The 72089-nt window shown below is 36.3% G+C and overlaps 3 protein-coding genes across 12 annotated transcripts; 2 read left to right on the top strand and 1 right to left on the bottom strand.

Annotated features, from left to right (window-relative positions):
• Positions 1-22955: 22955 nt before the first annotated feature.
• LOC113710338 (putative disease resistance protein RGA3) lies at positions 22956-29164 on the top strand. Of its 4 annotated transcripts, none has more exons than XM_072054315.1 (5): positions 22956-26952; positions 27548-27792; positions 28018-28127; positions 28298-28716; positions 28833-29164. In XM_072054315.1, the coding sequence occupies exon 1, from the start codon at positions 23222-23224 to the stop codon at positions 26942-26944; it is 3723 nt and encodes a 1240-aa protein (XP_071910416.1). In that variant the 5' UTR covers positions 22956-23221; the 3' UTR covers positions 26945-26952; positions 27548-27792; positions 28018-28127; positions 28298-28716; positions 28833-29164. The 4 variants fall into 4 exon arrangements, with proteins under 4 accessions (XP_071910416.1, XP_071910502.1, XP_071910451.1 ...); XM_072054401.1 differs by having other exon boundaries at positions 22984-26952; positions 27548-27725; XM_072054350.1 differs by having other exon boundaries at positions 22984-26952; positions 28018-28184.
• Positions 29165-37904: 8740 nt separating this feature from the next.
• LOC113704959 (uncharacterized) lies at positions 37905-43841 on the top strand. Of its 4 annotated transcripts, XM_027227351.2 has the most exons (7): positions 37915-38299; positions 38402-38476; positions 38729-38777; positions 40079-40127; positions 42957-43113; positions 43206-43398; positions 43505-43841. In XM_027227351.2, coding segments are annotated over exons 1-7 (729 nt in total). In that variant the 5' UTR covers positions 37915-38094; the 3' UTR covers positions 43506-43841. The 4 variants fall into 4 exon arrangements, with proteins under 4 accessions (XP_071910339.1, XP_027083231.1, XP_027083152.1 ...); XM_027227430.2 differs by lacking the exon at positions 38402-38476 and having other exon boundaries at positions 37908-38299; XM_072054277.1 differs by lacking the exon at positions 38402-38476 and having other exon boundaries at positions 38169-38299; positions 40560-43113.
• Positions 43842-45060: 1219 nt separating this feature from the next.
• Positions 45061-63585, bottom strand: LOC113705645 (nucleolar complex-associated protein 2-like). 4 transcript variants are annotated; one of them, XM_072054111.1, is made up of 12 exons: positions 63245-63585; positions 61816-61876; positions 57904-58019; positions 55614-55698; positions 54971-55531; positions 53281-53583; positions 47249-47599; positions 46957-47163; positions 46724-46810; positions 45871-45965; positions 45659-45787; positions 45061-45520 (listed from the first exon to the last, which is right to left on the bottom strand). In XM_072054111.1, the coding sequence occupies exons 3-12, from the start codon at positions 57939-57941 to the stop codon at positions 45250-45252; spliced, it is 2127 nt and encodes a 708-aa protein (XP_071910212.1). In that variant the 5' UTR covers positions 57942-58019; positions 61816-61876; positions 63245-63585; the 3' UTR covers positions 45061-45249. The 4 variants fall into 4 exon arrangements, with proteins under 4 accessions (XP_071910212.1, XP_071910170.1, XP_071910193.1 ...); XM_072054069.1 differs by having other exon boundaries at positions 55614-55685; XM_072054092.1 differs by lacking the exon at positions 61816-61876.
• Between the last annotated feature and the right edge of the window lie 8504 nt (positions 63586-72089).

The raw sequence follows: 72089 nt of genomic DNA, 5'->3' as shown, positions 1-72089 counted from the left end.
GCCGAGGTTGGAAACTTGAAATTCAAATGATATGTGGAATATACCGCATGTAAGGCATTGAGTGTAGGCCGACCCATAAGTAGGTTGTAAGGAGAGTCAGTTTTAACTACAACGAAATTGACGGGAATGGTTCGGCAGCGGGGGTGACGTCCTACAGTTACCATCAGGGTGATCATCCCTTCGAGATGCACCACGTGTCCCCCGAACCCTACAAGAGGGGTTCGAACTAGGGTCAATTGCTCCTTGGTCAACTTCAGGTTTTCGAAGGTCCGGAAATACATGACGTCAACCGAACTCCCTGGATCGACGTACACTTTTTTAACAAAGTAATTGTTGGTGAGCACCTCTATCACTAGGATCTCATGACTGCTTGAAGCGGCAGGGACCTGGTCACTAGGTCCATAGGTGATCACTTCAGACAGGCGAGAGTTTGGCTCGACCTGATCAAGATGAGCTTGCCCATAGGTCCTCTTAAGGGAGTTTTGGCTATTTCTTCCCGTCGGGTCTCCAGCTATGATGTTTATGACCCCAGTCATGTTTGGGCCGTAGCCGAATCCACCACCAGGGGACCCGTCTCTGAAGGGTCTCTTCGGCTCCCTAGGATCTTGTGGGGGTCGACAGCTACTTCTCGATCCCCGTTTTTCATCTCGGCGCTGTTCACTTCGGTGGTCGCGACGAGAATCACTTCTGTTTCTTTCTTCGTCTCGATTGACGAACTGCTTCAGATATCCTTGCTTAATTAGACTCTCAATGTCCTTCTTCAGGTCATTGCAATTTTCGGTCTCGTAGCCAATATCTCTGTGGTAGGCACAATAGAGATTAGAGCTTCTTCTCTCTCTACTTCTAGCCATCCGTGGAGGTGCACGGCCGAGATGATTCTACTCCATAACAGCAAGGATATGAGATCGGTTGGTGTTTAGTAGAATAAGATCGGAATCAGGGACAGATGACTTCCCCTTGGCTATCCTGTCAAACACGCTCCGTTGATCCCGATTAACGCTTGGGAATCCGTCGCCGGTGCCAGTGTCACCTCGGCCTGAATCTTTCTTTCGTCGGGAATCAGTTTCCGAATGAGTCACCTGGGCTTCCTTTTTCATGCGGTGTAAGTCTTCGGCCTGTATGCCTTTTTCGACCTTTTTCCAAAACTCCCGAAGTGTTCAAGGATATTTCTTGTATATCGCGGTATTAAACACCTCAACAACAAGCCCATTGGTGAATGCGGTTATAGTTACCTGCTCGTTGGGATCAGGTATCTACACGCTTTCATCTTGAAACCTCTACACATAGGCGAGGAGGGACTCTCCCAGATTCTGCTGCATCTTTAACAGATAAGCCGAAGTCTTCGTCGTCGGTTTGGAAGAGATAAACCGGTGGAGAAATTTGTCCACCAACTCTCCCAAAGTGGAGATGTTTCTAGGTTCCAAACCCCAGAACCATTTTCGAGGTGTTCTCTGCAAGAATACTGGAAAAGTCCTGCAGATAACCGGGTCGAGAATACAATATAGTCGGAAGGCCAAAATGAAGGAGTGAATGTGATCCTCCGAATCATCTCGGCCGTCGTAAGATAGTATAGTGGGCAACTTGAAGTTTGAGGGGAGCCTCTCCTCATTGATATCATCTGTAAAAGGCGGATCTCTCATGTAATCCACTCCTGCCTTTCGAAGTGCTGAGGTTCTTTCTCAGATCGTTTTCCCAGCAGGTCCCTAGAAAATGCCTTTGAAATGGAGGCAATCCTAGAGGTGGCCCTGGAGGAGACGCGTTTCGGGGTACTCCTGATGGAGGGCCTTCCTTCGGATTTCTCATCAGATGGGAGTTTGGGAGACTCATCCAACTTTCTCTTGGAGGACTCAGCTTTCTGCTTGCTTTGTCTCTTAAAGTACCTCCCCAACTTTTCAAAAATATTGGGGTTCTCACTCACGAACTCGCCCATCTGGGCAATGGCTTCTTCATTCGCGGGCTGAGTACCCCGGGATCCTTGCCCTTCAGGGATATCCCCTTGTTGAGCTGCACTACTTGGTTCAACTCCAATGGTCAGAACCTTCCTGCTCCTAAAACGCGTGGCCCTCATTCTTGGATGTCTTCGGTTCCCACAAACGACGCCAATTGAAGAGGTAATTTTTGGGCAGATGAGCTATTTCGGATATCTAGAGTGTTCCCCTGCTTGAGGAGACAGTAACACCAGGATCACCTGCTTAGATGGTTAGAGGTGGGGGCTAGGTCCCCCGATTTTTCTTCGAAAATTAAGTTAGCTCGGGAGAAGATATAAAGTTTATGTGTGAGAGTAGGATTCTGTTACCAGAGATTCATCCCTTTTCTTAGTGGGATCTCCTGCTATTTATAGGGGATAATTTGGAGGGAAGGACAGTGGGGTCCAACTCTCTTGACGTCTGATTGAAACAGCCCATCTCCTTGACATGTCCACTCTGGGCAGGATGTCAGAGCAGTGGTCAGTGTCAGGGGTCATGTCGATTGTCCGGTTGTCAGGTCCTTGATCAGAACCCCAGTCATGACTATAACACGGTACCGAAGTGACCGCGGAATAGCGGGGGCACCTCGGTTTTCAAGACAAAAGGTACTGCCGAGGTAGTCCTGATAGACGGGACTGGTATTCCGAAGTGAGGACGTGACCTCGGTTAAGTTGAGCCGGAATGACCATCTTCACTAATCAAACGGAAATGGTAAAGGAGGAAACAGCAAATCCTTCTTAGGAAGGAAGTAAGAATAGAATCCTACCGGTTCCTTTACTAGTTATATTTCAAATGAGAAAAGTCTTTACTTTACTTCAAGCTTAGTAAGGGAGTCAATAGACTGATTGGCTCATTCTGTAACATAGGAAAAGAAAAGGGATGGTCTCAGAATCTGACCTAAAAAAGATCAAAGATGCTCTGAAAATAATTGTTTTGATACAATATTCCCTTATTTAATACAATATTCCCTTACAATTTAGTAAATATTCCCTTAAAGTAGGTTATATTTACAATATTCCCTTATTTAATACAATATTTCCTTACAATTAAAGTAGTAAATATAACCTACTTTATTTAATACAGTCAACTTTTTTACTAATAATTGTTTTGATATATGTCTTGAATGGTATTATAATTAATGTAAAGGTATAGTGATTAGTGACACCTCAAATATTAATGTAAAGGTATTTTAGAAAAAATATTAAGCTATATTTACTTTTTCATCAAAGTTATCTAATTTTTTAAAATTATTCTAGAAAAAAACCAAGACTGTCAAAGTAGGATAGATGGAGTATTAGTCAGTAAATTTCTTTTATTAGTTTAGGAAAATTCAAAATAAATATTCAAAAATAATTGGTATAACTGTACATAGCTGCGGAAAAAATCAAAACTATCAAAATGGGACGGAGAGAGTATTTCTCAACAAACTTCTATTATTAGTTCAGGAAATTCCAAAATAAATATTTGAAAATAATTGGTATAATTTTACATGGCTTTGTGATAGGTATGGCCAGACTTTTAAAAAAATGAAAGAAAGAAAGAAAAAAAAACCATCTCTATACCACGGCTGGGTTATAACGAAGAGAAAATTTTATTAATTCACAGACCTTGAGAATGTCCTTTATTCATTCAATGACTTTTTTGTTTTTTACTTTTTGCAGGTGGCTGCCGGGCTGACAGTCAAAGAAAAACTTTTGACTGGCTGCCAGGCTGTGCGATCTTTTAAAAAAAAAATTTTTTTGTGTCAAGTGCCGGGATATGTCAGCCCGGCACCAATAGTTTGATACCACAACCCTGTCAGAGCCGTAAGTGTCCGAATTTTTTTTTTTGACAATATTCTAAGTAATTAGCCAACAAACCAGTGCCACTACATGGACTGTGGGCTCATAATCTGTCACATAATTATCATTGTATCCGAACATAAACATATGCTGAAAGCCAGGGTGATGCATGGGTTAACAAAAACAAGTAATGTGTACAAAAATGCATAATTCGTGTTATTGTTAGCCTATGTTCAGTATTCATGATATTGGACTCAACAGCCTTCGCTGTGTAAAGTAAATAGAAGTCTCAAAATTTCATTGATTATTTGATCCTTCAAAAAAAAATGTTTGATATGATTTGAGAATTGAGATCACAAATTTTTATTACAGAGAAAAAATATTTGTCAACCTACGACAAAGCAGTTTTCAAGCTCCATTTCGGTGTGGGCGTGTCAAGGTCCACTTCGCATGTCCGAAAATTTAGGATTTGGCGCGTAATTTTCGATCTTGAATTGGAGTTGGTTTGAAGTTACGGAAGTCAGGCTTTGCCCTACAAGACTAGTCTCCTATTCCTATTAGAACACTAGTATAGTTAGCTATCTTGACTTTTTGAGACAATCTTTTTATCTAATAGGAAGTTTATTTTATTTAGGAATCTACAAAATAGGAGTGATTGGCTAGTTTCTTGGGTGATTAGTACTTCCGAAAAGGCAACAATTGCCGTGACTATTCTGGGGCCGATTGGAACTTGCTTTCATTTGGGTAGTAGTAGTTTAGTAGTAGTAGTAGGAGTCTGGTTAGTAGCATTTTCTATAGTTGTTTCCATATTTCTTGGTTATGAAGGAAGGACAACCACTTGGCTGGCTTTCGTTAGTTTTGAGAGAAAAAAACCATATGCAATCAAATAAAAATGGAGTCTTGCGGATTTTCTTTGAGGATGCATAGCTAAATCTCTTTTTCTAGTCAAAGAACAACGGAGGTTTTAGTTCATCTAAAAATTATGAGATCGAACTAATTTTATTTATTCCTCTTATTTACTGGTATTTGCATATTCTCTTATTGTAGAGCATATGGTTGTTTTGTTAATTGAATACCCTGGGTCCGGACGTTGAATTAATTTGGCAACCTAATATCAATTGGAGCGTTAAATTCGTAATTGTTTAATTGCTCTAAAATAGTGGCAAATGGCATGATTGGGTTTGTGTCAGAGGAATACGCTGACTAATATAAAATAACCTTGGTAGCATGTTATTTGGTTAGAATAGGGCTCCTCTAATACGTAAGACAGTTGGAGAATTAAATCTTACGGGCGTACCTAAGATTGTTTCTCGATTAGAGTAGTGATTAACGGGCGTACCTTAATCACCGACACAGTAAGGAGGAGTTGACTGTCATCGCTTGTTTAGCAGTTATAACTTATTTATTAGTTAATAATTGGAATTACCTCTGTATCGATGATCAATTAAGTGAACCATTGCCGAAGTTATTTCTTGGCTAGAGCTTAGTTATTATTAATTTGGTCTTAATAATTTGTCATTTAATTTTTAATTGGCTATTTATTTTTATTCGAACAATTTAATTATTACCATTGCTAGAAAAAGCCCCCATTGTTAGTTTGAACTTCAAGATAGACAAATATCCCCAGTCCCTGTACATTCAACCCTGCTTATCACTATCTACAGCAATTATATTTTGTTTGAGCAGGTATTTATTATTACATAGGCTCGACAACCTGCCAAACATATATGGATAATACATATATATATATATATATATATATATATATATGGATATTGAATTTAACATTCTTGGTTGCCTAAAGTTTAAGGTCTCAATTCTCAATGATATTACAAATTAAATAAAGTTAATTAATAGAAGTTTCAAGATTTCATTGATTATTATCTCCTTCCAAAAATAAAAGTTCAATTAAGTTGAGATCACTGTGTGTCTCTATTTTGAACCAAGAAGCAAAATAACTATTCTGAAAAAAGGACGTGTGTTTTTGTCTAGTGATGATAAAATAAGCTCAAGTGGGCAAAATGCCACTTATCCCTAATTACATTCGTTTTTAGTGTAATTGACCCTTTATATTGTTTCAATTTGAATGCAATAAGCCGCATACAGTTTCTTGTCACTCTTTGTTGTATAGTGGATGTTACATTGCTGTGCCTACAATCATTCAGAATTTCTCAACAGCATTGGTTGTATAAAGTTTAGAGTCTCAATTTCTCAATGATATTACATATTAAGTAAAGTAAATGGAAGCCTCAAAATTCCAAACAAAGCTATCAATTCCTTCAAAAAAATGTTTGATATGATTTGAGAATTGAGATCACAAAGAAAAAGAAAATTCTCTGTCATAAAATTTTGTCGATCAACGCTTAGTACATATACCGGACATGAGTGTCCTTTTTGCATTAGTTTTGGGAGCACCGTGGGGCCATTTTTGTCTTAAAACTAAAAGCAGTCTGAAGACGAAGTCTTCTCTTAAAACTAATAGCAGTCTTACGATTCGTTTGTTGAACCAATTACGTGAGGAAATCACTGACCCCCATGAATGAGAACCCGCATAGCTGTTGATTCTAAAGCACTAATTCGGAAATGGAGCATAAAGGGAAAAAGGTGAAGACCCAGCAACAAGCCAAGCACCTTATTCATTGCTTTGGAAATTAAAGCATCCAACTTTGCCAACGAAGCCCTGCTCTACACGCATCGAGGGCTTATTATTTGTCACATAATTATCGTTTTTTCTGGTGCCCACAATTATCTCACTGGTTAGTGTGAATGCAAACATTGAATGCAGCAAATTACATATGTACGTACACTATAAGCATGAATTTGTGCTACAATCAATATGCAAATGAGAGTCACATTATGGTTAATTATCTCGAGCAATTATGCCTAGTAATTATTCAGGCTTTCTTTACCCGTTCAATGAGACTGAGACAAATGCACCACAAACGTTACTCTTTATCAAATTTCATAAGTGAAACAGTTTGACGAAAACAAGGAATATGTAATTGTTGATGCCTCTTGGATGTCAAAATTGAAGCAAATGCATCTTTCAAGTTACTAATTCCCAGACTTCATTGACCAATTTTTTTTTTTCAAAGGAAGGAAAATTAGATTGCTCCAATTCCCCATGAAAGTGGACACAAAATCCTTGGTTTGTAAAGTTTAAAAGGATCGAGTCTAAACAATTTTAAATGGTTTTACAACAAAAACAAATTACTGATGATTATTCTCTTCAGAAAATATACATTCAAGTAATTTGAGACCACAAGTTTGGTAACTGAGACACAATGCTATAAACCATCCACTTTGTGTCTCCATTCTCAAACAAAAGCTCCATCAGTAAACTATTGATGAATAGTCTCAACATATTATGTTGTCTTTTCAAAGCATTCATGTGTTGCAATCTTTCAGAAATTATTGAAGGTTAGAACCTATTAGACGGATTAAGAATAGTATCTCAATAAGTAAATGCATTTTCTTGAGCTCAATATTTGCTATCAATAAACCACAATTGTTTCAATGATCAATTATGTTGTCTTTTCAAAGCATTCATGTGTTACAATCTTCCAGTAATTATTGAAGGCTAGAACCTATTAGACGGTTCATGAATAATATCTTAATAAGCAAATATATTTTTTTGTGGTCAATATTTGTGACCAATAAACCACCGCTGCTTCAATGGTTTCACTCTTTATCAATTTTGGCCACTTTATTAAAGCAGTGGGAAACAATAGCAACAGTTGAATAATTAGTCAATTGCATGGCAGTAAGTAGATCAAATTATATCTCGGTCAATAATTCACCTAGGCCAACAACTAACCTTTTTGAAATGGTGTCTCAAGCACTGTAGGTCATTGTGTGCGCTTTTCTAGCACAAGGATCAATTTGATCATAGTTTATGATTCCAATTTTCATTGCAAGCTGTGGCTCTGCCAGGAGTATTTAAACAAATCTCAGTTTACTCCATGTACACATATAAAATTCTGTGCAGTTATGTATGTATGTATGGACGCCTGTGTGTGTATATATATGTATGTTTATATATAAGTATGTAGAAATATATATAAGTCTATATATACATAAGTCCATACATGTATGTATAAGTATGTGTGTGTATATATCTATGATTCCAATTAAAAGAAACGAAAAAGAAGGATGGGGAAATTAGATGAAAGAGGGCAATAAAGGGCAGGTAGCGCTTTTTGCTTTTCATACTCATGAAACGCTTGCTGTTACCACTGCTTTTGTTAGTGGAACAGGTAAAGAATCTGAATAAAGTGGATGGACCCTTAGAAAATGAGTAGTAGGCAGGAATGTAACTCATGATACTAATTACTGATTATGTGTTCGCATCCAAATACCATCCCAAGATAACTTGTTTTGAAGCCAAATATAATAGATAAAATCATGTATCCAAACAAAACCAATGATACTAGCGATCTTTTTTTTTTCACCTGAAATCTAACAAAAGATTTTCAGTAACTCGTCATTTTGAGCATTTCACAATAAATATTAAGTAATAAGTATAATATTTAAAAACTAATAATTGAAAAATAAGTAAAATATTTAAAATAAAAAATTAAATAATTTGTAAGATTTGATTGATGAGTACTTGAGCACTAGTGTGAATACCCGTGCTATGCACGGTGCTGACATTATTGAAAAAAATAAAAATAAAATGGTGAACAAATAAAGGTGAAAAAATTATATCAACAAAATTAAAATGTAATATCTGTTTAACAATAATTTGAAATATAATAGAATGTGTTTATCATTCAAGAACTGTCTTTTTTTCGGAAGATGGATCCTGATAAAAAATAAAAATTTACATTAAAAAAGGAAATGATATATTTCTACAAATGAATGTAATTGAATATTGTTAAAATGAAATACTTGCAAATACTAAGCATTCGATTTGATAATCTTACTTAAAGGTGCGAACACTCTTCACACCAATCCACTTTTAGTACGAAAGCCAAAATTGGTGATTTAATTAACTCTGCTGAATTTTGTGGAGTGCGTACTACAAATAAAAATGCACGATCTTTGCATGAATTAATTTGTTTGCTGAACAAACTATCACCATTTTTCTGATAATTAAGAACGTACGAACTTAGTGCATTTTTTTACATAGTTTATAAATAAATAGTACTATAAAAAATAAATATATATTAAGAAAATGCGGAGGGATATGATACAGTAATTGTAGTAATTGAATGGAAATAGTAATACCTCACTCATTGTGGGACGCCAAATGGAAGAACCGCGAATGCAGAGGGATGCAGCAAAGGCAAGTCTGTTAAGTTGTTTAACATCATAAAACCCTCCAAGTCTTGGATCTACCACCTTTTCAATCTCCGCTCGGCTGAATATAGGTTTGGCCTATTGAATTCACTACCACGATTTAGAAAATTGACTTTTCCATCATATGTTAAACAGGAATCCTAAAATTGGCTGCCTTTGATTACCCAGCTTTGTAAGCTTTGATGAGAACCATCTACTGGTTTTTTGCCAGATAGAAGCTCCAGCAAAAAGACTCCAAATGCAAACACATCTGTCTTCTCATCGACAACGCGGCGCATGAAGTATTCAGGTGCTAAGTCTAACAGCCCCACCTTCCCCTAAGGCGAACCAAAGGGGTTAGCGGACTGCCTGCCCAACTCTCGCCAGGAATACAGATCAGTTGACGTCGATCTAATACGTTCCGGAACATACCAATGCGCGCAAACAAGTCAAAATCACAAAATAAAAAAAATGAAAATCGAAGCCGATGATGAACAGTACCGGCCACGTCAGAATCCGGAGTTCAACCAAACATCAATCCAACATATATATACATTGAAATTCAACAGTTACAACCAAAGTGGCATGCCAAAAACTATTCATCAAGGATATACATGTTCGATTTGCCAATCAAAAGAAAATGAACCCAATACACATTAGGGTTTCATTTAAAGAGCTACACAAAAGACATTTACACTAGCTCAACTTGGCAATCGACTATCCAGTCCAATCCCAAAAGTAATTACATTCCTGTAAGGAAAACAAATGGAACGGAGTGAGCTTACGCCCAGTGAGCGACTATCACATAAGCAACAAAGATCACATAAGCATAATCTTTCATTTCAAGTACACAATTAAGAAGTAAAACAAGTCGGTAAAAGGATACGGACGGCTATCAAGAGCCCATTTCCACGCTTACATTCTTGATCCAACCTCATTGACCCTCCGTCAATGTTTAAGAATACCCGACCGTAGACTTCACTTCACTTCCATTCCTTCCACCCAACATACCCCAACCGGGCCCGTACTCCAATCAGTAGCTTTTGATAATACTCGAGTTTACCGGAATCAAGAGTCTCATTACTACAAGATTCCCCAGTACAGTCCCCCGAGGCATGTCAATTTTCACGACCAAACCCTCGCCGGCTCGATTCAATTGACTACCAACGAGGTTGAGCTCAGTAATACAGTAAAGCCGTTGGATATTCGTCCAAACGACACCAAATCAGGTTTCCATGAAATGGAATTCAATAACTCATATATCAAGTTCAGTATTACAGTGAAACGGTAAACAGTCATTAACAGTATCAAAAGGGGTGAGGGCGGTCAAGTACACCCTCACCTTAACCACTTCCAATGGCCAAGTAAGCCTTCACGGCATCACAATCACATATATTAAAGCCACATTGTAAACATTCATGTGAGTCGTACACTCACCAATCAAGTAGGTGATGTTTCATGCACCGTCGTCAAAAGTACGTCGTGAACCACCGTCACGCCCTACAACACGCAAACAAGTACAATGAGACTCGATAACGAGTCATAAAATAATGCCAATCACAACCCCAATAGGGTTTCATAAGCATATACAAGCATTATAAGAAACCAGAAAATCCGGAAATGGAACTAACTTGAGCCCTGAAAAAACAGTTTTTGTCCTCATTTTGCGGTAATGGTACCAATTTCACTACGATTATCGGATGAGGGTGCAAGACCCACCATCTCGAAACTAAAAGACAGGACTACAACATCACAGAAGGTCACTCAACCCAGTTTTGAGTGCAAACAGGTCAAAAAATGCAATATACTACATCAAAAACGTAAAACAGATTCACCAAAACGCATTCTAGCGGAAACATCATAACTCAGGCTCTACAAGTCCAAATCCAGAAATTTCAAAACCAGATGAAAGCTAAGAAACAGGGCTACAATAATGTAGAAGATCACTCAGTACAATTCCTAGCACAACCAGGTCAAATATGCGAGATACTAAACCAGAACCACAATAACAGGTTCACAAACTACATTCTTCTGTAATCAGTACAACTCAGTCTATACAGGTCCAAATTCAGAAATTCCAAAGGCATATGGTAGCTAGGACATCAAGCTACATTTCATCAGAAGACCTCAACAACCAAATCCAAAGCAATTCCAGCCAAAACAATCAATTTCAAACGCAGTTCTTACATTTGGATGAATCCAGAACAGCAATAGTAATTTTGACTTATCTCATTCTACACTACTCCGATTGACCTGAAATTTTGTAGACACCTCTAAAATGTCATTCCCTACAACTTTCATGTTTTAATCTAAGGCCAATTCGGCCTCTATCTAGAACCTAAAATTTCGGACAGAATGCCCCCCTCAAGAACCCTAGGTTTCTGAAATTTCTTCCAAACCAGAAATTGGTTGCAAATACCAATCATGTACACCTACTAGAGTCATTAACCATCATTTCCAACCATCATAGATAGCCACAACATCATGATCACATTAAACCAGAAAAATCACCAATAAATTGAAAACTTCATCAATTCATCCAAAACCAAGAAATAAACCACAAATTTCAGCACTTTAGCTACCACTAAGCACAACTTAAGCTTCATTAAGTGTAGGAGGAAGTTCATTCACCACTCACCTAGTAAACAAGAGAGGAAGAGTTGTTGGACACCTTAGCTTCCTTAAACACTTCACCAAATCACTTACTAGCACCAAATGGAGAGATTTTATGGAGTAGAAACAAGATCAAGCAATTGTTTTGGAGGATTTGAGCTAGATGGTAGCCAAGATTTTGAAGAGTTTTCTTCCTTCCTTTGCTAGAGAGGGCCGGCCACAATGGAGAAGACAAGAGTGAATTTTTGGTGATTTTTGAGATATTTAATCAATTGGTCAAATAAATCAAAAAGGTGAATAGTTGTCATACAAGTGTAACCACTCTTATGGTGACAAGTGTCACTCCATTTAAAGCATCTCTATCCATTAGTTCCTTCTCACATCAATCACATCTCAACCTCTACTTATCTCTTAACACCCGATAAATTTCACTCAGTATCCGGAACTTAACCTCCTTGGCCGAATTTTTCCGAACTTTTCGTACTAACGGGTCCCACGTCCGTTATATATCCTTAATTTTTCAAAAACTATCCAATATTAGAAAAATCATCTAAAAACTATATCTGCTCATTAAAAATATTTAGAAAATTTTCCTACTAAAGAAAATGCAGAAAACAAACCATTAAATAAATAAAACCCTAGAAAATGGGAAAAGTACGGGTTCTCACACTCTCTCTCCCTTAAAAGAATTTCGTCCTCGAAATTCCTTATCATTGGCTACTCCGGGATATAAAAATTTTAATACTTCCTTCTCCTGATTAAATTGAGAATCATACTTAGCTAACAGATCTGTACCCCTTCACTGGTCAGGTTCATTAAATTCTTACCTTCCACGTCCTCTAATGGGTCAAAGATTTGATGTTGTTCTAAGGAGTACACCCGAGAGGACACTTTCGATCCATCCTTGTCCCCCTTCGACTGGTCAGGGTGGGTCGTGGTTGGTGGCAGAGTCCCTCTCCGCTCAAGCAGGCGAGCTGGACAGTTAGCAATCTGATGTTCGGCACTTCCACAGCGCAAGCATTTTCCTCCTTTCTTCCAGCAATTGTCCTCCGAGTGGTTTAATTTTCCGCAATACCCGCAGGGTCCGCGTGCTGCAGAAGCCGAGCCTCCTCTTGACGGGCTCTCTTGTGACACTCCCGGCATCCTTACTCCTCCCGTTCCTCGCCCAAACTTGGGAGGGGTACTTTCATCCCCCAGCCCCGAGCTACTTCCAGGAAATCCTCTCTTTTTCGCCTGGAAGTTTTTCACTTGGAGCCTAGCATTCTCTACTCGTTGTGCCTTCTCCACTGCTTCGCTGCAGGTGTTAATTTGGGCTGCCGCGAGATCCTTATGGATTTCTACGTTCAAACCCTGGACAAATCGCCGTATTCTTCATTGCTCGGTCATGATGAGTTCGGGCGCAAATTTGGATAGGCGGATGAATTGGCTCTCATATTCCGCCACAGTTTCAACTCCTTGGCGGAGTCGAATGAACTCGTCTTCCTTCCTCTCCTGAACTAGAGGAGGGAAAAACTTCGCATTGAACTCTCTGATGAAGTTCACCCAAATCCTAGGTGTCTGTTCTCGTTCCCACTTCTGCCGAATTACGTTCCACCAGGAACGGGCTGCCCCCTCAAGCTGGAACACGGCAAAAGTCACCTGCCGTTGGTCAGGGTAGTGTAGGGCTGCAAATATATCCACCATCTTTTCAAGCCATCTTTCGGCAACGTCTGGGTCGGGTTCCCCAACAAACTTTGGCGGAGCGAACTTTTGGAATCGTTCGAGAGCTCTGTCTTCGCTCTCGATATGGTTACCAGGGTTAGGGCTTGGGTTTTGGCCCTGTTGCTACACCACTTGTGCAGCAAGTCTGTCATTTGCTGCATAGCAGCAGCTATTTGCACATTATGGTTTACTTGCGGTTCCAGATTGGGTCCAGTAGAGGTTTCCCCCGTACCCCTAACCGGTGTGGGTTGTCTAGTTCCGCGCCCACGTCCCCGACTACTCCGTGTACCTTCCATGAGTTTTACTTGATTTAGGCAACAATTCTAAACCAAAATAAGCACGATGCATGTAAGTAACACTCAAAACTTTTATGATAACACACATTTATACATTCCAAACAAGATCAAAACATATATATACAAGTCGGTCAAAATTAAGCCACACACATATATACAGCCAGTTAAGTCAAGTACAAATATAGACGATCCACCGAGGAATGGCTTTTCTATTTCACCAAATCCTTTCTAACCTAGGCCCTCATATCTTTCGTATCCGGGCGCAAGAATCCCATCTAAGATAATTCACAACTCGAGCCGGCCGGTCCCAAGAGTAAACCATCCTTATTAAAGATTCCTACCCGACATACATACCTACCTTCCTCGAGTCCCCTGATAATGATTCGTACACTTATCACATGCCCGGTTCATAACTTATGCTCAAACGAGCACTTAGACATATTCATGAAATTAGGACCACAACACCACTTGGCCCAGTCGCACTCCGCGCAGAGACCACGCGAAGTGGCTCTGATACCACTTCTAACAGCCCCACCTTCCCCTAAGGCGAACCAAAGGAGTTAGCGGACTGCCTGCACAGCTCTCGCCAGGACTACAGATCAGTTGACGTCGATCTAATACGTTCCGGAACACACCAATGCGCGCAAACAAGTCAAAATCACAAAATAAAAAAAATGAAAATCGAAGCCGATGATGAACAGTACCGGTCACGTCAGAATCCGGAGTTCAACCAAACATCAATCCAACATATATATACATTGAAATTCAACAGTTACAACCAAAGTGGCATGCCAAAAACTATTCATCAAGGATATACATGTTCGATTTGCCAATCAAAAGAAAATGAACCCAATACACATTAGGGTTTCATTTAAAGAGCTATACAAAAGACATTTACACTAGCTCAACTTGGCAATCGACTATCCAGTCCAATCCCAAAAGTAATTACATTCCTGTAAAGAAAACAAATGGAACGGAGTGAGCTTACGCCTAGTGAGCGACTATCACATAAGCAACAAAGATCACATAAGCATAATTTTTCATTTCAAGTACACAATTAAGAAGTAAAACAAGTCGGTAAAAGGATACGGACGGCTCTCAAGAGCCCATTTCCACGCTTACATTCTTGATCCAACCTCATTGACCCTCTGTCAATGTTTAAGAATACCCGACCGTAGACTTCACTTCACTTCCATTCCTTCCACCCAACATACCCCAACCGGGCCCGTACTCCAATCAGTAGCTTTTGGTAATACTCGAATTTACCGGAATCAAGAGTCTCATTACTACAAAATTCCCCAGTACAGTCCCCGAGGCATGTCAATTTTCACGACCAAACCCTCGCCGGCTCGATTCAATTGACTACCAACGAGGTTGAGCTCAGTAATACAGTAAGGCCGTTGGATATTCGTCCAAACGACACCAAATCAGGTTTCCATGAAATGGAATTCAATAACTCATATATCAAGTTCAGTATTACAGTGAAACGGTAAACAGTCATTAACAGTATCAAAAGGGGTGAGGGCGGTCAAGTACACCCTCACCTTAACCACTTCCAATGGCCAAGTAAGCCTTCACGGCATCACAATCACATATATCAAAGCCACATTGTAAACATTCATGTGAGTCGTACACTCACCAATCAAGTAGGTGATGTTTTATGCACCGTCGTCAAAAGTACGTCGTAAACCACCGTCACGCCCTAGAACACGCAAACAAGTATAATGAGACTCGATAACGAGTCATAAAGCAATGCCAATCACAACCCCAATAGGGTTTCATAAGCATATACAAGCATTATAAGAAACTAGAAAATCCGGAAATGGAACTAACTTGAGCCCTGAAAAAACAGTTTTTGTCCTCATTTTGCGGTAATGGTACCAATTTCATTACGATTATCGGATGAGGGTGCAAGACCCACCATCTTGAAGCTAAAAGACAGGGCTACAACATCACAGAAGGTCACCCAACCCAGTTTTGAGTGCAAACAGGTCAAAAAATGCAATATACTACATCAAAAACGTAAAACAGATTCACCAAAACGCATTCTAGCGGAAACATCATAACTCAGGCTCTACAAGTCCAAATCCAGAAATTTCAAAACCAGATGAAAGCTAAGAAACAGGGATACAGTAATGTAGAAGATCACTCAATCCAATTCCTAGCACAACCAGGTCAAATATGCGAGATACTAAACCAGAACCACAATAACAGGTTCACAAACTACATTCTTCTGTAATCAGTACAACTCAGTCTATACAGGTCCAAATTCAGAAATTCCAAAGGCATATGGTAGCTAGGACATCAAGCTACATTTCATCAGAAGACCTCAACAACCAAATCCAAAGCAATTCCAGCCAAAACAATCAATTTCAAACGCAGTTCTTACATTTGGATGAATCCAGAACAGCAATAGTAATTTTGACTTATCTCATTCTACACTACTGCGATTGACCTGAAATTTTGTAGGCACTTCTAAAATGTCATTCCCTACAACTTTCATGTTTTAAGCTAAGGCCAATTCAGCCTCTATCTAGGACGTAAAATTTCGGACAGAATGCCCCCCTCAAGAACCCTAGGTTTCTGAAATTTCTTCCAAACCAGAAATTGGTTGCAAATACCAATCATGTACACCTACTAGAATCATTAACCATCATTTCCAACCATCATAGATAGCCACAACATCATGATCACATTAAACCAGAAAAATCATCAATAAATTGAAAACTTCATCAATTCATCCAAAACCAAGAAATAAACCACAAATTTCAGCACTTTAGCTACCACTAAACACAACTTAAGCTTCATTAAGTGTAGGAGGAAGTTCATTCACCACTCACCTAGTAAACAAGACAGGAAGAGTTGTTGGACACCTTAGCTTCCTTAAACACTTCACCAAATCACTTACTAGCACCAAATGGAGAGATTTTGTGGAGTAGAAACAAGATCAAGCAATTGTTTTGGAAGATTTGAGCTAGATGGTAGCCAAGATTTTGAAGAGTTTTCTTCCTTCCTTTGCTAGAGAGGGCCGGCCACAATGGAGAAGACAAGAGTGAATTTTTGGTGATTTTTGAGATATTTAATCAATTGGTCAAATAAGTCAAAAATGTGAATAGTTGTCATACAAGTGTAACCACTCTTATGGTGACAAGTGTCACTCCATTTAAAGCATCTCTATCCATTAGTTCCTTCTCACATCAATCACATCTCAACCTCTACTTATCTCTTAGCACCCGATAAATTTCACTCAGTATCCGGAACTTAACCTCCTTGGCCGAATTTTTCCGAACTTTTCGCACTAACGGGTCCCACGTCCGTTATATATCCTTAATTTTTCAAAAACTATCCAATACTCGAAAAATCATCTAAAAACTATATCTGCTCATTAAAAATATCTAGAAAATTTTCCTACTAAAGAAAATGCAGAAAACAAACCATTAAATAAATAAAACCCTAGAAAATGGGAAAAGTACGGGTTCTCACACTAAGTGCCTGTAAAATCGGCAAGAAATACATTCAGCACAAAACCCAACTTGTAGTAGATTATGGAAGAAAGAAATAAAAAAAAATGTAGACAAGTAATCTATCCAAAAGTTCCTTCAATTGGAACAATTGAATGGTGAGTCCACTGTGATGGAAGCCATTTTGCAAGCCCGAAATCAGAAATCTATGAATCAAACAAATAGTAATGAATCAAACAAATTGGAGGACTCTTAATTGGAGTGGGAAACGTGGGAGAAAATATGAGGGGAAACGTGCGATGATGATTAGAGGATTTGTAGGAGTGGTTGAAGGATGAGTTAAGAGATAGTTGGAGTGAACTTTTAATTGGAGTGGGAAACATGAGCGGAAATGTAGGGAGAAAACGTGGGATGATGATTAGAGGATTTGTAGGAGTGGTTGTAGAATGAGTTAAGAGATAGTGGGAATATTTTAAATTTAAATTTGATTGGTGATAAGGTAGGTTATAACCCACTACTTTTTATGTATTAAAATAAATACAAAAATCTAGAAAAAAGAACGAGAAGTTTAGAAGCCATTGAGAGGGTTTCTACTAAAAATCCCTTCTTGAATACATATAGCTATAGATAATATTTTCAAGCTTGAGCTTGATTTGCCACTCAAGTAGCACGGTGCTAAACTCTACTCACTTGTATCTGTACTTTCCCTCACCCTTATAATCTAACACCTGTCTCTTCCACAACTAATGAGGGATAAACACAACAACTAATATGTTTTAAGTCCAAATAGAAATGAAAAAAATAAAATCACAAAATTGAGCCTTAACATATTTCTACATCAAATGTAAATTAAAAAGCCTAAGTTTTAACTCTGATGATAAATCTTATGTAACATAAACAAAAATTAAGTTGAAGTTTTCAATAAAACATTGGCAGTAAGTCTATAAATCTAAAAATGTAAAGATCAAACAACTATTTTTAATTGTGATGGAGATTTGTATTAATATTTTAGAAATTTCTTTTGTTATATCTCTTATGATTAATTTTGAAATGAAACAGAAGAATCTGACTTTTTTATACAAAAATTAATTACTCAATTATGAGGTGGGCAACAAATTCGGTAAAGCTCAAACATTTAAAATTTTGAGTAGACACAGACGATCTAATTACTAAGATGACCAGTTTTGATATTTGTATTACAAATGATTATTAGTTTTAGGGTCTGTCTAACGGGTGGCCAAAGATATAATTCTGATATTAAATTTTTGGAAAGATAAGATTAATTAGAAAAATTATATAAATATAATGGAGGACAATAATTTTTAGTATGTGTATATACATTGTAGATTGGATGGAATTTAAGTGTGTTAATGAATGCCTATTGAACAATTACTAGAAAGACCTTTTTGCAATTACTAATTTGGAAATCACTTATGCAATTTTTGCAATTACTAATTTGGAAATCACTTATGCAATTAACAAATCTAATCCCTACGGTACCTTGGACATTGCTAGGCTTATTTGATCTTAAAGAAGGTGCATAGACAATTCAGTATTATAGGAAACATTGTTGTGTAGAAGCTTGTCTTTGTGGAGTGGAAGTTTATCTTATTGGCTTTTTACTTTATTTTGGTTTAGTGTAATTAACCCTTTACGTTTTAGGCAAGGTTTTTGGGTTTTTTGCAAGTAAAAGAATGGTAAGACTTAAGAAGTGGGAAGAGAATAAGAGCATTTAAAGTATATGCATTATTAGGTTTAGATACATAGCATATAGATAAAAATTCGATTTTCAAATTCAAATTGAGATAATATATGATGCATCCAAATTGGTGATATATACATTAACAGTACAAGAAAGATTAATTCTTACTTTATTTATGTACACCTTTGACACAATCAATGTACAATTTCAATATGAGCTTGGGTTGTAATGAATGTCAAGGTTAATCTTCGCCATAAATTTTTTCAAGCAATTCAGCCTAATAATAATTGAGAGCTTTTAAATCCGTTCAAGTTGCTCTTTTTCAGTTTCATTGGCCAAACGATGTAACAGAAACAATCAATTTGTATTAATGCCCCTTTTGTGATAAGATTAAACAAAATGCATTGTTCAAATTATTCTTAACCGACGTTCAGTCGTCACAATTGTTTTTACACATGATCCCCCATGATATTGGACTCAACATTCTTTGGTTGTGTAAGAGATTCTCAATGATATTATAAATTAAACAATTTAAATTAGAAATAATCTTTCGTACTCTATCAATGTTAGATAAATGATAATTATGTAAAATTTGAATTTAAAATTTAATTTTTATATATATTATGAATCAAATGATGATAATATATACATTATTAATGTACATAAAATCTGCTCTTTAAATTATTCGAAGTTTCAAGATTTCGTTTATTATTATCTCCTTATTAAAAATAAAAGTTAGATTAAAGTGAATTGTCTTGTCGCTCTTGGTTGGTACTGCTTTACCGTACATACAATCATTCAGATTTTTTTCACACAACGGCCCCAGCATGCAATGAGAGAAGACAATTCAACAGAAAAAGCCAAGCAACTTCCACGCAAAAAAAATAAAAACAAAAAAAAATTGCCAACAAACCACTGCCACTACACGGATTGTGGGCTCATAATCTGTCACATAATTATCGTTATATCCGAACATAAACATATGCTGCAAGCCAGGGTGATCCATGGGCTAACAAAAACAAAGAATGCGTACAAAAATGCATAATTCGTGTTATTGTTCGCGGCTAATTTTTCAGAATATATTCAAAAGAAAAAGTCCATCAAATATATGTCTGATAGATTTATTGTACAAAATTGTATCTGTTGTGTCCAATTAGCACGGTAGCAAAATTTTTTTTTTTTTTCTAGACACGGTAGCCTGCGGCCAATTTTCTTTTTAAAAAGTGAGCCTGCTACCGTGCACAGTCAGCACGGTAGCAGGCAGCATTTAAAAAAAAAAAAAAGTCTATATTGCAGGCTACCAACCTTTGCAGCAAAGTCTCCTTTGGTTGTTGCAGCCAAAATGCAAAATGTATTCTTATCCTACAAGAAAAAGATCACGCCTCTTCTTCTCTCTGCATGCAGCTTCCTACGTTAATTTCCTGTCATTTTTCTCTCTTCCCCAGGCCCCAGCCAACTTCTCCTCCTCCTTGAAACAAGGCTGCTGCTGAACTACAACTATTACTCGGAGAAAGTGAGGGTAGTGCTCATCACTTTTGATTGAACATTGCAGGAATGAAGAAAGCTTATTCATAATGACATGCAATGCAAGCAAAAGCCTATCTAGACGCATCCGCCTAATTTCCTGTTTCAAAACAGCAGGCTACTTTGGTACTACTCATAACTACTTCGGCTGGAACATCCTCCTCCTGTTCATTTTATTGAATGCAAAACTCTTCACTGATCGAGTGAGGAAGTCTGAAAAGAGTGGGGGGCATCAAATTATGATTTGATGATAATTATTAGAGGTGTCAAAATGGGTGACTTGGGCGGGTTTGGGTTGGGTAAAATGGATAATGGGTACAAGTGAGTCAACTCATTTATACCAATTTAATTAGATGGGTATAAATGGGTAAGTCAAAAAATGAATTAGGTAACCCAATTACCCATTTATAACTTATTTATTTTAACTTTTTGCAAACTCATTTAAATTCATTTTTGCAAACTAAGTTATCAATTTATACCACTCTTTGTACACATCATTAGTTTTAAATATTTACTTATAATGTTCAATAAACTTAATTACCAATTTTTTTCATTTATACTTTATGTCACAAAATTACCTATTATTTAATAATTGAATAATACGAATATAAAAATTTGAATTAAGTACTATAAAAATTAATATAAAAACTTAATCCAAAAATTTTGAACCCCTAACATTTTTTTCATATATAAATTTAAAATTTCATTTTATAAAGATAAAAAAATAGGCTAAAATTTATCATAAATTGGTAATGCTAAAAAATAAGTAAGTTAACAAACTAAGAAAAAATAAAATAATAAGATAAAACCAACAAATAATAATAATAATAATAATAATAATAAAGTTAACATCATGACAAAATGAAAAATTGAAAAAAAAAAGGTAGGGGAAAAGAAGAGACTTAGGGGGAAGAGAATTTTAAATGGGTTAATTGGGTTTGATGGGTTACCCAATAATACCCATTTAATAAATGGATATTATTGGGTAACCCATTTATACTCATATACAAAAATTTAAGATACCCATACCCATCTATTCATGGACGGGTATGGGTAAATCTAGTTAAGTGGGTTGATTTGCCACCTCTAATAATTATCGACACATTATTGTCTAGAGAAGTACGTCGCGGGTTTTTTTTCTTACTATAAACCAGCCCTTGGGAGGAGTTGGCATTAATTGCTATATATGACCTGTGGCGGAGTCAGATATAATTGTTAGTGGGGGCAAAATGAATATCAAATTTTCTTCTTTGTCTTTCCTAAAAGTAATACATAACAACAATATTCACATAAAATGTATTATATTTATTTATTGCAGCACCTTTATATTCACGTGGAACTTTTTCATTAGTCTTGGAGAAACTACTAGACTTGCCAAGCAGTTGTTAGGACCAACATAAATTTTTTTTTATTTAATGAGTAATATAACACAAAATCACATAATAACACAATAATTTTCTTTAAAAAGTATAAAAATAAACCTTTTAAAGCAACCATAGACCTGTAGATTTGTAAGGCACAAGGATATAAAATTTCTTATTTTATTAAAAGTCACCTCCACTTTATTGGAAAAAATTACAGTTACTTTATTTATTTTAACTAAGCAACATGTACAATTACTCTATATTTTTACTTTTGTTTAAAAAAAATTCCTAAAATTTATGTTACTGATGTAAAAGGGCCATTGTTTTGAATTTTGTAACATTTCAATTCCATTAAGTTACAAACTAACTAATTATATTTACATTTACTGCTAAACAACATAATGGGGCATAATTAAAAATTTCTCAAAATTGCATGGGTCATAATAGGGGCACAACTGAAAAATTCTAAAAAATTACTTAGATCATGGTAGAATTATTTGGGGGCACTGGGCGCATGTGCCTCTAGTGCCGCATTGTAGATCCGCCTCTGTATATGACGACTATTCACTATTTTTTTTTTAAAAATGCTGCCTGCTACCGTGCTGACTGTGCACGGTAGCAGGATCAATTTTAAAAAAAAATTTGGCCACAGGCACGGCGATTAAAAAAAATTTACTGTCGTACCGATTGAGCATGGCAGGTATAATTTTGTACAATGGGTCAGACATACATTTCAAGAAACTTTTTTTTTTTGGGTATATTCTAAGAAATTGGCCATTGTTAGCCTATGTTCAGTATTCATGATATTGGACTAAATAGCCTTGGCTGTGTAAAGTAAATAGAAGTTTCAAAATTTCATTGATTATTTGATCCTTCAAAAAAAATGATTGATATAATTTGAGAATTGAGATCACAAATTTTTATTACAGAAAAAAAAATTTGCCAATCTTCTAGGATTACAAATACCATGTGTATGCCCCCGGCAGTTCAAACGGTTTCCATAGTCTTCTCTTTAGGAGCAAATATCAGGTTCGACTGTCGGGAGCTACCATACTGTGATCCTTGGGATTGGGCTCTCACAAATTGGGAGGAGTAGTCTGGCCTGCTCTGGTGATTTTGGCCAGATCAGGAAATCTCCCAGTCGAGGGAAAAAAAAAACCATGTTTGAGTGTCCTTTTTACCATGGTTTAATTTTTTCCACAACAAAGGCCCCACAACTTGACCGTGTCAGTAGCACTCTGAAGACCGAAGTCTTCTCTTAAAAGCAGTCTACCATTCGTTTTCGCGATTCCTTCCCTGTCCATGAGACGTATTAGAGTTGCTTTTAAAAGCAGTCTAATATTCGTTTTGTTGATTCCTTCCTTGTGTCATGGGTGGCAGTTTATACCATGGGAGGTATTATACTTTACCGTCCATGACATGCCATTGGAGTTTTTTGGCGATTCTTCATTGTCTCATCGCAGAAAGCATCGCCACCTCCATCATCGATATCAGAACACTTTCATCCTAATTCCAATCCCAAGCAAGAAATAATGGCTGATGCTGCTGCTGTTAGTGCTACTATTCAGGTTGCATTGCAGACGGTTGTTTCCCTTGCCGCTGATCTTGCCGCTGATCATGTTAATCTGGTTCGTGAATTCCCAAAGGAGCTGGAGAGACTCAAAAAATCTGCTAAAATAATCCGAGGCTTCTTGGCCGGTGCTGACGAGGCAAAATATAGCAATGATCCGAAGTTTCTTGGGGTGCAAAATTGGCTCGAGCAGCTGGAAGATGAGGTTTTCGACGCTGAGAATGTGCTGGGCGAGCTCAACTATGAAACTCTTCGTCGGAAGGTGAAGTATCAAAATCAACCCATGAAAAAGAAGGTACTCTTCTGCTTTTCATTCTTTAATAAAATTATTTTTCGTTGGAGGTTGGGTTCAACGATCAGGGAGATCAACACGAACCTTGAAAGCATCCATCAGAATGCCGAACATCTGGGACTGGTCCCCAAGCTCCAATCTGAAGAAGCATCTAGAGCCACAACAAGCCGACAGACCGACTCTATTATTGTTCGAAGTGATGTCCTAGGAAGAGACGAGGATGAATCAGAAATAGTCAACAAGTTGTTGGCCGAATCTGAAAGTGTTATTTCAGTCATTCCCATAACTGGCATGGGTGGTTTAGGAAAAACAACTCTAGCTAGGGCCGTTTACAAAAATGAACAAGTTGTTGGACATTTTGATAAAAAAATTTGGGTTTGTGTGGCTGAAAAAGTAGATAAACTCGAGGAGTTCTTCAAAATGATTCTAGAATCGTTAACAGGAGAAGAGGTTAAAGGAGATCGTAGGGAGGTAATAGTTCAAAAAATTCAGAATGAACTCAAGGAAAAAAGATATTTCCTTGTTCTTGATGACGTGTGGAATGATCAAGAACTATTGTTGACGGACCTTTTCAGCACTTTGGCGGGACTCAATGCGAAGAAAGGTAGCTGGTGTCTTGTTACTACTCGTCTGCAAGGCGTGGCAAATATTCTTTTTAGACATCCGCAGATCAATTTTACTCGCCATGAGCTAGGAAAGCTATGCAATGATGATTGCTGGTCTATCATGAAAAAATGGGCAAATGTAGGGGAAGAAGTACCAGAAGACATAAAGGAGCAAGTTTTAAGAAGATGTGACGGTCTACCTCTGGCAGCAAGGTTAATTGGAGGTTTGTTATCTAGAAAGAGAGAAGAGAATTGGCAATCTATTTTGGAGGAGAGTCTCTTGAATGGAGATCAGGTTGGGATTGAGCAAATAGTTAAGGTGAGTTTTGATCATCTGTCGCCTGCGCCGGTTAAGAAATGTTTTGCATATTGCTCAGTTTTTCACCAAGATACTAGATTGGAACAAGATCTACTAGTTGAGCATTGGATGGCTGAAGGCTTTCTTCAACCGGATTCCCAAAATCAAATGATGGAGGGAATAGGACATGAGTATCTGAGAACTTTGCTGCAAACTTCCTTATTGGAAGAAGTATATGACGGGCGGGGAACATGGTATAAAATGCATGACCTTGTGCATGATTTTGCAAAATCAATTTTGAATCGTAACAACAGCAATCAGGACCGTTACCTTGCAGTATACTCCTCCGAAAGAATCAATGAAAACAAAACAGCATCACTTCGCACATTATTTTGGAAGGGTGGCATAGCTGATGATATGTTATCAGAGTTCAAATCCTTGCATGTCCTAAAATTGTTTGGAGCAGATGTCAAAGAGTTGCCGACCTCCATTGGCAAACTAAAACATTTACACTTACTTGACATTTCAGATTCTATGATTACCGCTTTGCCAGAATCTCTTTGCAAACTTTATCATTTGCAAACACTGAGAATTGGCAAGCTTGAAGAAGGTTTTCCAAAGAAGATGAGCAATTTGATTCGTATGAGACATCTTCACTATGATGATGATGCTACAAGACGCGAAATCCAAATGCCATCCGGGATTGGACGATGGACTTGTCTTCAAACGTTAGAGTTCTTTAACATAGGTCGTCAAGAGGAAGGTCATGGTATCCAGGAGCTTGGGACCTTGCAAGATCTTAAAGGCTCCTTGGAGCTCAGAAATCTTGAATTAGTAAATGGCAAAGATGATGCTGAACTGGCGAACTTATCTAGAAAGCCAAACTTGCATCGGTTGGTACTTGAGTGGGGCAACAGGGATCAAGAAAGTGATAAATGCGATGGAGATGTGTTGGAAGGTCTCCAACCTCACCCAAATTTAGAAGAGTTACAAATTTTGAATTTCATGGGTGATCAGTTTCCACAATGGTTCATGAATTTGACATCACTAGTGGAGTTGCAGGTGCAGGATTGCACAAGATGCAGAGAACTCCCTACACTAGGACAACTGACATCCCTCCAACGCCTCTATCTGACTGGATTGGAAAACACAACATGCATTGGGCTTTCATTCTATGGTATTAGTGATGAGGAGGACGGAAGATCAGCAGGTTCAGGCAATACGAGCAGACAAACATTCTTTCCAGCCCTTAAAATTCTCTCTCTTGAAAGCATGAAAAGTTTGGAAGAGTGGAAGGACGCACATGAAGCGATGGATGTGTTTCCCGTGCTGGAAAAGTTGTATATTAGGGATTGCCCCCAGCTGACCACCATTCCAACTCCAAGTAGTTTCCCGAATCTTGATGTATTGGAAATCAGAGAGAATTGCAATGTTTTGCTGGTAGAAGAGGTTTTGAGCAGTACAACCAATCTCTCGTCCCTTAAATTAAGTGGTGGTCGTCAACGCATGGTGTCTCTAAATTTAGTGATACGACGACAGGAGAACAGTTTGAGTATTAAAGGCTGTGACAGTCTATCCACTGACATGCTCGAGCGGCTCTGTCTTTTCCCAAGTCTTCAAAGTGTAGAATTGTGGTATTGCCCTGACATAACAACATTAAGAGGAATGAGTTGCGCCGCTTGTCTTAAGAGATTGGTGGTCGATGGTTGCGAGAATTTACGGGAGTTGCCAGAAGATCTTTATCAATTTCAAGCTTTAGAGCACTTGAAGATATTGCGGTGCCCGAGAATTAATTCATTTGGATTAAATCCTAATAAAGGACAGAAAAGCCTCCTTAAGTCTCTTGAGGAATTTGGTATTAGTGAGTGCAATGGATTAACCAGATTACCGGGGGAAATGTTCGAGTCGTGTACGTCTCTTCGAGAGCTGGACTTGCGCTTTTGCCCCAATCTGGTCTCCTTTCCCCTTGATTTGCGACGAACCCCTTCTCTCGAGACCTTCTGGTTAACGTGGTGTCCCAACTTGAATACCGAGATGCCTAGTGGATTTGGCTATCTTACCAACTTAAGGCGAGTGCTGATTGGTGGCATCTCAGATTTCTCTGTAATGGAATTTGATTGGGCTGGATTAGCATCTTCATCAACACTCCAGCACGTGCATTTAGGTGGGATGCCTGGCACAAAATCTCTGCCACATCAACTTCAAGACTTGACTAACATCACATCACTAGATCTACAATACTTCGGAGCCATCGAAGCCTTACCAGATTGGCTTGGAAACCTTGCATCTCTTGAAAAACTAACTCTGTTCAGATGCGAAAAGCTTGAATATTTACCCTCCATGGCTGCCATGGATCGCCTCAAATTAAGACGTCTGGAAATTCATTATTGTCGTCTATTAGCCCGAAGATGCACTCCTCAAAGCGGCTCCGAGTGGCCCAAGATCTCTAATATTCCACAATGTGATATTCGTTACCAGCCATCTTTCTGAGCCATCCGGTAAGATTTCACCTCAAAATTTTAATTAATTGCTTCTCAGCATCTTATTCTATCCATATTTGTCCCTTGCTCTTTTTCTCTGTAACTCTCTGTTTCTCTATTTATAAACCGGTGAAGATAACTTTCTCGTTCAATTTATAAACTAATTCTTGTCATTAACAAAGACAAAATAGAGTTACGAGCAAATTGAAAGACAATAAAAATTGTCGATTTCATCTACTTTTCTGAACCATCGAAAAGATTGATAAGCATGGTAAAATTCACTACTATCTATGAACTTGGTACTGATTATTTGTTCACGAAATTCACTTTTTTTTTTGACACGGATATTTTCCAAACAACATTAAAACCAATAAAATAGCAATCTTCACTGATATTTTCTCAATCTTCACTGTTATCTCCTCTGTAGGGACTTTACGTTATGATTGCCATAAAATTAGCTCAATGTCGATCAAGTTGAAATTGTTTGCGCAGGAACTAGGGTGCTGTTAAAACTACAAATGTTTATCATCTTTCAAAATTTTTAAAGCTCAGAAACTATATCTACCTACTTTTCTATTTTGTGAATTGGATTGATGATATTATGGCCTTGCAGGCAACAAGTGTCAGTGATGTAGAAAGCAGTCATTGTGCCGAAACATTGCAGAAGGCTCAAAAGTGTGCTCAAGGCAGAGTCAGCCTGGAACCTCTAAAGCATCTTGTTGCACTGTTCACATTCTCCAACAGCAACATGAGGCTGTGGTTTCCAATCTTTTTTGAAGAAAGATGTGGAGGCATGTGGTTTGGAAAAGTCTCCACCCAACTTACAAGAAGTACAAGTGAATTGGTCCAAGTTTGCAAGTATGTTTGAGTCATGTAATTGTGCCTAAATGCAGGGTGATATTTGCACTAGTATGTGTTCTTTATGGCTTAATCAATGGAATTTAGCTTAATTTTTGCTCTTTAGGATTTTGAGTGATAAATTGTTGCACTGGTTACCAGACCAAACCTTTCTGTGGCTCATGTTTCTACTTAATGCCATAACTGAAGTAGCACTGTGATGTAATATTGTGATTTTTTTTCCAGAATTTTTTTAGGAAGCAGAAATCAATGCTTTTTGGACAAAGAACACCAAGGTTCCCGTGTTGTTCTTATGAGAATGTCAGGGGGAGAAGTTATTTTCACTTATCAGTCAGGTAGTTATCTGTGATTTTTCCCACCAGAATGCCATATATTTCTCGGACTGTGGAAATGTTGACTGCATGTATTTTGGGCTGTTTCAATGGCTTTTCTTTTTTTTTTTTTTATCTGTTTTCTGGAAGTGTTTAACAAAATAAATCAAATACTGAACCTTTTCTCCTTGTAGTGTGTTGAAAACAGAGTGGCTTGTGCCAGACCTCTAGAAAGTAGTATGGATGGAGAAGAATTAGAGGGGAGAATGGTAGCTGGTACTGGAGAGCTATCAAGGTACAAGACTTGCTTGAAGAAAACTGGACTTACTGATACTTTAGTTCCAGAGGTGAGAAGATTTGATGGAAGGAAGTTAGACATTGTAGACAGCATTGACGATCATTTGGACGACATAAACGAAGCATCTGATTGTAGTGTCAATCATTCATTTGGGTGAAACAGTTAAAAGATTTGGTGCTGCAATGATTTGGAATGCAGAAATGAAGGCAATGATTTGGCTATATCTGAGATTTGTGAAGACCTATGAAGGTGGTAAATCAATAGTAAATGTTACACAAGGAAGTTCTTCAAGGTGGTTCATTCCACATGATAGAGGTACTGTGCCACAAGTCTCTTCTTCAAGGTGTATGATTAAAAGCTTGCTCTCTTGAAGTTGGCATGTCTTTCACATACACATGGAAGTGCCTGAGAAGTTTTCATGTATTTTGCAGGTTTCTTCTAATTTGATTTGCTTCAGACAGAGGAAAGCATATCAAGGAACCAATTTGCTGCTGAGACCAGTAGCCAATTTGGTTGATCTTGGTTCCATTATAAGCTCTCTGGATTCCTCTACTTGTCAATCGCATGAACATCGATCTCATATCATTGGAAGCATTGAAAGTGAGAGAATGAGAAGGAAAGAGCATTGGAAGCTAGTTGTTGGATTGTAGGCGTGAAAAAGTCCTTCAATTCACATTTCCATTATTTGTTACTAATACTAAAGTTTTGCTCTATAGTACTGTATCCCAAAACTTCAGTTTAACTATACTAAAAGTGTCGCACACATGGCTGGCTAGAATGCATGTATTACTCTTGTTTGGCTTACAGAGAGAAAGAGCATTGCAACAGATGCTTGAGAAAATGAAAAGAGCTTGTCCCTTTCTTTGTAAGGGGTAGGCAGGATGTGGCGAGGTGTTGGGAGGGTGAAGTATTAAAAAAAAGGCGAAATGAATAAGAAAATAAAAAGCTTTTGTGGGATAATAAGTTTTTTCTTTGTAAAATCACTTGGACATTATAAAGGATCATTTTTTTTGAAGGAAAAGGCATACATCTAGCAATTCAAAATACATATTTTTGCCATGATTTTTCCAGAAATAAGTTGCCAAAAGAAAAAATTTTGGTAACATTGAGCAATATTTATTTAAATTGTTTATGAAGAAAAGAAAAGGATCTTTTATAGTTCCAATTCAGTCTGTATTGATAGCATCATAAACATAAAAATGAAATGATTATATTGAAATTGAATCAATCTTAGTCCAATAGTAAGACTAGATTCAAAACTCAAGAACAAATGTAGAAAATTTGTTAGCTAGTTTTGCAACCTGTCCCTTTAAATTTAGTTGAGAAAATTTGGTATAGTAAAGTTGGAAATCAAATTTTTAGTCCTAACTTTACCTATTTTGCAATTTTTGAATCCGAAGTTAAAAGAAAATGGAAAAATTTATAAATTATTCATCGTAGAAGGATTTAATTGTTTTTATCATACATGATACTAAGGAAAGATAACTATTGAGACAATTTACTGGAGTTGTATCCTAGGGGTTCATTATAATCAACGCATTAAAAAAAATTTTTAACTGAAAATTTGGAAAGGACAAAATAATGAGAGCTTGTCCGAAATTGTGGGAGATATATATAAATAATGTAAATTAGTGATTGAAAAGATAAAGTTAAGAAGAAAAATAAAAGTATTAAATGTGCGAGAACACATCATGGAACAGACTGATAGAGTTGCATTCAAGTTATACACGTATTCATAATATGCACATTATAACACAAGGGGGTGTTTGATAATCCCATTAAATACCCAAATTAATGCATTTTGTGCTTTTTCTATTAAATTTGTTTTATACCACAATTTTCTTACATATGAATGCATTGAGACCCACTTAACTCGTTTACAAAGTTTCAAGTGAAAATTATATCACTTAACTTGCTGAATGTTGAATTATAACATTCAACCAAAACATGCTCAGACTCCCAGACATTTTCATACAGATACACATTGATTATTAGATTTTTTTTTCCCCTTAAAGCATTGAACATTTTCACTAATGTTGTTTATAAATTAAAACGTTTTACCCTATATAAAATTTTTAGGAAATATCACACTACACCTTAGTTTAAATGTTCTACATCTATCCCAACCCCAATTTCATAGTCTAAAACTACATACTTGGTTGATAATCCAATTCAGTGTTTAAATTTAATGGATTCATATATTAACATGTTCAGACACATTTGATAACCAAAAAATTGAACATCTGAATATATAAAGTAGTACTAAATTTTTTAGGCATAACTTGTTCTTAAAAATAAGCGATGAGCTATTTATTTATTGTTTAATATAATATACACTTAAATGTATCAGATTTAGTACTTAACAATTCAATAACTTAATGAATTCAAATTTCAAATTTCAGATATCAGATTTTAGATTTCAAACTGCAATTTTATCAATTGTACCCTTCTATACTATCTCTTTCCTACTCAATATACTATTTAACTTTACAATTAGCCAATGATTTCCCTATATTGCTTTGAAATGCCACATGAACACTGTATATTTCTCATTCAATACATTTGATCATGAATAAATTCTTTATGACTAATGAACTGCATGGATTCCCTTTGTTGTTTAATAAGGTATCTTTGAAATATAAACATATTTTGCAATTCAAGGACAAAATATATATTTCTTTAGATGAAAGGTTTTCTTTTTTTACCTCCTATCAATTTCTTTATATCATTTTTAAATTTCCAAATACTATACAAATAACGTGTTATAAATAAATGTTTGCACAGACATTTTTTATGAATTAGTACCAAATGCTATTATGTTTATTTTTCAACTATATGTAAAACTAAATATTTTTTGTAGAGTCTGAAATATTTGATGAACCAAATTGTAGATTTTAAAAATTTGTTTTTCAATAGGGGTGAAGATGTAATGTAAAATTATCTGCATAGAATCTACATAAGAATTAAGGTTTAATGTAAAATTATCTGCTTAGAATCTACATAAGAATTAAGGTTTAATGTAAAATTATCTGCTTAGAATCCACAATTACTACAATTAGTTTTGACACCTGCCAAATTATTGCAAGAATTAGGTTCCTTATTTTATTTTATTTTTTGGACCTATTAAGTTAGGTGCTATTTTTTATTATTTTTTTGCTCCTATTAATTCATTTGCTATGTCAGTTACATTATCCAACTGTGCAATGTTTCATAGCAATCATATGCTGGATTAGCCGCTTTGTAGATTTTTGTGTCAACTTCTGTACCATAATTGCAGAATCCCGCACATGAACTCTATGTAAAGGACAATTCTAATTTTTTTCCTATCGTATGCATTTTCATTTAAAAAAAAAAAAGCAAATACATCACAACCAAATAATTTTCTTCTTGCCAGTTGTTGATTAATTTATAGACACGAAATTGAAGTCTCAAACAACAAACCGACAAGTAAAGCCTGATTAATGTTTAAGGTCTCAACTCTCAATGATAGTTTCAAGATTTCAAATAAGATTTTTAAATGCTCAGTAAAAGCACCAACGACATGAATAAAACTAGCATAAAGGAGAACTCCAAATTTCTTTTTTTTTTTATCCCATGTATTTTTTATTCCAATAAAACTAGCCTATACATCACAACTGAATAATTTTCATCCTACTAGTTCTTGCATTCATTATAGATGCAAAATCAGAGCCTTAAACAACAAACAGCCTGATTAAGCTCCATCAGGAAACTATGAATAGTTTCAACGTATTGTGTTGTCTTTTCAAAGTATTCATGTGTTGCAATCTTCCAGAAATTATTGGAGGCTAGAACCCACCAGACGGCTCATGAATACTGCTTCGATGAGCAAATACATTTTCTTGTGGCCAACATTTGCGATCAATAAATCACCGTTGCTTCAATGGCTTCACTTTTATCAGTTTTGGCCACTTCATTAAAGTAAATGATTAGCCAATTGCATGCTAGTAATCAGATCAAACTATATTCCGGTCAATAATTCACCAAGGCCAACAACTAACCTTTCTGAAATGGTAGCCCACGCATTGTAGGACATTGTGAGTGCCTTTGTGGTACAAGGATCAAGATGATCATAGTGCATATGATTCTAATTTTCATTGTCAAATTGAAGCTCTGCTAAGAGTATTCAAACAAATCTCAGTTTACACTATAGGAATTTCCATGCAATTAGGAATATATGTGTGTGTCATATATATATATAGAAGAATGGGGAAATTAGATGAAAGAGACCAATTAAGGGGCCGGTAGCAGTTTTTGCTTTTTCATTCTCATAAAACGCTAACAGTAACCATTGCATTTGTTAGTAGAACAGATAAGGACTCTGAATAAAGTGGGTAGATCCTTAGAAAATGAATAGTAGGTGGGAATTTAACTCATGATACTAATTACAGATTATATATTCACATCCAAACACTACTTCAAGATAACTTGTTTTGAAGGCAAATATAACAGATAAAATCATGTATCCAAACAAACTCATTGATATCAGCGATCTTATTTTTTTCCAAAATCTAACCAAAAATTTTCAGTAACCCATCATTTTGAGCATTTCAAAATAAATATTAAATAATAAGTAAAATATTTAAAATAAAAAATTAAATAATTTGTAAGATTTGATTAGGCTTGATGAGTACTCGAGCATAGTATTTTCAACCTCAAGCTTGATTTGCTACTCAAGGAGCACGGTGCTCAACTCCCTTCACTTATACTTGTACTTTCCCTCGCCCTTATAATCTAACACTCGTCTCTTCCACAACTAATGTGAGATAAACACAACAACTAATATGTATTAAGTCCAAATAAAAATGAAAAAAATTAAATCATAATATTGAGCCTTAGCAAAGTTCTACATCAAATGTGAATAAAAAAAAAGCCTTAGTTTTAACTCTGATGATAAATCTTATGTAACATAAACAAAAATTAAGTTGCAGTTTTCAATAAAATGTTGGCGGCAAGTCCTTAAACCTAAAAATGTAAAGATCAAACAACTGTTTTTAATTGTGATGGAGATTCACATTAATATTTAGGAAATTTCTTTTGTTATATCTCTTATGATTAATTTTGAAATGAAACAGAAGAATCTGACTTTGTTATACAAAAGTTAATTACTCGACTATGAGGTGGGCAACAAATTCAGTAATAAACCTCAAACATTTAAAATTTTGAGTAGACGTAGATGATCTAATTACTAAGATGACCAGTTTAATATTTTTTATTGCAAATTGATTATTAGTTTTAGGGTCTATCTAACCAAAGATGTAATTTATGTATTAAATTTTTAGAAGGATAAGATTAATTAGGGAAGGTATATAAATATAAGGGAGGGTAATAATTATTAGTATGTTTATATACATGATAGATTGTGTGAAATTTAGGTGTGTTAATGAGTACTCATTGGACACTCGTTAAAAAAACCTTTAGTTTTATTGGCCAATTTTTGCAATTACAAACTTGGAAAGCACTTATGCAATTAACAAATCTAATCCCTACGGCACCGTGAACATTACTAGACTTATTTGATCTAAAAGAAGTACATAAACAATTCAATATCATAGGAAACATTTTTGGGTAGAAGCTTGTCTTTGTGGAGTGGAAGTTTATCTTGTTAGCTCTTTACTTTATTGTGGTTTAGTGTAATTAACCATTTCCATTTTAGGTAAAGTTTTTGGTTTTTTTTTTCTTTCCAAGCAAGAGAAGTGTAAGATTAAGAAGTGGGACAAGGATAGGGAGATTTAAAGTTTTCATGCACTGATGCTATATACACTAGCAGGTTTAGAAACATATCATATAAGTAAAAATTTAATTTTTAAATTCAAAATGCGATAGTATAGGATGCATCCAAATTGATCGATATATATACTAATAGTGTAAAAAGATTAATATTATTTGGTTGTGAAAGCAGTTTCTTTGTCCCTCTTGGCTAGATACTGTACCCAACTATTCGCACAATCATTTGGATTTTTTTCCACGCAACAGTGCCCAGCATTCAATGAAAGAAGATGAAGACCCCAGCACCAAGAATATTCAAGTGAAATGCAATTGAATAACGTTCAATTTGCCAGCAAACCATTTCCTACCACTACACGGATTGTGGTGTTGGGATCCAAATGCGGAATAAACAACTATTGAGATATCAAGTGCACAACAATTTAATGAGGAAACAAGTCACAAGCATGAAAGATAGACGACACACAATATTTAACGTGGTTCGGCTCCACCATTGAGCCTACGTCCACGGAGAGAAATCTGTTCTTTATTATGAGAGGAAAACCCTATACAAGAATATAATTTGAACCCAAACCCAACCCTTGTATACCATCTCTCATCTCCAAAAAACCCTCTCTCACACCCCATGTATAAGGCTACATGATGCCCCTTGTGTCTCCTTGTGTGTCTCTTTTGTCTACTTGTGTGGTATGCCAACCCATCTATTTATAGGGAACATTACTGCCAAAAAATCAAATAACAATTGGAAACCAATACTATTTCCTAAACTAAATAGAATTTCTTGGCTACTACTTCAAGTAACTAAAACCAATTAGAAAACTAGTTACTTCCACACAAAATAAGAAATCTACCTAAAAGAATTTAAGCCAATTTCCTAACAAATCTCCACATTGGCGAAAATTTCTTTTAGCAACCATTTGCCTTCAACTACCAAATGATATGGTACCAAAACTACACACCCGAATCAATACAGCCCTGACACCAAATTGATTCAATCGGCAAATGAACATGTGTAGTTACCCCGAATCCAACCTCCAGTTGACTCGTGAGAAGGTGACTCAATTCACCATCTTCCTTTGCAGGATTTCTTCTCACTACCACTTGTAATCTGGGATTCCCTTCTGTGAGCTCTAACCTTAACCATTAAGGCAATCAAGTGGTAAAATCACCATACTTCTTCCCATCCTCAGGACTGTCTCGCCACATGTGGTTTCCAAGACTCCACCTAAAACGAAAAATTCGTACCTATCAGAGTCTTCTGGCGCATAGAAATTAGATCTCCTTATTTCTTTGGGACACGTGCCACACCACCCAAAGAACATAACCAAAATCTAAAATCCACCGGGATGAAGTATCAACCGTTGGAGGTGTGAGAAAGTCTCCACCGATTCACGTCCAAAATCAACATTGGACTACACCTTTTCCTTGACCCTTGAATCACCTGCCTAGATTCACCGTCAAGCATCTCCATACTTTTCGACTTTTCATCCTTCACCATCAATGCTTTTTGCCAAGCCATTGAAACAAGGATACCACCCATTAAATTGTTCAATTAGTAACAGCTACCAATCCACTTGATCTCAATAGTTAACTAGGATCCAACTACGAACCTTGAGCAACCCAGTCTCGCAACCAAGCTCTGATACCACTTGTTGGGATCCAAATGCGGAATAAACAACTATTGAGATATCAAGTGCACAACAATTTAATGAGGAAACAAGTCACAAGCATGAAAGATAGACGACACACAATATTTAACGTGGTTCGGCTCCACCATTGAGCCTACGTCCACGGAGAGAAATCTGTTCTTTATTATGAGAGGAAAACCCTATACAAGAATATAATTTGAACCCAAACCCAACCCTTGTATACCATCTCTCATCTCCAAAAAACCCTCTCTCACACCCCATGTATAAGGCTACATGATGCCCCTTGTGTCTCCTTGTGTGTCTCTTTTGTCTACTTGTGTGGTATGCCAACCCATCTATTTATAGGGAACATTACTGCCAAAAAATCAAATAACAATTGGAAACCAATACTATTTCCTAAACTAAATAGAATTTCTTGGCTACTACTTCAAGTAACTAAAACCAATTAGAAAACTAGTTACTTCCACACAAAATAAGAAATCTACCTAAAAGAATTTAAGCCAATTTCCTAACAAATCTCCACATTGGCGAAAATTTCTTTTAGCAACCATTTGCCTTCAACTACCAAATGATATGGTACCAAAACTACACACCCGAATCAATACAGCCCTGACACCAAATTGATTCAATCGGCAAATGAACATGTGTAGTTACCCCGAATCCAACCTCCAGTTGACTCGTGAGAAGGTGACTCAATTCACCATCTTCCTTTGCAGGATTTCTTCTCACTACCACTTGTAATCTGGGATTCCCTTCTGTGAGCTCTAACCTTAACCATTAAGGCAATCAAGTGGTAAAATCACCATACTTCTTCCCATCCTCAGGACTGTCTCGCCACATGTGGTTTCCAAGACTCCACCTAAAACGAAAAATTCGTACCTATCAGAGTCTTCTGGCGCATAGAAATTAGATCTCCTTATTTCTTTGGGACACGTGCCACACCACCCAAAGAACATAACCAAAATCTAAAATCCACCGGGATGAAGTATCAACCGTTGGAGGTGTGAGAAAGTCTCCACCGATTCACGTCCAAAATCAACATTGGACTACACCTTTTCCTTGACCCTTGAATCACCTGCCTAGATTCACCGTCAAGCATCTCCATACTTTTCGACTTTTCATCCTTCACCATCAATGCTTTTTGCCAAGCCATTGAAACAAGGATACCACCCATTAAATTGTTCAATTAGTAACAGCTACCAATCCACTTGATCTCAATAGTTAACTAGGATCCAACTACGAACCTTGAGCAACCCAGTCTCGCAACCAAGCTCTGATACCACTTGTTGGGATCCAAATGCGGAATAAACAACTATTGAGATATCAAGTGCACAACAATTTAATGAGGAAACAAGTCACAAGCATGAAAGATAGACGACACACAATATTTAACGTGGTTCGGCTCCACCATTGAGCCTACGTCCACGGAGAGAAATCTGTTCTTTATTATGAGAGGAAAACCCTATACAAGAATATAATTTGAACCCAAACCCAACCCTTGTATACCATCTCTCATCTCCACCGATTTTTTCCCTCTTCACAAAATCGCATTTAGTTACCTTTGTTTTTCCAGATTTTATTAGGAAAATGTTCACCTTTATCTTGTGTTGCCCAACAAATCAAGTTTAATTATCGACTTTTAAAAATTGTTCTTTTTTAATTAGCCCCTAATTTTGCAATTTTATTTCCAGACAACTTCCTTTTTACTTACGGAATTTTATAGTTATTGAAATTTCTTACCCAATATGCAGCATTTAATTACCAGCTCTGGGTAGTTATTAAGCAAAAAATAGCCTCTTTTTTGGGGTTGCGGATCGAATCATATTTGGCTGCCCTTTTTAACAATTGATGATTGCTAACTAATTAATTAATATTGTTACTTTTTTTTTTGCCTGGGGATTCACAATTAATTACCTTGTTATTAAGTGTTAGTTACTTAATCTGTCTACGTTGCTCTGTCTTGAGAAGACCGCTTCTCATTACTCTTGTCTTCTTTGCTTTTGGCCGACTTAATAGTTAATTGTTTCATAATTAACTAATCTTATAAACTAACACCCTTAATTACCAGGTCTTTGCAACGGACAAATTTTTTTGTTTTGTTTGGCTGCATCGGTTCTCGATTTCCTCATCCACTGCTCATATTTCCTGTCATCAGCCTCCAGCCTCCTTTTGTTGACAGCTGATTTTACCTGAGTTGAATAATACCTGGCTCATTTTTATTATATTACCCATCCTTGCTGCTTCCATTTACGCTTCCTCATGGGAGCCTTTGTAGTCTTTTTTGTCCTTTTCTGGGGTCATGTCTGTAAATCTGCAATCTGCCGTCGCCTCTTCTCGTTGTCACCCATCACCTCTTTTGCTCCCGTCGATTGACATTTTTCTCTGCTTTGCATTTGTACAATGGTTATACCGTTTCTCCGCTTTTCTTTGCATTTGTACAACAGCTATAGAGTTCCTCCGCTTTTCCCCACCAGATTTTCTGCTGCTCAACATCATGACCAGTGGTAATTGTGCATCTACTCCTTTCTTTACCCTTTTCTATTGCTCTTGTTTCTTTGCTAGATAGAAGGAACTACCTCATAAACATTGTTCTTTGCTTTCTTTAGCTATTTTGAACCTTCCTTTTCCTGATTTATTGCCTTGGCTCCGATTTGCACTGGTGTTGTTGACGTTGCTTCCTGGTGAGCATGTTCATTTTTTACCGTTTGCTTTCTTTTTTATTTCCTCTAATTGTTCGAACACTTTGGCATTGTTGTCATACTGCTGTATTCTAAATTTCTTCCTTGCTTCTCTACTTTGCTGTGCGCTGGTTTGCCTATTTTTCCTTTTCCCTTGTCCCTGCTAAATTTTTATCACCAAATCGACTTTTTTTTTTCGCTCGCTTTTCCCACCTTTTCTTATTGCCTCTTACTTGCTTGTGGTTTCTTTGATAGCTTCTGCTGTTATTCGTTTCTGCGGGGTTGGCCCTCTTTGTACGAACAGGTTAGCTATTCTCATTTTGTTCTCTTCTTGTTTTACTCTTTTGTCTGTTTTTTATCCTTTAATTTGTACCTCTTTGATATGCATTTCCTGATGCATCGTTAGCTACATGCTTCTCCAATTTTGCCTTTATTATTTAGCCTTTTTTTTACTTTCTTTAAACTTTTGTGATTCTTATACATTCTATGTACATGTTATTCTATTTTTGCTGATGCTGTTCCGTTACCAGTGACAAAATGCCTGTTTCCTGCACTATAATTACGTGCCTGGCTTTTTTGTTCTTGTTAAATATTTGTTGTTTGTTCAGTTGTTGGGCTATTGACTCGTGAATAGTGGTAATTGTGCATCTACTGGTTTCTCTTTCCTGTTCTATTGCTCTTTTTCTTTGCACGGAAGAAAGAGCTACCTCATAAGCAGTGTTCTTCGTTTTTCTTTTGCCCTTTTAAACCTTCATTTTCCCGATATATTGCCTTGGTTTTAATTTGCACTGGAGTTGTTGTCACTACTTCCTGGTGAGCATGTTGGTTTTTACAGTTTGCTTTCTTTTGTTTTTCCTCTACTTTTTCCCCCAAAAAAACCTCATTTTATTACGTTCTTTCCTAGCTTTTTTTAAACAAAAATGTCCTCTTTTATTTATTATTAGTCTTGCTTGACAAATGAGGTTTGCTCATCAGCTTTTTTTCAATTCACTTTTTAAAAATTAGGCTCTGATTTTACTGTTTAATTTCCAGACAAATCGCATTTAATTGCTCTTTTGCTCCAGTTGATTGATGTTGTTTTCTACTTTACCTTTGCACAATGGTTATGGTGTTCCTCTGGTTTTCCGCAGCAGATTTTCTGCTGGCCATCATCATGATTAGTGGTAATTGTGCATCTGCTGCATTATTTTCCCTATTCTACTGCTCTTGTTTCTTTGCTGAACAGAAAGAACTACCTCATAAGCATTGTTCTTCATTTTCTTTAGCTATTTTGAACCTTCCTTTTCCTTGCTTTTCCCTGCTTTATTTGTTTAGTTTCAATTTGCACTGCTGTTGTTGCTGCTGCTTCCTGGTGAGCATTTGATTTTACAGTTTGTTTTCTATTGTTTTCACTCTACTCATTTAAATATTTCAGAATTGCTGCCATACTGCTGTGTTTTTTTATTTATTCCTTGCTTCTCTGCTCTCTTGCGAACTGATTCGACCATTTTTATTTTTTCCTGTCCCTACTAAATTCTTATCACCAAATCAACTTCTTTTTTTTTGTCTCTCATTTTTTTTCCACCTTTTCTTGTTACCCTTACATTCTCGTGGTTTCTTTGATAGCTTCTGCTGTTATTCGGTTCTACGGTCTTTAACTTCTTCGTACAAGCAGGTTAGTTTTTCTCATTCTGTTCTATTCTTCTTTTACTCTTTTCTCTATGTTCTATGCTTCAATTTGTACCTCTTTGACGTGCATTTTCTGATGCATCGTTAGTTTCATCCTGCTCCAGTTTTACCTTTTATTGTTTGGCTCTTTCTGACTTTTTTAACCTTTTATGATCCTTATACATTCCATGTATACGTTATTCTATTGTTCCTGATGCTATTCCATTGCCAGTAAGAAAATGTCTATTTCTTGCACTACCTGCCTGATTTTTTTCCCCTGTTAAATATTTGCTTTTTTCTCAACTGTTAACTATTAGGTTCTTTCCTCTCTGCTATTTGTTTGATTTTTACTCGCTCTGTTTTTTGTCAGTCTTTAGTTTACATTCTTTTTTTGCTGAGTTAGATGTTCCTTTCTTTATATAATCCTTCGGCTTTTTAGCACTCTTAGCGATCTCGAATGGATAGAAATGCTGTTCGCCGCAAAAAGTATGCAGAAATGCCACCGTTGAAAAAAAAAGAACTGCTTCAACGTCGAAGAGAAAATAGATCTGCCAAGAAAAAAGATACACACTTACTCTCGCGTGTTCGCAAGGTTCCACTTGGTTATATAGAATCAGGTGTTTCTTTCCCTGATTCGCACCATGAAAACCTTGATAGTTCGAATCACCCTTCTCTGCATAGTGACGTGTTAGGAGGTGAAGTATTGAAGAGCGGTCATGACAGTGCAGATGTCATTACTGAGGCATTGCAATATATGTCCTCTCGCGACTCTGCTTCTTTTGTTCCTCATGTTGGTTTTCCTTCTACTGCTGAAATAGCAAGCCACATTCCAAATGCAACTCTTCTTGCAGGTATAGTTAGTAATGTCCTTCTTCCTTCTTATCCAATGGGTTGTTTTTAGACCACATTCACTCCCCTGCCTACTGGTTGCTGTTTTTACATTTCAATTCTATGTAAATGGATAGATCTTCATTTACAATCTGCAGAGCTTCCACCTGCTGCTAAGGCTGATCTTAGGAGCTGCAAAGGAAAATTCCTTCCAGAAAAAAGAAAAAATTTGAACCTCTCTTCTTCCACTATTGAGCCTGATTTTTGTCTGCCTAGGAGAAAAATTAGGACCTCTATACCTGTAGCGCTGCATGAACGTCCGAGCGATTGCTTTGATCATTCAGATTGTGTCATCCCAGGTCCTAGCTCTGGCAAAGAAGATTTGCTTACGAGCTGTCTTTTTCAGAATTCAGTAGAATATTGTTCTTCTGCCCATGCTTCTATGAACTGTGAAAAGCATTATCCCCTCGGAACTGCTGTTCATGCAGACCCATTTCTGCACCAAAAAGACAAATCTTTTGAGAGGCACAATTCTATAACTAGATCTGCTTGCTCTGTTCCTATGATATCAGTTAACAGGACCAACAGTTCTTCTCATCTTTTTAGAAGCATTATGCAACCTTCCAGCATAGATAAAGATCTTGTACTTGCTCATCAGCTTTTTGAAAATGTTGTTACGTACTCTCCTTTGGCCAAGGTTTATATGCAACCTGGTCAGCTGCAATCTCCTTTCAATGATAAGCACCGACTATTTCATTTTGAAAAAAATATACCATCCTTTGAGAACCAACCTTTTGAAGCAGCTTCTACATCTCAAGGTATATTTTTTGAACGGCGGCTACTCTCAATACAGCTCTTCTGAATATTCTTTACTTCTCACCGCATCCAAATTATATTCATTCAAATGACATCAGCCTGTTTTGTTTAGCTTGTTTCTTTATACACTTGCAGAAACCACCTCTGCTCAAATGAGCCGCTCTACAGATACTGTTGAAAAAAATGATTCAGTCATGAATGCAACGAACATTGCCCGCTCTTCTGGTTTCCCATGTAGAGAGCAGCCTTTTACCCGAGAACGCTGTTCTCATCGCCGTGTGACGAAGCAGACTCCGGGTTGGCATTTTATTTCTCAATAGCTATTTAGATGCCATTGCTAAATAACCTAATAAAGGCCCACCTTAGATCGCTTCTCAACTATAGCTTCAAAATAAATGCAGCTGCGCCTAAAAAGAGGAGGCAGCGAATAAATGCAACTACACCTAAAAAGAGGAGGCACCGACGAATTTTCCCAATCAATGAAATCCCGCATGAAGCTTTGGCTCTTCCAGATGCTCCTGATTGTGAGCACTGTGGAGCCAAGAGGTTCCATTTAGAATCTCCTAACTTTTGCTGCTCTGGAGGAGAGATTTCTATAGTGGCTCCATCTATGCCTTACGATCTTAAGCGCTTATTTATCAAAAATGATGAGGAAAGCGCTCATTTCAGAAATAATGTTAGGACCTATAATAACAACTTAGGATTCACGTCCTTTGCTGCAAAATATGATCCAGAGCTGACCAAGAACACGAAAGGTGTTTATCCTTTTCGTGTTCAAGGTCAGGTCTACCATTTTCTTAATAGTTTACTCCAGTCAAACGAAAAACCTTCAGGAATTCAGTTTTAGTTTTTTTATTCTGATGAAGAATTAGCAAGGAGGGTTGGAAGTTCTGATAAGCTACGTGAAAGTACTTTAAAATTACTTATGCGTATCCTCTCAAACAATCCTTATGCTAGATTCTTTAAGAATCTCATAAATGTCCCAAACATTGAGAGCTATAAAATTGTTTTGAATTGCTATCCTGGTTTAGACCAACGTGTGTATAATCTGCCTATGGCTTCTCAAGTTGCTGCCATATGGACTGAGGATGACGATGAATCAACGGATAAAAATGTTAATATTCAAGTTTATACCCACTCTAATACCAGCCATAGAATTAAGCATTACTATGGCTGTTATGATCCTTTGCAGTACCCTATTCTCTTTCCTCAAGGTGAATGTGGATGGCACCATGGTGTTAAAAAACTTCACAAAAGAAAGAGAAATGCAGATTCTTGTGAGACTGATTTCAATGTCGATCCTTCCTCTGTTGACGACCCTTCACATTTACTTGATTTGGAACGTAGAGGCAAGTGGATTTCTTGCTGTCTATCGCTATTAAGAGTAAGCATCATACACTTTTCTGAATCAGTTTGACATTTTTCCCTTGGTTCTTTATAGCTGTTGACCATGGAAAGAATGAAGAGGACACTGTATCGGCGAGAGAGTATTATTGTTATAGGTTTCAAATAAGAGAAGATGATGAGTCAATGTTGCTGCACTGTCTTAGACTTCTACAACAATTTTCAGTTGATTCGTATCTGATTCGGTTTGCTTTTATCAAATGTTTAACTCTGCAACTCCAAACAATTTGGTCAGCTATTCCATGTTTACATGCATTCTCTTTATCATCCCAACTTTCTTGCAAGCAATTTCCTTTTGTTTCTGTAAATCTTCTGATCTCCACCTCGTCATGACAGAAAATTCCACGCTTTATTGATCACTTCATCAATGGTACCAAGACTCCGATGTTGCTTCTCAATACTGGAAACAAAAGTGCTCGGATAGGTGTAAAGCATAAATGCCTTCACAAAAACTGGAGAGATTTCATTCTTGGACATCAACTGCAGCACAATGAAACCCTTGTTTTTGTTCCGGAATCTGAAAATATATTTACAGTTTTAATCTTCGACGATACCGGAGTTGAAAAGATTTTTCCTTGGTATCACGCATTCAATATTTGTTCAGATGCTTGACGAATTTAACTAAATGTAATTTGCCTATAAATTAAATACATTACCGATAATTTCAGCTTCATCTTAGCTACCCTATACAGCTATTGGCCCGTGAACCTTAATACATTACTTCTTGTTTGTATTAATTAATATTACAAAATTAATTACTCAGCTGGGCATTACTGGGCATCATTACATTCGCGCACCGCGCATCGCGCGGTGATCACCTCCTAGTATTCATTAATAAGAGAAGAGGGGGAGGGGGTCATTCGACCATATCTAATCCTCCATACCATAGTCATTTTTTCATATTATAAAATTAGAATCTTGAGGGTCTACTATGTTTTTTTTTAGTTCTTATTTTTTTATTAAAGACTATGGGAAAACTACTATGTCATTTGGACTCAATCCTGTGATATATGCAACATACTTAATTTCTTTGAACTTTGCTTGTTTATTGTACTAGTGTGCAATTGATCTTCTTATAAACTTCACTATCTTTTCCGCATTTCTAATTATTATATAAATCTTGACTCCAAGATGTGTCCATATTTTCCAATAACTAGATTAAATTTATTTTAAATTGCATTATGTTTATATCCCATGAATATTGAAGGAAAGGTGTGTCTACATTTTTTGGATTACTTTTATTTTAGATTGTCAGTTGTTTGAGTTAAATCATATTGTATTTGCAAAAGAAATAAATTTTAAATCCAATTTCAAAAATTAAAAATAAGAGTACTTTAAAGCAAAAGAATTACACTACACGGAAAAAATATGGCAAAGGTAAATAACTCAAAACTAAATCAATGAGTTATGAAAATAATAGACAAATAAATTAAAGAGATAAATAAATGAGTTATGAAAATAAAAGATAAATAAGTTAAAGAGATAGAAGAAGTGGGCAAGCTATTCAACGAATTAGGTGGATAACCGGACTAACAAAATCAATGAGAATAGACTGAGAATTATAGCTTTGCCAATATCACCAATCGTGATATTGTTCCATTATTGTTGTATATATTAATCTCACCACTGAGAATTATCTATAATTATATAGAAAATAGGAAAAAATAAAATGCTAGGGATGCACGAGGTAATTTTTCTAACTACGAAGTTGGCAATATCATAATAGCCTCTTATGACATTACTTGACCACCTTCAATTTAATTTTGAAGATCAAGTTCAAAGAAGCATTTTCTCCCTATTCAATATTAATTATCTACCCTTTTTTCGAAAAGGCTATTTGATTGATAGAAATTTTAGGTTCTCACGGAAAAATCAAATACATCACATTAATCTTTAGTCCTCGAAGTGGCCCTTTTCCATAAATTCCAGAACTGCTGAAATTACACTTGTGTAAATACAAAGCAACAATTTGCCTGAGTAAACAATACATATTTCCAAAAAGAAGAAGGAAAAAAAATCCTTTGCTCTAAGAGAATCCAAACTGTCAAACGAAGGATTAGACCACCGGCTTCTTAATTCTTTCACTTCTTTTTATTTGATTTCTTTGATTTATACTTTCTTTTCTTCTTTGATAGATTAGACAAACTTGCCAATGGTTGCTGGCTCATTTTCTGCCGCTTTGAAATCACCGGCTCTTCTTCAGTATCTTCGAGTTCTTGGGCATTAATCATAGAATCTTCATCTTCATCAGAACTAAGTATCAGCTCCTCCACAACATCTTCATCAAAAGCTGCCTCCTCTTGGGGCCTCTTTCTCTTCCTTTTCTCTTTCACCTTTTCGGCATGCGAAGTCCTGGGAAGAAGCGACTCAGGTAGGTAAACAAACAAATTTACTAGCACAAGAATCCAAGGCTCAGATAACAAAAACTTTGCACGAATTCAATGAATATGAGTATTAGCTATTCAGAGACAGATAGAGAGAGGATAATACGTGGAATCACTTCCTGGAAGCCAGCCTGAATTAAAGGCGGTGACACCTTCCTCGTTCACAGAATGATCTTGTTCATCATTATCAGTGATCTTACTCCCAAAGATTGATGCACGTTCACCCACAGTTACACTGGAGAAGAAAAACGTAAAATCAATTTCAGTCATGAATGTAATTTAAAGACTAGGCACCTAAATATGATAAGCATTAGGAACCTGGACTGCGTTATGGAGTCATTTCTTTGTTGTGCTCTCTCTCGCAAAACAGTAGCATATTGAGATAACGGGCTAGAACCCTTCATTTTTTCATCCTACAACAAGTGTACAGGCAAGTAAGTTCTTACGAAACATGCATCAAAGAGGAAGTGTACAATCAGTTAAGATACAAAAATATGCAGAAAACTCTTCAACGTGAAAAAAGTGCATTATTCCTGATCCCATACACATATACCAACCCTAAATACATCAAATTTGGATGATCATGTTGATTATGAAAAGCAGCAAAAGGTTATTGTCAGCAGCTTTTTCATTCGGCAGATCAACTTGCACCAGATTATCAAATTCATCTTTTACAGAATTGTTCACTCCACTTGACTTTTCTACATGTAAAATATAAAAACACCCCTACATTTCATTTTAATCACAGTTTGATAGCAAGGGAGTGATAGTGAACTCAATGAAGGATGAATATTTTTGTCTAGCTCAAATTTTTAATCACATTTTTGACACCTAAGCAGTCTATGAGAAACAACCCAATAATATTGGTTAATGGACATGGTTGAATACAGACAAAAGTCCTGAAGGACATAATCAGCTGCTAACTTCTAATGGTAGATTCCAGAAAAAGAAATGACTTTCCCAAGCATGGATAAAGTGTATCTGCTGGTTTGGTTGCTCCACTTATTTATGTAGCCAACAACTGATACAATATACTAATAACCTACTAAAAAGTCATAAAGATTAGATTTATTATAATCTCATCTGATGAAAAATTAAAAAGAGCAAATATGCACAACTAACAGAAATCAATTGTTCTTTTCATCATTAAAATCAAAGATAAACATCAAACCTCAAGTAAAGATGCAGCTCCCGGATCATTGGGAAGAATCGCAACTGACATGCGCTTCTTATTAGTAAATTCACAGTTGGCTTCAATCTGCATGGTAAACAGCATGAACATTAGCTTCCCCTTGAATAGGCTCTTTGCATGTCAAAATAAGAAATGAAACACTGGCATGATAACTGAAAATTGATACCCTCTGGAACAGAAGAAAAAAAATGCCCACTCTGACAGAACTGTACCTGACGAATAAGTTGCCTCATTTCTCGACGGAACCTCTCAACTTTTGTAGATTTGCAGAACTCACGTAACTGAACAGTGGGAACAAAAGACAGCTCAAAAAAGGCTGCAGAATAGCTCCATTGTGCTAAATGCTCAGTGAGTTCTTCAATTACAGAAAAAACACACATCTCTTGAAATGCCCTCGTTTTCAAGGCTGACTTTTTTACCTGTCATAAACAATTCCAGAATATCAAAATTGTTATGTCCAATTTGCACTTGAAATAGAAGCAAAGACAAGCAATCTAAATTTACCCTCAGCATAGTACGGAAATCAACAGCTTCACCAACTCCTCCAGTAGGTGGTCTGTGCAATTCCTTTATCTCTAGCATTTCTAATAGCAAGAGGGAAACAGGAATAAAGGTCCCAGTTGAAGCAGCAATTCTATTTAGCATTTTTATACACCACAACCTGAGAGGAAAATACTGAGCTGTAGGTACTAAACGAGCTGTTGCAGTTATAATTTGAGTAAGTGGGTAAGCAAGGGGCTTAAGATCAGCTTCTGAGCTATATGCACAGATTGCACCAGTCCAAAGCTCAAGACAGTTCATAAATTTCCATCCATAAACCTTTCTAAACAACTCCTTGAAGGATAGCTTAGAATTCTGCAAAACAGACAAGAACCGCTGTCAGCAGATCCAATGAAGAAAACAGCAGTTTCAGTAAAATGTGACACAATCTAAAAAACACACACTTGGAAAGATACTTCAGTCAACATAAAACAATATGCAACATAAAGAAGCAACATAACACATCTTTGAATATACAATATACAATATAAAAGAAGCTAAAGAATCATGTAAACCCCATTTTCTTTGAACCCACGGCACTTTATTCCAAGCAAAAAAGAGAGTTAAGAGAAAAGAAAACATCAGTGACAACAATAATAAATGAACGTCAAGAGTATCCTATCAAAACCTTGATATTGAAGTGCAAAAACCGTCCCATTCCTATAACTTTATGTCCTATATATAAAAACATCATACTTGACCTCAGCTTTGAGTTTCAAAGTTTCTAGATGATATAAAACTAGAAACACATGGAGAAACATTTCTCCTGTAAAAAGCCCCAAGTGATTATGACACTCAATTTGAAAATAGATGCCAGTACCATATAACATTGCCATTCTGTTGATAACAGAGATGTTCATTACTCACCCATATGTGTGCATGGTCTTTCCATTTCTGTCTTCACATAACGATCTGGAGGTATTTTTATAAGCAAATGTATCATTTACCAAATCTTTTGTGTTACTAAGCTAACAGATGCAATACATGGGACCAACCACACACATGTTCAACTCCTGTGTATGAATAATTTGAATGTACAAGATCACTTACATGCCAAACTAAAATAACCTAGTATTCCTTTACAAGACAATCAGTTATACCTTGCATGTGACCTGAAAATAAGTATGTTGACGCAGCACAAACACTTGGTGGGCACAACAGCGTTGTAGAAGGGCTTATATATTGACTATCACCGAATGTAAAATAGCAACTTGAAATAGGCTGGCAGATTATGCTTAAGAAGGTAAAACTGGTTGGTAGTTCTAGGAATCACTCCTAGGAATCTTTAGGCCTCACACCTAAAGTTGGGATGCATCACACAGCCCTAAGGGAGACGTTAAGTCTGCAGGAATATTTTATTAATGACCAAAAACTGCCTTCTCTTTGTGGAGAAGTTGATATATATAGACACTAGGACAAATCCCTTTCCAATCCTAATTAGGATTCCTATCTAGGACAAATCCCTTTTCAATCCTAATTAGGATTCCTAACTAGAATAGAATTATAACTAGAAAGCTAGAAGTCTAAGCTTTCTTATTCCCTATAACAACCAACTCACTAATTACCAAGAATAACTACTAAACAAAAATTACTGTAAACATAAAATTCCTGCAGCTAATTCAAATTACTAAAATACCCCTGCCGACAGAAATCAGAAATTAAACTCCATAGGATTCAGGCCAACTCCCAAGTTGATTCCTTGTCATCAAAAGCATGCCAAATCAATGCTTGGGCATTTGACATATCCTTCCCACGTCTCCTATAAACCTTAGTGGACTTTTGCCACTTATCGCTATCATCTCTCCCCGGCTTGAAAAGACTCGACCCCGACGAGTTAATGGCCTGATACCTCTCATAGAAATCTGGATCCAACTGCTGAAATTCAGACTCGGTAATCCATGTACAATCTGTGCGTGGGCGTCCCCTCTAATGAACAAGAAACTTTTGGTAACCACCCCCTCTAGTGGACACAATTTGGTGGTCAAGAACATTTTTAATTGCTTCACGTAAGCGTGTAGGAGGTGGAAGCGCAGCCTTAGAAGTCCCACCTGCTGAATCGTCTAAATGCCCATTATAAGCAGTCAAATCTTCAATATTGAACACATTGCTAATCCCCATATCATCGGGTAACTCAAGAACATAAGCATTTGAGCTGATTTTCTTGAGAACCTTGAAGGGGCCTGCACTTCTTGAATGTAGCTTCTTGCAGACGCCCTTAGGATACCTCTCTGGCCGAATACGAACCATAACTTCATCCCCTTCTTCAAATTCTGCGAACCTCTTCTTCAAATCCGCACGTGCCTTGTACCTTTCATTGCTGGTAGCAATTCGGCGTCGAACTTCATCATGTATATCCAAAATATGCTTAGAAAAAGCCTCAGCTTCAGCACTTGGACGAGCACTAACTGGTAATGGAAGCAAATCAATTGGTTTGCGAGGATTATTTCCCGTTACAGCCTCAAAAGGACTATAACCAGTTGATCGATTCACTGAACTATTGTAAGCAAATTCTGTCATTGGTAGAATTTGATCCCAATTGGAAACATGATCACCAACCAAACATCGAAGTAGATCACCAAGGCTGCGGTTAACAACTTCTGTCTGACCGTCCGTTTGTGGGTGGAAAGAAGAAGAAAATTTGACTTTAGTGTGCAGCATCTTCCACAAAGTCCGCCAAAAGTAACTCATAAACTTCACATCCCTGTCTGAAACTATAGTCATGGGCAGTCCATGAAGTCTAACTATCTCTTTGATGAAAATCTTAGCGATATGGACAGCATCCGAAGTCTTAGCACATGGGAGGAAGTGAGCCATTTTTGAAAATCTGTCCACAACTACTAGTATAGAATCATAACCTCGCAATGTTCTCGGTAGTCCAAGTACAAAATTCATGCTCAAATCCTGCCACGGTTCATGTGGATGGGTAGTAGCATGTAAAGACCAGTGTTTTTCTTTCGCCCTTTGGCCAATTGACAAATTCGGCATCTACCAACAGTCTTGCCAACATCCCGTCTTATACTTGGCCAATAGAAGCGATCTTGCACCATGGCAATTGTCTTGTAACGTCCAAAGTGTCCAGCAGCACCTCCACCGTGTAATTCCCAATTTAACTCCTCCCTTAGCGAAGTACTAGGAACACAAAGTAGAGTCCCCTTGAAAAGATAGCCATCATGGATGGAAAAACCAGCATATTCTGCTTGTTTACCAGCCATTAAATCCTCATATATGACCTTGAAATCTCTACAATGAGGATAATCTTGCTTAAGTGAATCAAACCCAATTACTTGAACAGCCATAGTAGTGAGGATAAGATGCACACGGCTTAGTGCATCAGCCACCTTATTTTCAACACCTGCCTTGTGTTTGATAACAAAATTGTATTGTTGCAGGAAAGAAACCCATTTGCCATGCCGATGACTCAACTTCTTTTGAGAATTTATATATTTGAGGGCCTCATGATCAGTATATAGGACAAATTCCTTATAAATAAGATAATGATGCCAATGGCGAATAGATTGAATAACAGCGTAGAATTCCTTGTCATAAGTGGAGTATTTCTGCTTTGCCTCATTCAGCTTTTCACTAAAATAAGCTATAGGATGACCTTCTTGACTTAGAACTCCACCAATCCCGACATGAGAAGCATCACATGCGATCTCAAACACCTTAGAAAAATCTGGCAGCCTAAGCACTGGAGCATCGGTCATTCGCTTCTTTAATTCTTCAAAAGCCTTAGCCGTAGTTTTTGTCCATTGAAACTGTCCCTGCTTCATGCAATCAGTGATGGGAGCCATAATAGAGCTAAACCCCCTTATAAATCTCCTATAGAACGAAGCTAGCCCATGGAAACTGCGAACCTCCTTCAAATTAGTAGGAACTGGCCAATCTACTATTGCCTTCACTTTTCCTGGATCAGCAGCTATCCCTTCATTTGAAATGACAAAACCCAAAAATTCCACACTAGGAACCATGAAGGTGCACTTCTTCAAGTTGATGTAGAGTTTTTCTTGACGAAGAACTCTCATTACTTGTTGAAGATGGTTAATGTGCTCCTCTTTGTTCTTGCTGTAAATTAAGATATCATCGAAATAGACAACCACAAAACGGCCAATAAAGGGCTGAAATACCCGCGTCATGAATCTCATAAAGGTGCTGGGAGCATTGGAGAGGCCAAATGGCATCACTAGCCACTCATAGAGACCATCCTTCGTCTTAAAGGCTGTTTTCCACTCATCACCTGGACGAATTCTGATTTGATAGTACCCCTTTCGCAAGTCAAGTTTAGTGTAGATAGTTGACCCAGCCATCATATCAATCATATCATCAAGTCTGGGTATGGGAAACCTGTACTTGATTGTTATCTTGTTGATTGCACGGCTATCTACACATATTCTCCAGGTTCCGTCTTTCTTTGGAGTCAATAAAGCCGGCACTGCACAAGGACTTAGGCTGACTTGAATATGTCCTTTGTCCAAGAGCTCCTCTACTTGTCTCTTAAGTTCAGCAGACTCACTCGGGTTCATGCGATAGGCAGGCAAGTTAGGAAGTTGAGAGCCTGGTATCAAATCTATTGCATGCTGGATATCACGCATAGGTGGTAGTCCATGAGGCAAATCTTCAGGAGCTACATCAGAAAAATCAGACAGCAATTTGACAATTTCTGGAGGCACTTCTTCAGAGTTGACAACTGCAGAAATTTTCACCTCTCTGAAGACTAATACCATAATAACTCCTTGCTCCCTGCTCTCCCTTTCAAATTGCTTCTTGCTCAAAATCTGAAGAGGTTTCTTCCTTGTCTCGATCACTTCATTAACTCCTGGCTTCTCTTGTTTGGTTGGTTTCTTCTCATGAAACTTCTTCATAGTTTCAGCACTCATAGGCTTTAAGACAATCTGCTGGTCATTAAACTTGAATGAGTAAGTATTTGACTTTCCATTGTTTTTGTCCCCAGATCTGGGCTCACCGTTGCCTCCAGATTCAGGGATTTGCTGTTGCTCGGTATTAAAGATTTTGTCTTCTAACACAGCAACCCTCCCTAAGAGAAGATTAATGATGTTATCCCGTTCCTTGTCTGTGTATCGACCTCTAAAATTCAACCCACTTCTTGTCGTCAAGGGAAAGCCTTGCTCTGATTACCAAAATTGACGCAGCACAAACACTTGGTGGGCACAACAGCATTGTAGAAGGGCTTATATATTGAGTATCACCGAACGTAAAATAGCAACTTGAAATAGGCTGGCAGATTATGCTTAAGAAGGTAAAACTGGTTGGTAGTTCTAGGAATCACTCCTAGGAATCTTTAGGCCTCACACCTAAAGTTGGGATGCATCACACAGCCCTAAGGGAGACGTTAAGTCTGCAGGAATATTTTATTAATGACCAAAAACTGCCTTCTCTTTGTGGAGAAGTTGATATTTATAGACACTAGGACAAATCCCTTTCCAATCCTAATTAGGATTCCTATCTAGGACAAATCCCTTTTCAATCCTAATTAGGATTCCTAACTAGAATAGAATTATAACTAGAAAGCTAGAAGGCTAAGATTTCTTATTCCCTATAACAACCAACTTACTAATTACCAAGAATAACTACTAAACAAAAATTACTGTAAACATAAAATTCCTGCAGCTAATTCAAATTACTAAAATACCCCTGCCGACAGAAATCAGAAATTAAACTCCATAGGATTCAGGCCAACTCCCAAGTTGATTCCTTGTCATCAAAAGCATGCCAAATCAATGCTTGGGCATTTGACATATCCTTCCCACGTCTCCTATAAACCTTAGTGGACTTTTGCCACTTATCGCTATCATATGTTCTGTGCAACTATAAAATAGAGTAAAGACAAAGTTAAAGGCAAACATTCCTACATTACAGGAACTCAGAATCACCATTATTATTATTCTTATAATTACCATCATTTCCTTAAAAGGTTGAAGGAATTAAGAATTTCTTCCGACGAGATATCTGTAGATAATATGAGAAAGAACCATTACCTTCTTTGTCCTAGTAGTAGTTTCGCGCAAAATCATCGCTAACTGACGAATGAAAATGAAAGCATGTTGATATGCAGCTCCAAGATCCACTCTAAGTAGTTCAGTGAAACAATTACCAAGAAACTGAATATGCTGCAGCTTTGTTGCTGTAAAGGATTGACAATTCAAAACATAAGCTTTGTACATTCCTTTGAAGCAGTCATCGATGCAACCTGAACCAAACTGTAGACATAAATCTCTCAAAAATAAAAGAGAAACAACTGGCAGTGCACCTCCCCCGCTGCCCCAAAAGTGAAGAACCACCTGAAAACATCAGAATGTGTTATTTGATAACCACCTAACTTTGTAATGGTGATCACCTATGTAAAAGAATCAGCTAGCAGAATAGACAGTTTAAAATAATTTCCCTCCATCCCTTATTTTACAGCTAACTTTGTAATGGTGATCACCTATGTAAAAGAATCAGCTACTAGCAGAATAGACAGATTAAAATAATTTCCCTCCACCCCCTTCTTTTACTCTTTCTGATTTTTCTTATTTTCTTTTATCAATTTATCATTCATTATAAAGTACAATTCCGCCACCCACCTACCCACCACCCCCCAAACAAAAAAAAATGAAAAAAGAAACATCAAGTCAGTTTATTGCAAGCTAAACATAGAAAGAATGTCAACCAAAATGCACTTAAAGGAATCTTCATGACCTGTATACATTAGATAGGCCTCCAATAGTTTAATATTGTGCATTTGAGCTAGAAGAAAACAATAGATTAATTCAAGTATCAAAATTCTAAGGACTTGTGTTAATAAATTCTTTTCTCTTTCATCAGAATATGAGTGCAAAATGAACCACAGAAAGTTGCTCCAACTATATCAACAGTCCTAATACAACCAAAGAGGGTAAAATCCAGACTTAAAGACTTTTGATTTATTTTTGTTCTCTATACATTAAAATAAATCAAAATCTTAAGTCCTCAGGATATCTTTACAGTTTGAGTTGCCCTGTCTTAGTAAAAATTCAAGAACTATGATAAATGCTTATCAACTCAGTAGTTTGCAGGAAGAGAATACCAATCATCATACAATGAGGCAGAAATAGCCCCAACTAGGAAATTTCACGATCCCAACACAGTTAGTCAGCCTATGAAATTCTGACCCTTTTGGGGACCATATATTGGCTACTTGTGCAATTTGACTACCTCAAGCTTGTTTAGAATAGCAGTTAATTTGCATGACAAGGGCTCCTCTAAACAAGTAATTAACAGAACTTATTCTAATTAAGTGGATTATCTAATGTCTTTACTTTTTGAGGGAAGCAAGCAACTAATGACAAATAAAAATGTATATATCCACTATGAAACATGATGGAGCTCACTGTACAAGAGAAATAATATGCAGAATCGACATTCTAATTCACAATATCATGTGAAACTAGTCTTCTGGAGGAATAATTCCACATTTTTAGGTGTGATTCCTTCTGATCCAAAGGCGTGATTTTTTAGGTTTCTATGAATTTTGCTTGCATTGCTCTATTGCTTTCTCTAAGTCATATTTCTAAACCTCAAGGAAACCAACCATATGACGAAATATTACCAGCAAACGCGCAAAATCTCACCTTACAACATATCATACCAAAATTTTGATACTGAATGCAAAGTAAAAAGGCAAAAGTATTTCAACTAAGTACATACCTTTACATACTTCCTTAAAAGAGCAGGATATGCAGCCAAAAATATAGATGAATATCTTAGCCTTCGCAATGTAAAGGATATCATTTTTGTGTCTGTCATTTGGTTCAAAACATGTAGAGAATTTCCAAGATATGATTTCACCAAATGGTTATAGTTTTTCCACAGTCTAGTACTCATCAGATCCAATAAGGTCTCCTTCTTTCCCCCAGAAGGGGGTAATTTTAACAATCCTCGAAGAATTCCATCCATTTCACTTAAAACAAATAGCATGATTTTGTTGAAGACACTGCTAGACATTATACTTAGCTGATTCGCATTATCATCACCACTATCATCACCATAGTGGCAAGCAGTGCGATATGCTTTCATAAGGGCACGCACTGCACCTAAACTTGTGTTCTCTTGAATGGATTTGCACCAAGAATCAACCATTGCAGTGGTAATGACATTTTTAGAGGATTTAGCTTCTACAGCTACACTAGGAACATGTTTCATAAGGTATTCATCTGTTTCTGCATCTTCTTCTATATCCTCACTATCAACATCAGTTTCAGCCTCATCCTGCAAAGGATTGTTGAAGATTGTGATAATCTCATTTCAATTAACAGAGAAAAATACAAATATAGAAAACCTTCAGGCTCACATCCACATCTTCATCATTAAAATCCAAAAGCTCCTTATCATGTTCTTTCAAGAACTCATAGAACTCCGGATCCTGCAAAGAAGCACTGTAAACATATCAAATAAAACAATTGATGCATGATGGATTAGTCCAAACAGCAATTCTAGCTCCAATAACTTAGAATCCCCAACTCCAACTTGTCTACACAAGGAAGCAAATTTGTTGATAAAGAAAGTGCATAAAGGGGAATGATTTCAACAGACATTTTTCACCTTCCTACACATGTTCCAGTAGGCTTAAAATTCCCATCAACATTTTGGTATGGGCAAATGAGCAGATTGAGATGGTGGGTTTTTATTCTGTTAAGCTAACGAATAAGTGAGAGGCACAGTGTGAGGAGCTATAAGTGAAATGTGAAAATCATTTCTCTATGTAAATGCTCCTTTACCATGAACAATAGAAATATATTCATCAGGTTTGTTATGGATGAAAGGGATATCATAATTTAGATGATAATAAAAACTAAATTTCCAATTGAATGACTTTTCAACACCCTCAAAGGCACTTACATCCATTTCTCTCCTTAACACTGACATGAAGAGTAAAGAAGCCAACTTAAACAACATCCTTATTCTCCTTTCTGCCATAGCATCTAATCTTGTTAAGATCACTACAGTTGTCACTACATTTCATATAGCATTTGCAGATTGAAGAAACCTAAAAGAAGCTCCAATTCTAATGGGCTATATCACAATTTAACAAAAGATACTGATGCACTCTCCTGCCACATTTTACAGGTATGGGAAAGTGACAACATTTATTTCTGCGCCTAAATATGTCATTGGTTATATACCCTCCCAAGCTCGGGTCAGCTGAAAAGGGCCAAGTTTCATTAGTATTAACTCCCCAAGTAGGCCTTCCAAGTGAAAGCTATGTCATCACTTCCCAACCAGTTTTCACAAAGAGCCTTTAATGAGAATATTACCTTAAGATTAATGCTCCATTTCTCTTCATTTTAGCAAATTTGGTAACTATACAACTGTCATTGGAGTGAATGACAGATAACACTTGCCAACCCTGCAAATTTCTTCGAACTGGCAGATTCCAGGTCACAGTAGACAAATAGGCGATTGATACATAAGTTTCTTTTCAAGTTAAAATGGAATAAACCACTGGATTTATGCAACAAGGTGCAATAAGCCAACTCTAAGGTATGGGACTTGGATCCCAGATTGGAAGTATGGGATTATGCGCTCTCCCTCAACAATTGTTTAGCTTTTAAGGTGTGTCCTCCCAGGGTTCAAGTCGCAAGGATCCTCAAAACGTCAAGGTTCCTTCCAAGATCGCATTACAAGCCCCTCAACATTTCTAATGAACTCTGGCTTCAAACACTTGTCCACCTGAATACTCCATAGAGTTCTTCCACTTCTTTAGTTTTCCTATCTTCTTCCACTTGACAATATTTTACATCTTCTATGGTCCTAGAAGGCAGCTCTTGTTCTTTGCAATCCTCCACTTCCAATAACCATTAGCCTGACAAATTTAAATCAAGAGCACTGACATCTCCTCACTCTATTCCCCCTGACCCCCAGGTCATGCTTTACGGCCTACAGAAGCTACTATTTTGCCATATTAGCAAGTAAAGCATCCTATCCCCTATAAGATTTCCGAAACCCTTCTAATAAATGTGCTACAAATAGCTGGTATAATGAATGTAAACTCACCCATTTCACCAAGATATAGAATGTGATATCTTATCATCTAAATAGAGAGTAAGAAAGGATTTCCAATTCCATAGTCTCTGGCTTAATATATGCAACAACCAAGGGAATTGGCATCACATACAGATGCTGGAATCAACCCTGCATATGACTCCTACATGCATGTCCGTCGTGTTCATGTAAAAAGAAAGAAAAAGCAATATGACTTGTGTAAAAAAAACAAAAATAGGAAAAAAAAAATAACCCCAAAGGTTTTTCGTTTTGTTGTTTTCATATCTTTCTATGCTCCAAGCAAGCACATTTACAAGAAAACCTTAAAATAAACATCTTACCACCCAATTCTCCATCTTTAGTGATTCAATGACAACCACTTAGAATTCTGAAAAATAAATGTTGCAATAATACTAGGAAAATCCCATTTTTCTTATATTTTCAACCATTTCCTTTCTCCTTTTTTCAGTTTTAATACTTCCACTCAGATAATTGACAACGTATCCAATTGGGATTCTTTAACATATGAGATAAAGTCATCCTAAGATCAATTCACCACACATTCGCAGTTGCTTATATAATCGTAAACAAAATAGGACCTTTTCCTGGAGCCTCTGCAATTGCTGCATATGCTCATTAGCTATCTTCTTTTTTGACATGGTCTTCCTCTCTAGCTCTTCATCATTGCTGAGGGCCTCATTTTCGGATATCTTGGCTGCACCAGAAAATTCAAATTTCCAAAATCAAACTTCAATTAAAAAAAATGGAATGTTTTGAACAACAAAATTCAAAACCCACAACCCCAGTTGAATTATAGCACAAATTAATCGAAACCCAGATAAAACAAACCAGAGCCATAAACTGGATTTGTATATAAATAAATGCAAGTGAGCTTAGGGATGAAAATAGGTGGATAATATATGATCTTGCTATTTCCACTATACACCAGCTCCTGCACTTTCCCATATCAAGACTACAAAAGAGTTCAATTACAGTACAGGATAATTGATAAGGCAAATTGTTGTACCCGAAATCCACAGGAGGTTCCAAACTCAACAATGTGTGTGTAGATACAGTATTATATCTTCACAAGTAAAACAAAATACTAAATCGAGGAAACAAGTAAACAAAATACAAAATCAAGGAAACAAGTAAACAAACTACAAAATCCAGGTAACAAGTAGGTCAAACAACCGTCCTTTAGGCTCCTGAAGTTAAAAGAGAGCAACTATTGCCAATACATGACATCTAGCTGTGCAACAACTTCCTTAATGTCTTGGCACATAGTGAAAGCACGTAGGCAATCTATGATAACAGCAAGTATGGCAAAACAAATTTAACCACAGCATAATTGATGGTGTAGACACTTTGGCCAAAAGGACCTGAGAAAGAAAAAAGGTGACCAAACACATGAATGAGGCCTCAAAATTACAAGGGCAAAAGTTCTCATAAGACACCGTGCAAAGTGAGATCTCTTACAAATGCTACCAACAATCAATCTCTCAAAATTACATCAAATGCCACTAACGGGCAAAGAAGTTTAGGCAATTGCCAATTAGAAGAAAACACAAACTATGTAGCAGGATAATACACACAACTTTCGAGTACACTGGATTACAGTGAGGGATAACAAAATCTGAAAATCACAATTCCATTTGTCAAGCTAAACATTAGATTGGTAACAGGACCCATTCATCACAAGATAAGTCATTGAATGATTTACCAACGGCATACATGTTAATATGCATCCAAAAATAACATATTAATCGCAAAAGAAATGAACAATCGAGCATAAAACATATGCAAGCTAGTAAGCGGCCATTTGCTTTCCAAGAGAATAAAAGCTCCCATATTAAGTTTGAAATGATGTTCTCGTTGCAACCAATAAATGAGATGAATAAGCACAATAGGCAATCAAATTCTCAGCAATGACACAGAAATCTGGACAGACAAAGAGTAAATAGCAACTTGAGAGTGGAAAAGCTAGAACAAAAGGACCCAGATCTATAATCCGGTTTACAGTTTGAAAACCTGTTCCAGATCCCTAACACAGATACGGCCTCATCTAGGATAATATGCTCTTTAATTCACTTCTTGTCCAAGGAAAAGAATTTCCTGGTTCTACTATCGAACCGCTGAAAAGCAGCAGGATGCCAGACAAAACCAGGGGTTGAGGCAGCCAAAAAGAAAATAAAAGTTGCCTGGTAAAAATTGATCAAACATCATGAATGAGTTATTATATGCACTTAAGGTACTATTAACCTAATATACATCACCTTTAAACACAGAGACATCTATTATCTTCATGTGATCAGACCCAAAACCTAAATCTATTTTCCCATTCACCTCTTTAGAGCACCCCGTGACCAAACCAACCAGAGGAAAAAAATGGAAAAAAGACTGGGAATCCTATCCGCTCTTCAATTACTCTCAGTCAATCTCCCAACCTCCACATGATTTCTCAGTCCAACTGCTCAGCGGCTGCCACTGAGTCATATTCAGTAACACCAACACCAGCAATGATTTTTCACAACAAACTCGCTTTGATCTCCTGTCTATAATCCCCAACCTGAACCCTCCAAATCTTCCTGTGTCTTCTCTGTCAGTCTGTATGTACCTCTAAAATGAGCATAAATACAATCAAGAACCAGACTTGTAGGACAACCTGCCATACCAAACCACATATAGCATGCCAAAAAAAAAAACAGTTGTTGCAAATTAATGCATTGAAGTCCCATAGTCTTTCAATTATTTGGAAGAAAATTAAGACAGTAGTGAGATATTGGCCAATCTCCATGTGTCCTACACCACATATGATTTTCCCGTAATTTAATGCCTGGGATGAGTTTAATGCGATGCATGCTAATAAGAAAGCCACATTCGAACTTCAGATGTCTACAAGCTAATTTTGTCAAAGAGCAAGCTAAAGTTTCTTTCTGAGTAAGTTACAAAGTCATGATTCCAGGTACACAAAGATTCAATGAATAAGTAGACAATGGGATATAAAAACTTTGACATCATAAAGCATTCAAGTTTCCCACTAAAGGAAGACAAGCTCAAGTCCAGCATGTAGATATTGACTTGATCCAGATGTAAGCACATCAAAGTAAGCACAAAATCCAGCATGTAGATATTGACTTGATCGAACAACACAATTCCATTGAAGTAAATCTTCCAAAGACAGTCAAACATCAAAGGTCTGCCCAAATTTACATATAATATCTCTCCAGATAGCAAAGCAAGATATGATGTTTTACTCAGTATGTGCTCAAAAACCCATTCTTATCACAAGTACCATATAGAGAAAGAGGTAAAGCATCAGTCCAAATCATCATCTTAACAGGAAAAAGAAAAAACTGCTTAACAGATACAAAAGAGGGCAGGAGGTGGACAAGGAAAAGAGAAGAAAGAGAAAATACACGTAAATCAACTTGCCCCAATTCTACATGAAAGTACTAGTTGGAAAACAATATATAATAAGCCAATTTAAGTGAGCTACCAGAACATAATTGTCCAATATGTTACCACTCGCTGCTCTAAGGCTTAAAAAGGCCATAACCATTGCAAGGTCCAACTAGGCCTGTACATACCCTATCTTACAATAAAATAAAATAAAAAAAGTTGCATTTGCATCATGCAAACCAACCAATCTGTGCACATCTAAATCAAGATTTATAGCAAAGCATGTAGGAAGCCAGCCTATTCAAAACTTAAAACAAAAATGACAAAAAGCAGCAAAATCCAGAGAAATTCCTAGCCAAATAGCTCTACCCCTAAAGTAACAACAACAAAGAAAACAATGCAAAATAATGACAGCATCAGAATGATTAATATGTCACACTTGATAGCTGTTACCAAGTTGAATAGATGGCTGGTAATTCATTTACAAACCCAGCACCATTCTCATTCACTAATGGCTATTGCCTTATTATAAAACCAGTGACCTGTATCCAAATTTAGTGTTGATCGCTTAGCCAAATTCCACTGCATACTCTGCATTTTCCAGCATCAGAAAGATTAAGATGTCACACTCAATAGCTGTTACCAAGTTGAATAGATGGCTGGTAATTCATTTACCAACCAAACACCATACTCATTCACTAATGGCTATTGACTTGTTATAAAAACGGTGACCTATATCCATATTTAGTGTCAATCACTTAGCCAAATTCCATTGCATAAACTCTGAATTTTCCAAGGAGATTTTGACAATAATCAACTTAGTTATATGGGAGACGGCAGACAGAGTTCATCAACTGATCAACTTTGAAGTTATATAACCGAGCAAGTGGCTAGTTCAAATTACTCGTTACCCAGCCAATTCCACTCACAGATCGATATAGGTTAAACAAGTATTCCTGTATCAAAACTTCAAATACCCAAATCATTAGTCAAACACCAAAATTTAACTTAGTGACAGGATGCATAATTCTTGGGCTTGCAGCTTATACACATCAGCAAAACATAATACTGCATTTTAATATTTAGTTTAAGTGAGTTAAGATTAGAACCTGAAAAACTTTGTGCATGGCTTCGATTTGCTTCCTATACCAGATGAAAAGGACTCCGTTTCTGTTACAGCAAATTATCGTTTTTCAAAGTTAAACTTCCAATGAGTTATTAATCTTAAAATTTTGAGATATATCTCAAACTCTGAATAACATTTCTGGTCATCATAACTACACCGTACTTGCATTATTCATAGTAAAGATGTACATGATTAATTAGCTAATGTAAAAAACCATTGATAATTAGATTATGCTCCTTATGTTTCAAACAGGCCCTTTCAATATTCTTGAAGGATCCTTTTACACATCGACTTGAACCTTAAGACTTAAATTATTAAGTTTACTTGAACATCATTTCTATGTTCATTTTGAAGGCAAAGAGAAAAACTAGTATTCTGCATTCCAAATTCTTCATGAAATGTAATCAAAATAATAATATATTGATTGAAAAATGCATATGTGATGCATGCAAATAATGTATTGCAAATAATGCCAATCCAAGCACACTCAATATTTTCTTATATAAGCTTAACTAAAGGGGGAGAGAAGTGTACAGCCATAAACACAGCTATATTCTCCTATATAACATGAATTTCTTTTTCTTCTTAGCTTTTTCACTTCAATGTATGGCAAGTAACAAACACCCTAAAGAACTCACACAAAATAATGGAGGATATTATTTTCCTTCAACTACAAAGTAGCATATAGGCACAAAAACTTGTATTGTTTTCCTTTAATCAGAAATTTGAAGCAAAATTCTTCCATTACGTTTGCTGAGTTTTATGTATACCAAGTCTTTTTGGTATTTGCTCTACTCCGACAACAGGACTCATCAAAAATTGCAGATAAGCTCTTTCCTGTTTTCATACTAAGTATCTGACAACACAAAACCCCAAAAAATAAAACGTATAGTAAAAAGAATAAAACTTTACATGCTTTCTTACACCTGAAACAGAAATAAAGAGATTAACCCAATCCATCTTATCAAATATTCCAAGACTTGAATCTTTCAAAATGGCAAAGAATCTTATTCTTGGAGAGCAAACCAATTTACCATTAATTGGGGAACTTTATGTTTTTAAGAAAAAAGGTAAAAGAGAGAAAAAACAAGACGCGGACTACAGTCTAAAACTCGAATAGGTAATCCACACAAAAGTTAGAAAAAAGAAAAAAAGGAAAAAAAAAAACCTAGGAACAAAGACGGTATAAATGTACTCCCAAAAACCGACTTCAAGGGTTTACACCGCAGAGATTTTGTTGCAATTCCACAAAAATCTCAAAAAAAAACAATGACATGCTTAAAAATATAACACGCATACACATGCATCTAGAGAGTAAAAGAAACCAAAAATAAAACCTAGATTCGACAATCAATAATATATACAAAGCAAAGTACAAGTTTAAGGAAGACAGAACAAGGAAACAACCAAACCTTGTTTCGATATCTTAATGCCGCCATTGCCGTTGGTGGCTGCGCCGCCGTCGGGCCTTCCTCTTTTCCGAGCGCCTCCAAACTCCATAATATTCCAAAAACGAACCTTTTAGCAAAGAATTTCACTGTTTCGAGGAATTCTCAAATGGAAAACCCTTGAAATTCGCAAGCAGAAAAAGCCCTATTTTTGCCTAGGGTTCGAAGCAGAAGAGGATAGAGAGGGACCACGGGCAGGTGTGCAACCGTTCCTAGAGGATAGAGAGGGACCTAGGGACTCAAGCCTGCGTTCGTCTGCCTTGCAATGCTTTTCATTTTTCATTTTTCATTTTTCATTTTTCATTTTTCATTTTTCATTTTTCATTTTTTTTTGGCAAGCCTGTTTGGATAGCCTTGGATTGATAGTTTTCACAGAAAATTTTTTATATTTTTCATGAATATATTTTTTAATTATTTTTTATCTCATATATATTAAATCGTTATATCACTTTTTTTATAAAAACTTCTAAAAATAATAATTCAAATATGATATTTTCTTGCATTATAAATATATTTTTTAATTCAATTTTTTATATTTCTAATTATCATTTTATTTTACACATAACATATCACAAAAAGTGATACAATAATTATTTCAAATAATATCTCAAATAGTACCCAGATTCAAATACATGCATTGGAAATTGAGGAAGAGGAAGAGTCGGTTATTTTTTATGGGTTATTTTTTTTGGGTTTTGGGGGGAGGGAGGGCGTTTGAGATTTTGACAATATAGGGTAAATGTGATAGAACTTCATAATTTCTGTTTTTTGATTTTTTATTCACAAATCACAAATATGATTTGTGAATAAAAAATCAAAAAACAGAAATTATGAAGTTCTATCACATTATGTGATTTGTGAATAAAAAATCAAAAAACAGAAATTATGAAGTTCTATCACATTTGCCGGTTTGTATGTATGTATGTATGTATATATTTGATATTTAGAAGGTCACATTTATAAAGAGAATAAGCTCAGCCTTTTTTTGTTTTTTAAATTTTTGTCTAACAGGAAAGGAATAAGATTCGAGAAGGGCACGGGGGAAGGGATACTTGAATCCTAAAATTTCTAAATCCCAAGATTTCAACCTTAACTGTTAGCCCAAGACAATGTAAACTCATCCCATGCTAATGTGAAAACATATTACAATGCATTAGCCAACTACAATGATTCGTACAAATCACCTAAACGGCACTTTAGTTGATAGTAGAACTCAATAAGTAGGAGTGTGCAAAATCGAAAAGTTCCAATATACCAATCGAATTCAAATTGAATTTGAAATTTTCGAAATCGATAATTTGGAATTTCCAATTCGAATTATGCAAATTTGGTTCATATTCGGTAACGGAGTTTTTGAAATCGAAATTTTCGATTTCGAATTATATTCGGTAACGGAGTTTTGAAATCGGAATTTTCGATTTTGAATTCATAATTCGAAATTGGAAATAGAAATCGAAATTTTTTATTTTGATTTCGTTTTATAATATATATTTATATATATAACAATATTTATTTATAATATATGTAACATAAAATTTATATTATATAACAATACATCTAACAAAAAAGGAAAAAAAGGTTTTCGAATTTGGTGAATTCGGAATGGGTTAATTCCACTCTGTCCCCCCAAACTTTGGACGATTACCCATTTTAGTTCCTAAATTTCAAAATGGGACACTTAAGTCCCTAAACTTATAAATACCTTCCACTTAAGTCCCTAAACTTATAAATACCTTCCACTTAAGTCCCTAAACTTATAAAATGGGACACTTAAATCCCTAAACCCTTATAAAATGGGACACTTCGACCACCAACAGCATTCAGGATTTGTTAACAATTTTCCTTAAGTGGGAAGTATTTATAAGTTTGGGGACTTAAGTGTCCCATTTTGAAGTTTAGGGACTGAAGTGGGTAATCGTCCAAAGTTTGGGGGGACAAAGTGGTATTAACCCATTCGGAATTTACCGAATTCCGAATTGAATTCAGAATCGAATTCAAATTTGGAACTGGTGAATTCAAAATCAAATTCAGTCAATAATTCTGTTGCCAAATTTTTGAAAAATTCCGAATTCAGACTTCCAAATTATCGAATTCGAAATAGTTGCACATCCTTATCAATAAGTTCACACCAATTGAGTTGCAACTACTTGGCACTCTCCCTTCTCTTCTTTCCAAGAAAACGACAAATGATAAGAAAAAGTTCAAAAATCCAGCTTGAGTCGAGTTCAAGCTGATGAAGTTGAACTCGAACTCGAACTTGAATAAAAAATATCAAGTTCGTTAGCTCGCAAGCGGCTCGCGAACTCGATAATATATATATATGTGTATTTATTTATTTTTTATTTTAATAGTAAAATTACATATATATCCCTAATATTTTATTATTTGTTAAGAAAAATTATTATTTTATTCATTTTTAAAAAATAAAATAATTATTTTTTTATTTTGTTAAGCTCTAACTCGAGTTCAATCTTGACATTTTGAACTCGTCGAGTTTGAGATCGAGTTCAAGTTTCATAAAATTAAGTTAAGACTTGACTTGATTAGGGTAAAATTCAATTCGACTCAACTTGATTAGAATAAAATTCGATTCGACTCGATTCGTTTGCACCCCTACTTAGATACACATATGCCAATATTTGTATTGGTTAATTCCATCATTTAGCTCTATGAGAAATAGAGTAAATTCTTAAATTGTTATGAAAAATAAAAGTTGTTCTGCAAGGGGGGTAATTTTTGAAGCTAGTTCTAGGAGTATGATCTTCGCATTTGTGAAATGCGAGTTCAAAGACTTCGCATTTCACAAATGCGAGGTCAGTGTTTTATCAAAAAAGAGAGAAGTTTTTAAAAAAAGTAAAAAAAAGCAACGAAGCTCGCATTTGTCAAATGCGAACTTACCAAGCTGGCATTGGCCAGATGGTACCTCGCATTTCTCGAATGCGAGGTACTGAATCTGAAATGTCCCCAAAAGCGGTGATTCAATTTAACCTCGGCTTGAACCACTTGCTCTGTCAGAACCTCCACTGATGAATCCTTCTCTTCTCAACGTTTCTTCTTTGGCCTTTCTACAAAAATGACCCAAGAATTCACTTCCAACGCTATACAAACACCAATCAACGTAGAGACCTAAACAATAGGCATTCAAATCTGTTTCCTAACCGACAGAAATTGGAGCTCACTCTCTCCATTCAGCTCACTCTCTATTCTCTTTTGCTGAGCTAGACAATAGAATTGAAGCTTCTTGGATCGGCAGATGGAATCCCTCACATCTTTCTCGTCGGAAGCTCTCCGCCATTGTAGAGCTTCAACCCCTGTTTGGAACCCGTTTCTGCCAGCTGCGCCTCTCTCCCCCCCTCCCAATTTGCCACTTTTACTACCTCAACAGGACTCCTCAACTAGTTTTGTGTCCCATTTGCACTGCACATTTTCTTTTCACTTGGCAAATGGCTTTCAAATTCGTGGCTATGCTCTATTGCTCAGAAACAACATAAAAGATATGGCTATGCTCTGTTTCTTTTCACTGACCTCGCATCTCAGTGACCTCGCATTTAAGAGATGCGAGGTAACTGACCTCGCATTTATGAAATGCGAGGTCTGGTTTTCTTTTTGTTTTTTTTTTTGGATTTCGTTGGTCGAAAATTTAAGGAGACTTCGCATTCAGCAAATGCGAGCTCAGGGAGCTCGCATTTACTGAATGCGAAGACTCTTTGGACAGAATCTCATACTCAAAATGCCCCCTTTGTAGAATTTTTTTAAAATTCATCATAATTTTAGAAATTTCTCATGAGAAATATTTGATGTACTTTCTTAGATTTTCCAAAATGATGACAACGTTCTCATTTTATCCTTTTGCGATTTCAGCAAAACATAGATGAAGTAAGTTTCAAAATTTTCGCACAGAAATTGCAAGGGACAGAAGTATGGCGAATTGAAACTTTGGTAAACTTGTACAGTTCATTTTTTGGAATTTCTGTTTTGGTTTCTAACCATTTTTTTATTTTTTTTCCATTCAACTATTCTATTTTACATGCATTACATCACAAACAATGTCACGCTATTATTTTAAAAAATTACACTCGTGTTATTGCCAATGCACCATATTTCAGCTACAAGTCAAATGAGAAACCAATGGCAAGAACTATAAACTTAAAGACTTAAAACAACGATAGCCCAATTTCAAATGAATAGCAGCCAAAAATTAAACAGATCTTGATTTTTTTTCCCTCTTGCACTTTTCATCATTCACTTATTTCGTTATTTGTTTATTTTTTGAAAATATTACTTTTTTTTTGTTCAAGAAAGACTCTAAACTTTTCGGGGGAGAAAAAGAATCGCTTTCAACAAGAAACCCTATCATTTTAATCTGTAATTAAGTCACTAGATATTAGAAAAGATGTTCTCTTCATACCTACCCAAAAAAAGATGGTCTCTTCAATACAACTCTGTAATCTTTTTTTATGGTTGTCAGTTTTTAATTAATTGTAACCATTTTTCTAACTGTACACTTTCTTTTCCTGCAAAATAATAAATGACTAGGGATTCATGCAAAATCCCACTAGATCGAAATCCCCCTTGAGCTTTTCTTTTTGATCTTTAAGAAAAGTCATTCCGCTCATTGTTGTCCCCTGATAGAAATTTCGTCATATAGTTTTAATTTGTTTCTAGTAAGATGGTCAAATTGTTTTTTTTTCTTTTACTTGATAAATGTTTTCTTAGAGTTTCCCTTGCGCCTGAAGTCATTTAATCTTTGTACCAACTCTACTTTGCACCTCCAAATTTGTACTACTTTTTTATTTTACACCTTAAATTTTAATTTTGAATAATTTGTACTCTATGCTCTCAATTTTGGACACTTTGTATCCTAAACTTTCAAATTTGTCCTATTTAAGTCCAATTAATGACAATATTAGAAAAATTAATGGAATGGAAGACTCTATAAATTATTGACGTTGTGTTAAAAGTGATCCAAAGGAGTTCAGTGATCACAGTTAAAATAATATGCTACAGTATCATTAATTTGCACTATCTTCTATTTTGTTCATTTTGATAATAGAATTAGTGTTGGGACCATAGAAAACGATGACAATGTGCCAAAAGTGATCAAAAGAAGTTGCAAGATCACTATTAGAACAAAATCATACGTTATCAATAATTTGCACTATCATTTATCTCATTAATTTTTTCTAATATTGTTACTGATTGGATTTAAATAGGACAACTTTGAGAGTTTAGGATGCCCAAGCATCTAATATTGAGAATTTAAGGCGCAGAGTGTCCAAAATTCAAATTGAGTATGTAAAGTGAAACGTAGTATTCCTAGTATTCCTCTATCCCATTTTACTTGTGATGGCCAACTTTGTACACAGTTTAAGAGTTTTATTATTTGATTAGCTAGTAAATAACTCTTTCCATGACTACCTCTTCATTTAAATTCAAATTTTGTTATTTGCTTTTAAATTTTTGAATTACACAATGGATAGTTGGAGCAATTAATTTCAAAACATGACTTTGATGCACTTTTTGGAAATTGAAAGAAGGTAAAATGGAGGTTAATCTTTTTTCACTTTCTTTTTTAGATCAGGACAAATATCAAGGGACAAATTAAAATGGAAATTAAGACTAATAAAATGGGAAGGAGTACAAGTTTACAAGTGCAAAGTGAAATTAATCCTTAATTTTTATAGTTCTTCCACCTTCGTTTGAAACAGAATGATCTCTCTCCGTGGAATTCTTAGCATGAAATATTGAAATTTACAATTTGTGCTAATATTATGATCTCAAACATAATGACTATTCAACTTATGATTAACTATATTCAGAGGATAAGTTTTTTGAAATTTGCAAAGCATATAATGAGTTGTGATCATGCACGGAAGGAATTATTAAAAGTAACATACATAAAAGCTTGGTGGGCATGACAAACATATTCAACAACATAAATATTAGCTTATTAGTGTATTTGACGCTATTCACGCATGAAATAATTGACTGATTAAATAAACTTTTTTTCTATTTATAATTGACAGTGAATGTCATGTTACATGTTAGCAACGCATTTTGATTTCATCAGAAACGCTTTTAATCTTTGAGGTCATCTAGCTCGTTTGGAAATTGTATTATATTTTTTGAGAGTGTTTGCAAGTTTATAGAAAAATAACACTATCGTACTTTTATTACAATTTGATATGTGTAAATAAATAGTGACCCAAAAATATATCAAGAAAATATTGTCAAAAAAATAAAAAAAATCTACAATAATAGCAACACAAGCAAACTAAAAATCTCTTTATCTATTTTTCTTTTTTTTTTGGGTGAAAGTAGGATGATCCTACATGTATCCCTTAAAGCATTAATAATTTCTCATTTCTATTAGTAATATATTTGACACGCAAGTAATTATCCATAATTTAGTCTTTCGCAGACTTCTACTAGTAAAATGGTATTTTCCGGGTCTAATGTGATATAATTGTTTCATTTACAAAGGTTTTAATTGTTTACTCAACAACAAAATGGTGTTTTTGACTCAATGATTTGGAATTTTAAAACATATTTGCCCTACCCCTACATGCACTTGTCAATATACGTACCTAGGTTTACACTCTTAACATGCACTTATCCGAGGATAGAGCATCTTTCATTGTGCGTACGAGAATTTCGGCCATGCATTATACGTAGAACAATAACGATGAAATAAATGAGAGGCAAGGAATTAAAGCAAGGAAAGTAGTGTTATCCCATGAAAACCCTACTACTCTCGACTACTGCTAGTCCTAAGACTAAAAAGCAAGAAGATAATCTTTTTTGGTTTGAGGATAAAGTTCTATTTAGGGGTGGCAATGGGAGGGGTGGGGCGAGAGTGGCAATGGCGCGGGGGCGGGGCGGGGGATCCTTCCCCCATCCCCCGCCCTGTTGTCAAATAATTCCCCCCATTCCCCGCCCCATCCCTCAGCCCCAGCCCCAGCCCCATTTCCCTGGCGGTCTCCCGCGGTCCCTGCAAATTCACAACATAGCATTACTACAGTGATCGTAAATTCACAACAAAGCATCGTTGAAAATATGGAAGACTTCGTCTATCAAAGTGCCTTAAGACATTTCTATTTTTGCACAACTGGAAAAGCAAATAAATCTTAAAATATGGGGCCAAAACATCAGATATATTATACTAATACCAATGATAACTTTGAGAGACAAATGGCTCGTTCAACCACAAAATTGGCACCTATTCCAAAATTTATACTAAGGATGGTGTTTCATATTGTTTGTGGCTGTTTCTGATTAATTGAACGACGGGAAAATTAGCCTCCTTGTAGTTAGAGGGAGGCTTATCAATGTAAAATCTATGACAGAACAAGTAGAAATGGGAAGAATCTACATGTCAAATCACTCTTACTAATGACACTGAAAATCATAATTTATTTAACACTTAAAATTAAGACCGATTTCAAGTTTTTAACATGGAAGAAGATAGTAGATTCCATCAATGAAAGCACATTAAGCACAAATTCCTTTAGCAAATTCGGAAAAAAAAATCACGCTTACAAATATGACACTGAAAAATCAAATAAATTAACAGTGACACCATTTCCGCATATCTGTAGCATACCAGGTTGACTACAATTTCACTGCCCTGAAGGGACCCTGCTTCTTCTTCAGTGTTTACTAACTGCTTCTATGCTTAATCTTGCAGAGCAGCTCTTTATTAAAATGAAAGCCGAAATCCGAAATAACCAACAAGAGAGGGAAGCGAGATGACCTTGAACCACACAAGATCTATCTCCTTCGAGGAGCGAATGGCCCAATCACGAATAGTTTTTGTTATAGTCGGGGCGGGCGCAGCAGCTACATGGAACCCTTCCTTTCCGTTGTTGCCAGTGCTTTTCCGGGCCGAGGAAAGAGAGTAGGAATATGTCTAATAGTGTTGGGATAGGGGTACCAGTACAGGCACACAATATCAGATTTAGCCCAGAACAAATTTTTTTTTTCCCAAATACCAGTTAAAATAGGAACAAATCAAATCACCAAGTAATAATGCCAGTAGTGATAATAAAATTCAAGAAAAATAGAAAACACAGGATACCAAAATTTTTACGTGAAAAATCCAATTGGGAAAAATCACGGGACCTAATGCGGTCAAAATCTCCACTATTACAATAATACGAATACACAGGTCTATCCGAAATATTCGACCGACAATAATATCACCACTATCAACTAAGCAAATCTGCTATAAAATCACCCCAAAAAATTACAATTATCAAAGAAGTAGGTTTGGAAAGGTGTTACCAAACGAAAAGGAAATCCAAAATCTGAATCGGTAGATAAGTAGAGCCTGACGAGAGGATCGCGTGGGTAAAATTTCGTTTCAATCAGGTTTCGAATCACCCTCCAATCAAGATTTTGAAGTTTCTCTCTCTTCGTATTTCTCTCAAACAGCAAAAGTGGCGGCTGACTTTTTCTAACACCCGAAGGACCGAAGAAAGAATTACAACCTGCGACTGCTCACTTTTTTTTTTTTTTTTTGTTTTAAGTCCAACCATGACTTAAACCTAAATTGTTTGGTTTTGTGGTTTGGTCCATAAATGGGCTGGCTCATAAACCCTACAATCTTACCCTTCAGCTCATTTGGGGGGTTCCACCAAACCTGTTTCTTATCTGCAAAACAAGAGTATCTCCTTAGACAATGTCTTAGTAAATATGTCAGCACCATTATCATCTGTATGTACTTTCTCAAGTGTCAACAACTTGGAATCCAATACTTCCCGAATCCAATGATACCTCACATCAATGTGTTTGGATCGAGAGTGAAATG

The sequence above is a fragment of the Coffea arabica genome, chromosome 1c, assembly GCF_036785885.1.
Source record: "Coffea arabica cultivar ET-39 chromosome 1c, Coffea Arabica ET-39 HiFi, whole genome shotgun sequence".
NCBI classification, from domain to species: domain Eukaryota; kingdom Viridiplantae; phylum Streptophyta; class Magnoliopsida; order Gentianales; family Rubiaceae; genus Coffea; species Coffea arabica.
The sequence above is the reverse complement of the archived record's forward strand: the minus strand, read 5'-3'. Positions and strand labels throughout refer to the sequence as shown.

Excerpts from the sequence above, each read along its gene's own strand:
- LOC113710338 (XM_072054315.1), top strand. The coding sequence starts at position 23,222 with ATGGCTGATGCTGCTGCTGTTAGTGCTACTATTCAGGTTGCATTGCAG.
- LOC113704959 (XM_027227351.2), top strand. The coding sequence starts at position 38,095 with ATGTCTGTAAATCTGCAATCTGCCGTCGCCTCTTCTCGTTGTCACCCA. Across the intron at positions 38,778-40,078 it reads GGCCCTCTTTGTACGAACAG|CTTCTGCTGTTATTCGGTTC; the intron begins GTTAGCTATTCT and ends TTTCTTTGATAG. Across the intron at positions 40,128-42,956 it reads TAACTTCTTCGTACAAGCAG|TACCCTATTCTCTTTCCTCA; the intron begins GTTAGTTTTTCT and ends GATCCTTTGCAG.
- LOC113705645 (XM_072054064.1), bottom strand. The coding sequence starts at position 63,332 with ATGGAGTTTGGAGGCGCTCGGAAAAGAGGAAGGCCCGACGGCGGCGCA. Across the intron at positions 58,020-63,244 it reads CATTAAGATATCGAAACAAG|CCAAGATATCCGAAAATGAG; the intron begins GTTTGGTTGTTT and ends TTTCTGGTGCAG. Across the intron at positions 45,966-46,723 it reads GAGCTGCATCTTTACTTGAG|GATGAAAAAATGAAGGGTTC; the intron begins GTTTGATGTTTA and ends CACTTGTTGTAG.